Source organism: Nyctereutes procyonoides, unplaced genomic scaffold (assembly GCF_905146905.1).
Source record: "Nyctereutes procyonoides isolate TBG_1078 unplaced genomic scaffold, NYPRO_anot_genome, whole genome shotgun sequence".
In the NCBI taxonomy this organism is placed as follows: Eukaryota; Metazoa; Chordata; class Mammalia; order Carnivora; family Canidae; genus Nyctereutes; species Nyctereutes procyonoides.
Genome location: NW_026575047.1, coordinates 39,537,883 through 39,608,874, shown reverse-complemented (window position 1 = coordinate 39,608,874; position 70,992 = coordinate 39,537,883). Strand labels below are relative to the sequence as shown.

Here is a 70,992-nt window from a genome sequence, read left to right as displayed (position 1 = left end):
TGGGAGGCCTGTGTGTGTGTGTGTGTGTGTGTGTGTGTGTGTGTGTGTGTTCCCCCACAGAGGGATACTTCTGTCTACAAATTGTATGCAGATGTATTTGTGCCTACAAACGTGTGAGTGGAAGAGTGAAGGCATATTTGCATCTCCGAATGGCGTGTGTACGTGTGAATACGTGCACTGTCAGAAGGGGTGAGTGTGTGTATGCACACTCATGCATGTGCAAACTACCACTCCTCCCTCCCCCCGACTCCACTCCACTGGAACCTGTTGCCGGGGCCCTGAGCCTGCCTCACTGGAAAGAGGAGGGAAGGGGCACAGGCTCCAAGGTGTGGCCTGGCCCCAAAGCCCAACAGGCTCTAAGGGGCTGCAATTAGGCAGGACTTCTCCTGGGCTGGGGACAGGAGCAGGAGGGGAAGGATTATGGCAAATTCATTTCTATTTTCTACTGCACTAAGCCTGCAGTGCGTCCCTGGCGTTAGCATGAGAATGGGCTGGGGCTCTATGAACCCCTCCCGACCCGCTGACCCCTCCTCCCCCCCCCACTTGAATAGTGGGACTCTCAGCTTCTTTGGCCTCTCCAACTGGCTCTGCAAAGCCACGACTCCTAATCAGGGTAATTTAATATATTTTAAGCCCCCGGCGGCTTTATTTTCCCTCCTTTTCGAGTTTGTTTTAGGCATTCACAGCTCTCACCCCGTCATTAGACAGCCTTATTTGACGGATGGAGAGAGCTGCTATGAGACCACAGCCCTTTGTGTCCTCTACATAAGCTGGGCTTCCCTGTAATTAGAATGGTATTCCCAGCCATTGAGGCCTTTCATGAGGCAGAACAAAAACTCCCCGAGATGAATATCCCCCAACTCTCAGCCCCCTGGCCGGGAAGGGGCTGTGAGTTAAAGGGACTCCTTGGGGAAGGCGGTCTGGGAGCAGGACAGCCAAGATCCTGCCAGGGTGAGGAATTCAGGGGCCATAGGGAGTGGGCACCAGACAAAGGCTCTGGCGAAGTTGCCCATAAACACCATTCACCTATACGCACTCCCCCAACCAGCCTCAGGACCTGCCTGGGCTCCTCCCCTGTGGTCTGAGCACCCAAGTCTGTCCACGGGTTCAGGGGATATGGAACCAGCCTGGAGCATGCAAGTAAAACACTTGCACCCTCAGACTCATCCAGACCCTGATTCAGGTATAGCTTCACATCTAGACACACAAACACAGTTGCTCACATGTAGGTTTGGGATTACATTGTTAAAACACACATATACACGCAAACTGGCGTACATACATGCTCAGCCTACAAGATACCAAGAACCAGGGTGGGAAATGTTTGTAAATATACAGCATACTACACACACTGTCATGCAGACATGAAAACAGACTGCAAAAAAAAAAAAGAAAAAGAAAAAGAAAACAGACTGCAGTTTGTCTCTGTGTACACATACACACACGTGTGTGCATGTGCACATGCACGCCACTCAGACTGCGGTTTGCTTATGAATGCACATACACTCCTGCACACTTGTATATATGCATACATTCCCTATGCATATCATCCAGATCCCATTTTTTCTGTGGCTGGAGGACATTTACCAGCTTGTACACACTGTGGTGATGCCATCACCCCAACCCTAGCAGGATATAAGGTTGCTTCTGGTACATTCTTGGATTCATGCTTAGTCTGTGTTCAAAGACAGAAATTGACAAACACACGCATACAAGGACCATGTACATCTCCTAGCCTACACTGACACATGAAAACTCAGAAAAATACAATGGATTTTGCAGTATTTGGCATTTCTAGGCCAGCCTCTCCTAGACTAGGAGGATTGGAAGGCTAAACCCCATGCAACTACACTGTGCTGTGAACCCCAGATGGTCTGGATTCCCCTCTGCAACACAGGTGGGTCTCCCCATTCCCCCCTTTTTTAAAAAAGATTTTATTTATTTATTCATGAAAGACACACACAAAGAGAGAGAGGAGAGACATAGACAGAGGGAGAAGCGGCCTCCCTGCAAGGAACCTGATACAGGACTGGATCCCAGGACTCAGGGATCATGACCTGAGCCAAAGGCAGATGCTCAGCCACTGAGCCACCAGATGTCCTTCCCCATATCCTTTGGGAAGAGAAGTTTCTCTTTTCCAGATTTCCCCTTTGGACTGGGCTCCAAAGACAGAAGGTGGGTATCTAGCTCTCTGGTACCATCTGTAGCTTTCTCCACATCTCAGGAAAGGCTCAGAGGGCAATGCTAGGTCTGGAAAGCTGCAGAAGGAAGAACCCAACTTACCAACTGACCCACAGGAGAGGCAGTCCTATAGAGAAATAGTGAATGCTCACTTTTTGGGAGGATTCAAATCAGGTAGGATGATCACCAGTCAGGGATGTTACAGGGAAGTTTATTTCATTCAGTCCCTCCTCTGTGTCAGATTTTGTGCTCAGGGCATGGAGTACAGCGATGAGTAACATATAAACCTGTCTTCAAAGGCATTTAAAGTCTTAAAAGTGGTGACCTGTGACACATACAATACACAGGCTTTGACACGGTATGGAGATGGGGCTGGGGCAGAGTGGAAACTAATGGGCCTCACCTGGTATTAAGGAGTAAAGTGCGGGCAGCCTGGGTGGCTCAGCAGTTTAGTGCCTTCATCCCAGGGTGTGATCCTGGAGACCCGGGATTGAGTCCTGGGTTAGGCTCCCTGCGTGGAGTGGAGCCTGCTTCTCCCTCTGCCTGTGTCTCTGCCTCTATTTCTCTCTGTGTCTCTCATGAATAAATAAATTCTTTTTTTTTTAAAGGACTAAAGTGGCCCATTTAACTTGTGCTATTCCATGTTGGATAAATGATGGATTAGCTGGTCTCCAAGATCTGTCTCTACTCTATGGTTCTTAGCCTTCTGGGCTGAGTCCATGGTTTTCTCACTGTGGCCTTCTTTCCAAGATGGGTGGTTGCTCCTTAACTCACTCTGCATGGCACTTACTGCCATGCATGAAAGCTATTCCCCAGGCCCATAGTGAGGGTGGGGTTGGGGCCTACCCCACATCCCCAGGAACAAAGGAGAGGCTCATAAAGAGTGTGATGAATCCACTTTGAGGTAGGGAGGGCCATCAAAGAGCAGCGGAAGGTCAAATTCCTCCATGACTCCTGGCTTCTTAGGAGTATAGAACAGGCCACTGAATCTAGATTCAGAAAATCTAAGATTTTCTCCCTTCTCTTCCAGAAAGATACAGTACAGTTTTGAAGGGAAGGGTTTGGATCTCAAATTGTTGGTGATTTGCATGTTTTTTCTTTTCTTTTTAACCTTACCTCTCCTTTGAAATCTAGGGGATTTCTAACTGCTGGTGCCCCAAGCAAACACATACCCAGGAAATGACCAGCAAAACTCCAGTGTCTCTCTCTAGATAAAACATTCATCAGTTTCTTTTTCTAGGGGACATTCCCCAGGGAAATTAGAGAACACGGAACACTTTGAAGCCATTTTCAATGTCTTTTTTTTTTTTTTTTACCACAATGTTTTACCACAATGATGTAAAATAGTGGTTGGGGCTCTGGGCTCTGGAGACAGATTCAAAGCCACTTACGTGACCATGGGCACGTCTCTTGGGGCCTGAGTGTCTTTAACTGTAAAGTGAGGGTAATGACAGTACCACCCCGATAGCATCATGGTGAGAGTTAAATGAGCTAATACATGTAGAAAAGCCTAACAGTGCCTTGCAATCAGTAAGTGCTCAGCATTAGCCATGGGGATTAATATTAAAGTGTTCAATAAATATTTGTTGGGTAAATGAATCAATTTTTCATTTTACTTGTGTTTATGATAAAACTACCAGAAAATAAGATCTTCCTGGAAGCCTCTCGCAGGTACCTTTGGCGGAAGTTGGGGATGGGGTCGAGGTAGGCAGAGCATGGTAGGTGGAGGGTTCCCTAAAGGGTCAAAACAGCTTTTTAGGTTTCCCGGCTGGTGTGGGCTCAGGTCATTACCGCGTGAGCCAGCAGGAGGAGCCCGAGTCGCCGCAGCACGGAGGGCTCTGTCAAAGGGAAGCAGGAAAGAGTTAATCTTGACACAGCACCTGTTGTATACAGTGTACCTGCTGAGGGCTGGGCAGTGTCACATGGGCAGGTAGGCCCAGAAGTGGGGGGCTTGGTGGCGCAGTGAGGTGTCCTGGAATGAATGCAGTCGTGGAGGTCTGACAGTTTTTAAAAGACTTTATTTATTTATTCATGAAAGACACGAGAGAGGCAGAGACATAGGCAGAGGGAGAAGTAGGCTCCCTATGGGAAGCCTGATGCGGGACTTAATCTCAGGACCCCAGGACTCCGACCTGAGCCAAAGGCAAATGGTCAACTACTGAGCCATCCAGGTGCCCCCTGAGTTCTTGATATATGGGGAGATGAATACTCTTGTTCCCCAGGCCTCTTTAGGAATTCCTGAACTGGTGTGCTGAGCCCGAGGGAGGGAAGAGAGGCATCTAAGGTAACTCTGGCTGAGGACTAATGCACCTTTCACCTGGAGTCCTGGTCTGAGGAACTGAAATGGGACCTTAGGCAAGGTAGGTCACCTCTAGGGTCTCATTTTTCCCATCTGTAAAATGTATGTCAATATGCCTGCCCAATCCTCAGTGGAGGTCCCAAAGGTCTAGAGAGACACCAGAACATGAACTGGTTGGGGGTAGAGGAAGTCTCCCTTAATTCTGGGAAGTCTCCTCAGGCACCCTGCTTTGAAGGAAGGCACTCACATCTTAATAACAGAACAATGCTCACTGGGACTGGGATAAGAGGCTTACTTTTGTCTCAGTGACTCCTGATAGCAGTCACCTGGGAGGAACTACTTTCGCCCATTTCACAGGTGAAGAAACCGAGGCTGAGAGCAATAAAGTAACAAGTGACTTGCCCAAGGTCACCTGGTAAATAAGGATAAAGAGAAGGAATTGGGGTGTCAGAGGTCTGGGTCTGGGTCTGTTCACACTAAGAAACCCCCACTTCTGTATCTGCCTCATGGTCCTTGCATCCAGGGTTGTTCTGAGGTTGGAGCACTTAAGCCCCAGTCCTGTGTGGGCCTGGCCACCTGCCCCGTTTCAGAGAGAAGCAGGCAAAAGGACTGAGTCTCCTCCCAATGTGGGAAGGCTCCCAGAAGACCCCCGTGGCCTCCACCCTGGAGGGAAGAGTAGGAGAGAGGGCCAGGTAGGTGGCAAGATGACCTCGTGGACCTGGCAGAGAGCTGGGTCACTTCAGGGTTTAATAGTGTACTGACCACTGCAGATGCCCTGATGGGTTCCTGTTGTGGTTAGCTGATATCCCTAAGGCCAGGTGATGGAACTGAGAGGGTCTGACTGGGAAGCTGAGAGGAATCTCCTTTTTGGGGCCCTGAAATCCAGAGGTCATTTCAGAGAAAATCTTGAGCCCACACTGGTCTTCCCTGATCCAGCAAAACTGTGCTTCAGAATCCTGAATTGTCACACAAGGTCCCTTCAGTCTGCTGATCCCAAGTGGTGCTCCCCAACTCCAGGAGAAGGGTCTGCTGAACTCCAGATAAGAAAATCAAACTAGTTTGAACACATCAAGAGAAACTAGATTTGGTTAGGGTGGCAGGGGCGCCTGGTGAGGCAGGAACCAGCAGAGTGCGGAACTACTCTATCCCGGGGAAACTCTGCTATCGGAGAGAGAATATTTGCACTGGGTCTGGACCGATTCAGACGGATTGTCCAACTCTCCGAGAAGCACCTTAGTTCTCCAGAGCTCCCTCTGCAGAGACGCAGCGCACAGCGGTGCTGGAGACAGGGGCTGCGCGGAAACGCTGGGAGGTTAGGTTTCCAACAGTCCCTTACTCCAACCCGCTGCAAACTCGGCTTCATTTTTGATCACCCAAGTCGAGGAAATAAACTCCGAGTCCGTGACTGTAACTATCTTAGGAGGCCGTTAAGGGGCCTTTCTCCGGGGCAGCCTCTTCCGTTGGTGTTTCCCAAGTCCGTGGGTGGCTAGCTCGCCCGCGCTCACAGGGGCCTGGGGAAGCGGCGCGGCAGCATTACTGTTACCTCCACTTTAGAAGGTTGCAAACGGCGGTAAGCCTGGAGCCGGGCCCCTCCCCCCAGCCGCGGGCTTCGGCGGGGGGCGCGCTGGGCGGGCTGAGCTCTGAGGCTCCGGCTTGAGGTGGGGCTGGAGCTGTCCATGCCGTGGTGCTGAAACGCGGGCCCCCTCTGCTGGGGTCACCGACAGAGTGTGCTGGCTCAGCCACACCCGGGCCTGCCTTCCCGCCTCTAGGGGCTTCCAGGGGCATCAAGGTGGATGATTCTTGATTGAAGGAAAATAGTCCACACCATCTCATCATTCCTCCTCCAAACCTCAATATCCACCCACCTGGTCTCACCACTTCTAGTCCCACTGCCTAAATCCATTCCCTACTCGGCACCAGAGTGGTTTTTTCCAAGAGGCAAATTGCATCATATTTAAAATCTTCCTATGGTTTCCCATATAAATCAGAGTAAAACTTCTAAAGTTCTTGCCGTAGCCAAGAGCCCTCTCTCCCCCTCAATGACCTAGCCTGTGACTACTTCTCCCACCTTAAGCACCTATAAGGATGGCAGTGATGGGTGAGTGAACGGGCTTATTTCTTATGTATTTTCAAGACAGAACTGCTATGATTTGCTGAGAGACTGGAGGTGGGATGTGAGAGGAAGAATGGAGTCAAGAATGATCATGGGGGGGGGATCCCTGGGTGGCACAGCAGTTTAGCACCTGCCTTTGGCCCAGGGCGCAATCCTGGAGACCCGGGATCGAATCCCACCTCAGGCTCCAGGTGCATGGAGCCTGCCTATGTCTCTGCCTCTCTCTCTCTCTCTCTGAGTGTGTGTGTGACTATCATAAAAAAAAAAAAGAATGATCATGAGGATTTTTATTTGAGTTCCTGGAAGGACAAGAGTGTGTCTTTCCTGAACTGGGAAGGTAAAAAGAGGAGTAGAGTTTTGGGAATGGGGATACCAGCTTGGCCCTGGACATGTTAAATTTAAGATGCCTATTAGATAGTTGGGGGAGGGCTGGGGATGGGGGAAGTCCCATAGGCATCTGGAAATATAAGCCTGGCATTCCGGGGAGAGCACCAGGCTGGAGGTTTTAGCCTGGGAGTTGTCACCTTATCGATCTTATTTAAAACCATGAGGCAAGATGAGATCATTATGAATTAAGTGTAGGAGGAAGAAAAATGTCCTAAGGCCTGAATATTGGGATACTCTGATTTTGAGGGGAGGAAGATGAGGAGAATCAAAGATCGAGAGAGAGAGAGAGAGAGAGAGAGAGACTGTAAGTAGGAGAAGAAGAAAGAAAGTGGTTCCCTTGAGGCCAGGGGGGAAAAGTCTTAAGAAGGAAGGAGAGATCAAAAGTGTCCAATATGCCGACAGGTCAGCCAAAATGAGGATTGAGAATTGAACTCTTGGATATAGCCTCAAAGAGTTTCTTCTTCTTTTTTTAAAAAAATATTTTATTTATTTATTCATGAGAGACACACACACACAGAGAGAGAGAGAGAGAGAGGCAGAGACACAGGCAGAAGGAGAAGCAGGCTCCATGCAGAGAGTCTGACGTGGGACTCAATCCCGGGTCTCCAAGATCACACCCTGGGCTGCAGGCGGCGCTAAACCGCTGCACCACTGGGGCTGCCCTAAAGAGTTTCTTCTTAAGGAGAAATGAGGGTGCAGGAATGCCTGGGTGTCTCAGTGGTTGAGCATTTGCCCTGTGCTCAGGCCATGATCCTGGAGTCCTGGGATTGAGTCCCACATAGGGCTCCCCACATGGAGGGGCTTCTCCCTCTGCCTATGTCTCTGCCTCTCTCTGTGTGTTTCTCATGAATAAATAAACAAAATCTTAAAAAAAAAAAAAGAAATAGGTGGAGGAGGTGATTTAGAAGAAAGACCAAGAGACAGGAGGAGGAAATAGTAGCTGGTGTTGACAGACACCAGGAAGGCTAAAAAAGAGGAAAATGGACTGTGAGCTGTCAGGGGGGCTCAAGGGGAGGAACCCCAAGAGAGAGTGAAGGAATAGGACTAAACATTTTCAGCCAGGCAAGGGTCCTGTTGGCAAACTACACCCTCAGTCTTCCACACGATTTTAAGGTACAGTTCTAAGGTACAGTCTTTGCCTTAATAACACATTCAGGGTACACATGTTTAAGGGGGCTTTTAAGAAAGTCCTCTTCTTCATTTGAACTCAAGATCCCTGCTGGAGAAATGGTTTGACATTCACTCTTCTGGGATCAGAGCTTCACAGCCCCTTGCCCTTGTGGGGACTGTTTTGGAACTGGTGCTAGGAGCATTAAGGCACTCATACCTGCTGCCAACCAGCGAGTCTGAGTCCAGGTGGCCTTGGACCACATACACTTTGGCAAGCCATACTTCTGAATACAAGGCCCTCCAGGGTCACCTTCCTTGCCCAACCTGCCCTTGGGAAAGCATTGAACACCTGTTTTTAATTTACTTTTCAAGTTGGGAAAGACATAACACCCCCAAATGTAGTCTGGCTCTGCATGGCTGATCATTTATGCAGATGGTAGTGGCTTTCCTCTCAGGGATCTGGGCTCAGTAGAGTGCCCCAACCCAAACAGCTAGTGGGGACTCTAGGACCAGGGTGATACCCAAGCAGCCCTGATGAGTGAGCAGCCTTGAGAAGCAGAATGGGCTGTCTAGCTTTGTGTCTGCCTTTGGAACAATGGCCAAGGATTCACAGTGCAGGAGGATGATGGCCCCAATCTCAAGTACTAGGGACAGAGAGAAAGGTGAACCCTGTGCTCTCGCTGTGGCCTAAGGCCACAGTGGTGAAGTGGATTGAGAACAAGAGATTGATTTCTATGGTCTTGGATGCTTCCTTGCCTCTTCAGCTTCCATTGAGGTGTTTTGCGCCCCCTCCCGACGTCATTGGGGAACTGCAGACCCCAACTGAGTGCAGTGCCCAGGCCCTGTGTGTGTGTGTGTGTGTGTGTGTGTGTTTTGTCCTGGGGCTGCCAAGGGAGCTACTGAGAGATTGAGGCCCCTGAGCACATTCTTGCCCATCATGTGTCTACACAAACCACACCTCCTAGCATGATATCCCCAGGACTGTCCCCTGCTCCATAAAACATCTATATATACAGGCTACAGCCTAGTACAGCAAGTGTAGTGTGAACAGTAATGGGGGACCAGGGGTCCCTACTTTGCCACTGTGTGACCTTGGATAAGTTACTAGGATAGAAGAACAATTGGAATCCATCCTTTCCCATGTCAAAGCCTGAAAGGTAGCTCAAGGTTGTCTCCTGCTGCCACATGGAAGACTGGCACATCCCCAGCTCAAGCCTTTCTCCTACCTTGGACAGCAGAATGCTTCCTCCACTCCTTTTCCCCTCACCCCTGCTCACCCCTTCCTCTCTGTCCCTAAGAAGGCTCTAGAGAGGAGCCTTCTCCATGTTCTAATTACGTGGCGAAGAGAAAAAATGACATTCCAAGAATGGGCAAAGGCATGGAGTCATGGAAGCATAGCTGATTTAGAGAATGGCCAGCAGCCTGGTGTGGCTTGAATGAAGGGTTAGTGAGAAAGCAATGGAGCCAGATCCTGCAAGGGCCTTATAATCCATGCTCATAAATTTGGAGCTCATGCTGCAGGCCGTGGGGAGCCATTGAAGGATTTAGACATGGTGAGAAGTTGCAGTTTGGAAATATTACTCTGGGGTGGTATGAAGAAAGACTTGAAAGTTTGTGGCAAAGCCTGCAGATCATTTCCCTTTCCCTATGGCTGTCCCCAGTGAGCAGTGCATTTCCATCCTCTCTTGAAGCTAGGTGTGGACATGTGACTAAGTTCTGGCCAATTGAATGTAAGCGGAAGTATCTTGTGCATCTTTTAGGGAGTGTCTCTGGGAGCGTGTAATGGAGGTGGGGGAGTACCTGTTAATCTTTCTTGCTTCCTCCAGCTTAGTGTGCTTGGTGGTTGGCACCTGCACCTGCTGATCTGATCTGGTTAGGCTGGTGTAAGCATGTTCAGTGGGCAAGACCAGGGCAAGATGGAGGCTACCATCTTTGGTCAACAGCTATCCTCTGCCACTCTAGTGTATTCTCCCACAGGTGCCTGAGCCTTTTGCCCACCTATTCTAAAGCTGGTGGCAACTGGGGCTCTTCCACTGTTCCTTTTCCCCCATGTTCCTAACTGTTAGCTATATCCTGGAGGAGGTCTTTCTCATGGCTATCCACTTAGTGAAAATAATAGTAGCTCATATTCACTGAACACTTACTATAGGCAGGTCCTGTGCTCAGGGCTTTGCATGGATGATCACATTTATTATCTCTTAACCTTCATGCCATCTTGCCTCTGAAACCACACCAGGGTGAAGACAACAGGAAGGTTCTGGTGGAGCCGGGAGTCATTAGTGAACAGAATTGATGAGGCTCTCATGTCCCTGCCCCCACTCCTGACCAACTTTGATCACCTTTCCTGTTCTAGATGAGGAACCAGGCTCAGAGATGTGAATTAAGTGGCTCAAGGTCAGGATCCCTGGGTGGGTTAGCAGTTTAGCGCCTGCCTTTCACCCAGAAAGGGTGATCCTGGAGTCCCAGGATCCAGTCCTGCATTGGGCTCCCTGCATGGGGCCTGCTTCTCCCTCTGCCTGTGTCTCTGCCTCTGTGTCTGTGTGTGTGTCTCATGAATAAATAAATAAAATCTTTTTTAAAAAATAAGTGGCTCAAGGTCACACAGCTGGGAAGTAGCAGAAGGAAACTCCAGGTCTTACTGCGCTCAAGAGAAACGGGTGACCCCATGAACTTCATTCATGTCCAGTGGAAGGATTACAAGGGTGGCCCTGGATTGTTGCAGTGCTTGTGTTTATTTATTTTTTATTTTTTATGTTAAATATTTTATATATTTATTTGAGAAAGAAAATGAGAGAGCATGGGGGTGGTGAAGGGGGAAGGCAGAGGAAGAGGAAGAAGCAGACTCCCTGGCTGAGCTCGGAGCCCGACGCAGGGCTCTATCCCAGGACCCTGAGATCGTGTCCTGAGCAAAAGTCACACACTTAATGGACTGACCCACCCAGGCACCCCCACAGGGCCTGTGTTTAAATTCCAGCCCTCCCACTCCCTGGCTTAGCTCTCTGTGCCTCAGTTTCCTCATCTGAAAAGGTGGTGGGTAGTAATGGTGCATCCCTCGTATGATTCCTGTGAATCTTTAGGATTCACAGTGTAGGATTAAAAGAGGCAACACATATAAAACGCTTGATTATATGCATTAGCAATGCATATGTTGATACGCTATGATTATTACTACTACTGCTGCTGTTGTTATTGTTAGTGTTGCCATGGGTCTGGGTCCCTTCCCTGGCGGCACCAGGGAGAATCAGAAGGTAAAGAAGAAAGCCCTGCCAGAGGCCAAAGGACAGAGGAGGGGCCGCGTGACTGCCTGGGCTGGCGGGCAATTTGCTAGAGGAGCTCATTTGGTGACTCCGACGCTGAGTTAATTAAAGATGGCCGCTAGGGGTCATTGCCATGGCGACAATTAGGCTGGGAAGGAGCCTCATTAAGGTACGGTTTTAACAAGGCCTGTTGTTTTTAACCTGGGCTCTTGCGAAAGAGGAATTCTTCAGCAAGCTTCCTTTTCTGCCTTTCTGTTTTTCGGGTCTGTTTCTAGAGACTCTGAGGAAGGATGAGAATCCCTGTGTTCAGTCCCTCTGAAGCATCCACTGGACTACAGGCTTCCTCTGAACCCTGGTGCCACCCTCCAATCTGAAGGGAGGCCCCGGTGTTGGAGGTGTAGAGAGGGAGGAAGGGTGGAGGCGACCAAGTCAGAGCAGGAGGTGAGGGAGGAGGATTTTATTAGAAATGGAACTAGAGGCCTTCCCTGGAACTTAGAAATGTGGGCTCTGTCCCCTCCTCACCCAAGGAGGGTGCTCCCTGGGGGGTGCGGGAGGGTGGTGTGCAGGGAAACCGTGGCAGAGGAAGGCCAAGCCTGTTTCTGTAGAGTGGAAGGAAGGGAGGAGGTTCGAGGCCTTTCTGAATTCTGAGCACTTAAAAAGTGTATTTACTTTTCTTATTTCCTTAGTAATATAGGCTTATTGAGAAACATTAGAAATTTCAGAAAAGCACAAAGAGAAAGTACCCTGCAGTCCCGCCCCCAGACTTACAGATTGTTGATTTTTGGAGAGAGAAGAACTAAGCAGAGGCTACAGCAGCTGAATTAAGGGTAGAGGAGTATGTTTTCTTTTAACCCTTTTTAATTTTTATTTATTTTTAAAGAGTTTATTTATTTATTCATGAGTAACATACAGAGAGAGGCAGAGATATAGAGGGAGAAGCAGGCTCCATGCAAGATGCCCGATGTGGGACTCGGTCTCTGGGCCCGGGATCACAACCTGAGCCAAAGGCAGACACTTAATCGCTGAGCCAGCCAGGTGTCCCTATACCTTCTTCTTTTTTTTTTTTTTAAGGTTTTATTTATTTATTTGAGAGAGAGAGAGACTGAGAATAGAGGGAGAGGTTGAAGCAGGCTCCCCACGGAACAGGGAACTTGACATGGGGCTTGATCCCAGGACTTCAAGATCATGCCCCAAGCTGAAGGCAGACACTTAACCAACTGAGCCATCCAGGTGCCCCATACCCTTTTTTATTGTTTGAATTTTTAAAAATATTTTATTTATTTATTCATGAGAGACACAGAGAGAGGCAGAGACCTAGGCAGAGGGAGAAGCAGGCTCCTTGCAAGGAGCCTGATGTGGCACTTGATCCCAGGACCCCTGGATCATGACCTGAGCCAAAGGTAGATGCTCAACCACTGAGCCACCCAGATACCCCACTGTTTGAATTTTTAACGGAAGAATGTCAAATGAAACCAAGTTAAGGGGATCCCTGGATCTATACATTGAGATGCAGTATATATATATATATATTTTCCACAAAAATAGAGGTCATCTTATACCTACAACTTTGAAATATGAATTTATTACTTCAAGATAACAAGGTTTTTTTTTTTTTTTTAAGGATTTTATTTATTTATTCATGAGGGACACAGAAAGAAAGAGAGGCAGAGACACAGGCAGAGGGAGAAGCAGGCTCCATGCAGGCAGCCTGACATGGAACTCGATTTCAGGTCTCCAGTATCATGCCCTGGGCTGAAGGCGGCGCTAAACCGCTGAGCCACCTGGGCTGCCTGATAACAAGGTATTTCTAATGGTTTCCTGGAATGTTACATTTTCTTCCTTTTCTTTTAAAGCACATTGCAAAAAAAAAATTCATGAGTATAAAGGGTAGAGAAAGGTCAGTCTCCTACCTGGAGCCCCATCTCAGAGGCAACTACTAATACCAGTTTCTTAGTATCTAGAGATATTCTTTTTTTTTTTTTTAAGATTTTATTTATTTATTCATGAGAGACACAGAGAGAGAGAGGCAGAGACACAGACAGAGGGAGATCAGGCTCCCTGCAGGGAGCCCAATGTGGGGCTCCATTCCAGGTCCCCAGTATCATACCCCAGGCCAAAGGCGGCGCTAAACCGCTGAGCCACCAGGGCTGCCCTATCTAGAGATATTCAACCTGTGTAGAAACACACACGTTTTTCCCCAGGATCCATTTTTTGTAACAAAGTTAGTATACTATGCACCCTGTTTTGCATCTCACTTTTTTCCCTTTACAGTTTATCTTGGAGAGTGTTCCATACCAGCATGTATAGAGCTGCCTCATTCTTTTTTTTTTTTTTTTAAGATTTTATTTTTAAGTAATCTATCCACCCAACGTGGGGTTTGAACCCACAACCCAGAAATCATGTTCCACTGACTGAGCTAGCCAGTTGCCCCCTGTTTTTTGTTTTTGTTTTGTTTTTAAACAGCTGTGTTCTATACAATTCTGGACTCTAATGCATTTAACCAGTACCCTCTTGGTGGACACTCAGGTTATTGCCACAGATAAGCTATATCGAGATTGGAATTCTATTTTTTTAAAAATGTTTTATTTATTCATGAGAGACACACACACAGAGAGAGGCAGAGACACAAACAGAGGAAGAAGCAGGCTCCATGCAGGGAGCCCGAAGTGGGACTCGATCCCAGAACTCTGGGATCATGCACTGGGCCGAAGGCAGGCGCCAAACCACTGAGCCACCCAAGGACCCTGAGGTTGGAATTCTAAAGAAGGGTTGTTAATTCAGAGTATTACCTCATCATTTAAAATATTTTTTTAATATTCCAGAATACAAACGCCTGTGACATATTTAACAATTCTTTGAACATTTAAATTGTTACTGTTTTCCACAAAGGACTGCCCACCGTAATCTTTGAGGAGCCCACAGTCTGCTGGGGAACAAGCCCTGTAATAACACACTGCAAAAGCGTTGTGGTGGTGGTATGTGCAGGAATATATGCAAAGACCTGCCTGCAGAAGTCAGGGAGGAACTGGGCTGGAAGTAGGAGGAGGGAAGGTGTTTGCAGGCAAAGGCCTTGAGGTATGAAACCCTTGGCAGGCTGCTGGACCGGAGAGTCTTTAAATATATACAGAGGTGGTTCTGGCCCTTAAGGGGCTCACATGACTGGTCTTAGATATGCTTTCTTGCCCAGAATTTGGCATAGCAGTCAATATTGGGTGGGTGTTTATGGATGGATGAATAAGTGGGGGATAAAGGAAGAGGAGCCAGAGAAGCAGGCAGGGGCATGGCTTTGATGGTCATGCTGAGAGTTTGAAAATCATCTGGTCAGGGATGGGGTCCCCCAGAAAGCCCTCAAGTGGAAGCAGGCACAATTAGATCTGATCCCATGGAAGGGTTCCTCAGGGAGCCCCAGTAGAATCAGGAGGGCCACACAGGCTGCAAACCGGGTGTGGGACACTGTCATACTGTTCCCTCATATTCAGTGTCCCACATTCACGGATTCTCCCTGCAGGAGGATTATATATCCCAACCCTTTGTTGCATGCCTGGTGAACACATGCCTGGCCACAAGGCTTGTTTTGGCCAATGAAATATGAATAGAAGAGATAAGTGACATTTTTCAGGAGCAGCTTTAAGGGACAATTAGTTTAAGTTTGGCCATGTTCTTGGCAGTTGTACAGGTCAATATGGAGCTCCCTTTAGCCTGCATCCCTGAGTCACAGTGATGAGCAGAGGTCCCTCACCAACCTGCAGTGGGCATGTTAACATGAATGAGAAATAAATGATGTTTCTTCAAGCCACTAGAATTTGGGGGTTGTTTGTTGCTGTAGCATAACAATGCTATGCAGACTGATCCACAGAACTGGATCAGATAATTCTCAAGTTCCTTCCAGATGTGTAACAGGTCATGTAACAGGCTTTCATGTGGCTTGTATTGAGTCCACTCTTGGTTTACCCAGGGATACTCAATCTCAAGTTCTTTTTTTTTTTAATATTTTATTTATTTATTTGAGAGAGAGAGAGAGAGAGATGAGCAGGGGCAAGGGACAGAGAAAGAAGCAGACTCCCTGCTGAGCAGGAAGCCCAATGTGGGGCTTGATCCCAGGACCCCGAGATCATGACCTAAACTGAAGACAGACACTCAACCAACTGAGCCACCCGGGTGCCCCTCAGTTCAAGTTCTTATGGAGATCTAGACTCATGGGTTTTCCACCAGAGCCCCAAGAACATTTCTCAGAAATAGAGAAAAAGCCTATGGCAAAATCTCCAGCAGCTGCTGTCCCTTCTGAGATGTGGCTCTTGGTGGCCTTTAGTAGATCAGAAACATCAACAGCCATGTTGATATCAAAAGTAAGATAAGAGTGTATTTTAATCACTGGGATTCCCTCTTTCTGGAGGGGAAACCAAGCCTTTTAACCCAAACCCCTTGTGCCATTGTACCTAATAATTGGTTGCAGCTGCCTTCCCAATAAGGATACTTATAGAGCAGGAGGTCCAGAGGAAGGTTGTCTTTTTTTTTCTTAGATTTTATTTATTTATTCATGAGAGACACACACAGAGAGGCAGAGACACAGGCAGAGGGAGAAGCAGACTCCCCATGGGGAACTCGATGAGGGACTCAATCCCAGAACTCTGGGATCACGCCCTGAGCCAAAGGCAGACGCTCAACCACTGAGCCACCCAAGTGTTCCAAGGAAGGCTGTCCTTTAACATCATAGCATCAAGGCTCAGGGAGGTCGGGTATGATATTATTATTTCTAGTATGATTTTAGAGATTAACATAAGGGCAGGTAGCACTGACAACAAAAGTTGGAAAAAGTGTTTCCAGTAGGAACACTGCCTGAAAATGTTGAATGGCACAAATCCATATTACATGGGGAAAAAAAGAAACTTGAAAAATAAAATAACAATAGTCAAGATCAAATCCTTGGAGATTTACATCTTTTAAAAAAATATAATTACCTAACACAAAACCTTATCTCCATCCTCACTCACTTTGATGACACTGTTAGCATCATATCCTTCAAAAACTACCAACACTTTGGCAGTGTTCTATTTCTTGACTTTCGGTGGTGATTATATGAGAGATTGTGTTATAATTATTTATATTATTATATTTCATAAGCTTTCTATGTCTGTTATATTTCATAATTTTTTAAAAATATGTTTTGCTTTTTAAGTGCCAGCACCTTTAATAAGGTCAGCTGAGCATATGAGGAAATGACCAGAGGCACCACTAAAGGAATACAGATCTCAAAGCCTGGTTGCCAGGACCCAGGTCTTCCATCTTCATCTTCCACGTTGGCTTTATTCTCAGTAACATTCCCTTTCATGATCACAAGGTGGCTGCCAATAACCATAAGAGCCATGTGATTGTTTGCTGGTTCATGCCAAAGAAGAAGATGAGAGGAAAATGCTCCACCCAATCCATGGACTCACAGTCATCATCAGGACAGATGGTATCAGCTGGTCCAGACCAATTGTTCCCAATCCCATCAGGCCTGATGCCTACTTTCCATAATAAATATTATTATCCTAGTGAAATTTGTTTTATACTACAAATAGAAATTCTACAAAATAGAACCCACTTGTGCATATAATTATAGAACCCCCCCAATCAAAAAACCAATACAGTGCCCTAACTATAAAAGAAAAACAAAATGAAATGTATAATAAAATAACATGTATTTCAAGATATATGCTCAGGTGCAAGTATCCTAAAGGATAAAACAAAACAATCAGATACCTTCACCTACATATAAAATCTCTACAAATATGGCAGTGATAGATGAAGACAGATACAGGTGGATTGTTTTGGTGACTAAAATGCCACCTGGTACATGATTTTGTTGACATAGTAACTCTTGGGAAGATTCTAAACACCATAGAACATAAGACTTCTCAATGTACACAGTGGTTGCTGCACTGTGGTGTTTATTTTTTTTTAAAGATTTTATTTACTTATTCATGAGAGACACACAGAGAAAGAGAGAGAGGCAGAGACATAAGCAGAGAGAGAAGCAGATTCTGTGCAGGGAGCCCAATGTGGGACTTGATCCCAGGACTCTAAGATCACGCCCTGGGCCCCCCTGGGCCAAAGGCAGGTGCTCAATTGCTAAGCCACCCAGACATCCCTGTGGTGTATATTTAATATATATATTAAAACTGTACAAAAAACTTTTCTGTTAATATGTAAAGTGGGATTCGCTTCTAGGCTCAGATTTTGCTTTTTTCTTTTTTCTAAAAAAGATTTTATTTATTTATTTGAGAGAGAGTGAGCAGGAGCAGGGGAGGGGCAGAGGGAGAGAGAAGCAGACTCCCCACTGAGCAGGGAGCCTGATGATGCTGAAAATCCTGAAATCATGACCTGAGCCAAAGGTAGACACTTAATTGACTGAGCTACCCCGGTGCCCCTAGGCTCAGATTTTTCACCTATGTCACTATTCAGTGGGACATTTGAAAGTTTTATGGGATTATGGCAAAAGCTTTGTTATTGCAAATGTCAGGAATTCTAGCCCCTACCCCAGCTCACCAAATATCTGAAGTTCCTCTGTCATCATGACAACCAGGAATGTCCCACAGAAATATAAATGATTGTAAGAATACTGCTGCCCCTCCCTCCCCCGGAAAATCTCTGGTCTGGTCCAGTTAGGAATCCTTTGGGTGGACTGGGGTGACTTCCTGAACAAAATTGGATTCTTTTAGCAAGAAGGAGGGCCAGAAGTAGTGAAGGTGACCCAGTGTTCACGCTAAGCCTCAAGCTCAGCTGTTTCCCACAGATTCACGGTCTACTGCTGGGGTTCCTTCCTGGGATTGAAAAAATCTTAGAAGATGCACAGAGGGACTCTCAGGAGAAAGTTCCATTAGGTATATAGGTGTGTGTGTATGTGTGTGTGTGTGTGTGTGTGGTGTGTGGTTTCTGACTGGCATAGAAAATTCTCATATTTCTCAGCCAGAAAGAAGGGCGGCCAGGACAGGGTAGGCTGATCTGTGCCCACTGAGGGAGAATAAGCCCCCTTTCTCTGACTTCTAAAACACTGACACTCAGATTTGTACACCTCCTCCTATCGTACAAAACCCCTTTCCTACTACTATCTTACTGTGCACTTGTCTTCTGTTGGGTTACTCATCTTTTAAAAAATTAATTTGTTGAAACTCTTTATATATTATAGATACTATTCCTCCTTTTATTTATGTTTTTTTAATTTATTTTGTTGATGTTTTCTGCCAATTGTCACTTTTCATTTAACTTCATATAAGGCATTTCTTTTTTTGCCTCCTGTAAGTTTTTTCTTTAAGATTTTATTTATCTATTCATGAGAGACCCACAGAGAGAGGCAGAGACATAGGCAAAGGGAGGAGCAGGCTCCATGCAGGGAGCCCGAAGTGGACTCGATCCTGGGACCGCGGGATCACACCCTGAGCCAAAGGCAAGATGCTCAACCGCTGAGCCACTTAGAAGTCCCTGCCTCCTGTAAATTTTTCACTGTTATGTAATGAAATTTAGAAATTTATTACTTTGTGTACATTAGGATTGTAAGCCTGGGGATTCTTGGGTGGCGCAGCGGTTTAGGGCCTGCCTTTGGCCCAGGGCGCGATCCTGGAGACCCAGGATCGAATCCCACATCCGGCTCCCGGTGCATGGAGCCTGCTTCTCCCTCTGCCTGTGTCTCTGCCTCTCTCTCTCTCTCTGTATGACTATCATAAATTTAAAAAAATTAAAAAAAAAAAGGATTGTAAGCCTGGATGAACTGGTGGTTTTCATATGTTGATGTGTAGGAGGCCTGCTGGGACAAGGGAACTGTGCTATGGGAAGGCCAGGTTTGTGAGCTTACAAACCTGGCCTTCCCGAGTCAGGCAAATATCCAGAGACTTATACCAAGACCTCCCCTCCACTCCTTTCCCCAGAAGGTACACCCATGTGCAGGACCTGGGATTCAGAGTTCCCTCTGAATCCTACCAACAATCCTTATAGAGCCACAAGTGACCAATAGTTCTGCCTGAATGGCTGAGGGACCCTCTGGAGGTTACTTCCTGGCTTTGGGAGTGGGACATACAGGGCATCAATGTGGCCAAGTGAAAGCCATCAAGGGCTGGGAGGAAGAGGAGGTGGGGTAAATGTTGGTGCTGTGGCTAACTGGCTGTGTGGCTTTGGGGCAGCCTCTGCCTCTCTCTGGGCTCAGATTCCTCCTCTGCCCAAGAAGGAGGTTGACCATAATGGTCTTAGGGTTCCCTTTCATGGCAGATAGCCCATCATATTTCTCCATATATCCCTTTCTTGAGAGAGTCTTACTGCTGGGAGCTGCCTCATCCTGCCCCTGCTCAGATTCCTCACCTGGGACAGGAGGGGACCTCAATTTGAGGATGTCTGGGAGTATCTTTTGCTCCAGAAACTTGCTTCAGATCTGGGTGTGATTTCTGAGTCTCCACCTGGCTTCAGCCCTGGCAGTGCAGAATGGAGGCCAGTCCCATAGGGCTCCCTGGGGCATCCCTTTTCTGATAACATCAAATCTATTGACGTGCACACATATTGAACATAATTTACTCTGTGAGCTGTGTAGCGACTGGCTAGTTACCACGAGTTCTATCCCACAGACAACTAATTAGACAGTTTTTCATTGGAGTGCCTGGGTGGCTCAGTTGGTTAAGCATCTGCCTTCATCTCAGGTCATGATCCCAGGGTCCTGGGATCAAGCCCCACATCAGGGAGCCTGCTTCTCCCTCTCTCTCTGCCTGCTGCTCCGCCTGCTTGAGCTCTCTCTCTGTCAAATAAATAAATAAATAAATAAATAAATAAATAAATAAATTCTTTTTAAAAACCCACATTTGTTCATTTGGATTTTGCAAGTTTCCTTTTAAAAATCTGTAAGCAAAACTTTTGCTTTTCATGCTCCTTATATTTTTGTAGCTCCAGAAAAGCTCATAAACTGAATACTATGCTTAACCAGGCTGGAGACTCCCAGTGCCCTGCTCACACCCACCCCCAGCCTCCCTGCTTCTAGTCTGTCTCCAACTTGTCCTACACAATGCAGCCAAAGTGCCTTAGTTCCTTTCTTTTCTTTTTTTTTTAATTATAAAGACTTTACAATTTATTTATTTATTTTTAAAGATTTTATTTATTTATTCATGAGACACACACACACACACACACACACACACACAGAGGCAGAGATACAGGCAGAGGGAGAAGCAGGCTCCACGCAGGGAGCCCGATGTGGGTCGATCCTGGGTCTCCAGGATCATGCCCTGGGCCGAAGGCAGTGCTAAACCGCTGGCCCACTGGGGCTGCCCAAGACTTTACAATTTAATAATTTTTGTTTATTTTTCAGAACAGTGATTCATTCCATGGCTCAACATTCAATATGACCAAAATGCACACAGTGTAAGTCTCCCTCCACACCTAATGTCTATCATTGCGGTATATCTTGCAGGTGTAGTCTATGACTACTCCTAAGTATATGTATACATATTCTTTATTTGGGGGGTGGGGTGTCCCCTCCATTTTTTTTAACACAATGACAGCAGAGTATTTTTTCTAAGTGTATTTCCAGCCAGGCCTTTTGGTGACTCCCTTTTGTCCCAAAGGGGAAAGACCAAGCTCGTTAGGCTGACCACTGCCCAACACCCTTGCTTACCTCCAGGCCTGTGCATACTTCTGTCTGCCGTCAAAGCACACGTCCCCTGCTCCTAGGCTCAGCTTCCCTGGTTTGCTCGCTGTGCTGGCAGTATCTCTCCTGCTCATGGAAGCATACAATGCAGCCACTGGTCAGTCACTGTCTGCTCCCCTGTGAGTCTCCCCCTCGCCAGGCCATGCGGTACTCCGAAACAAGAGGTCGTACCTTACTCATATGGAATCCCTATGGCTGGGCACCGTGCCTGGTACCGAGAGGGTGCTCCGCGGTCTTTGCCCAGTAGACTTGTAGGGGGCCCCCGAGGCGCTTTGCTACAGCGGCACCTCGTGGTAGACCTTGGAAGTGCAGCGAGGAAAAGACCTTGGAGGGAGGGGTGGGGGTTCCACAGGTTCCAGAGATCCCTTGGGGTCTGAGAAGGAGGCGCTCCCGTGTCCGTCTGCTACAGACCCCACCTTGTCCATCGGCGTCCAACTTGGGCAGAGCCTAGTGGTAAGTGACCCACCTTTCCATCTCCAGGACTGCTGTCCCCTGAAATCTACCCACCCCATGATCAGTAGTAGCTTGGGGCATTTAGCAGTATGTGTGTATGTGGGGGGTGTGTGCATGCAAGTCTACATGCACACGTGTGTGATGTACTTGCTTCGGGGCATGGCTAGCATGTCCCTGTACAGATACTTAACACCATCCCTCTTCTATAAGACAAAATTATTGGCAATCATTTCAATAATCATGAAATGAATAGCAGTAAATAAATGGCAGACAGCCAAAATGTTCTTTTATTGAATTTTATCTATAAGCTCACACCATTTCAAAAAGAAATGAAATTACAGATACAATAATCATTATAGTACAAAAAAGGAAAACATGGACACATACTTTTACATTATTTTTTTAAAAGGGGGGACATTTATTCATATATTGGTCTGTCCCAGTAATGAACAAAATTACATTGGAATTAAATAGGAACAATTTAAAAAGAAGACATTTCCATTTTTAAAAAGATTTCTTATTTATTTATTTGAGAGAGAGAGTGTGAGCACACAGAAGCAGGTGGGGAGAGGCAGAGAGAGAGGGAGAAACATACTCCCCACTGTGCAGGGAGCCTGATATGGGGCTTTATTGTGGGGCTCCATGTGGGGCTCGATCCCAGGACTTTGGAATCATGACCTGAGTTGAAGGCAGAGGCTTAGCAAACTGAGCCACCCAGGTGCCCCAAGACACTTCCATTTTATTTATTTATTTATTTATTTATTTATTTATTTATTTATTTATTTATTTTATTTATTTATTTATTTGTTTGTTTGTTTATTTATTTATTTATTTTTGACACTTCCATTTTAAACAAATTGTTCAAATTCAGTAAAATATTTCCAGTTTAATCTAAAATGTGCACTTTCTTAACAAAACTGTTAGGTCCTCAGAACTCGCCCTCTGGTTCACTATTTAAAACTTCATTTTAGGGATCCCTGGGTGGTGCAGCGGTTTGGCGCCTGCCTTTGGCCCAGGGCGTGATCCTGGAGACCCAGGATCGAATCCCACATCGGGCTCCCGGTGCATGGAGCCTGCTTCTCCCTCTGCCTGTGTCTCTGCCTCTCTCTCTCTCTCTGTGACTATCATAAATGAATAAACAAAATAAAACTTCATTTTATTTATCTATTTTAAAGATTTTATTTTTAAGTAATCCTTACCCCCAATGTGGGGCTTGAACTTACAACCCTGAGATCAAGAGTTGCATGCTTTACCGCCAGAGCCAGCCAGGCACCTCTGTTTACAGTTTTAAATACAAATAAAACAAAGTGGTTCAAGTCCTGTTTCTCCAAGTTTACTATCACAGAGCTAGCTAGGGCTTGGAGACACAAACCATGCCTGAGGCCACTCAGACAGTTCCAACCCTCAGAATTTGTGTGGGGGTCAGTGTGGAGCTAGAAGTTGTTGAAATTTATGCCTGTGTAGGGCACGGGGTTAAGGAAAAGATGGGTAATAGAAATGCACTGACTTGATGTCTACATATTTATTATTAAAGCCAACAGGTTAAGACACAAAAGGACCCATATTGTAGGATTCTATTTATATGAGGAAGCTAGAATAGGCAAATTCATAGAAACAAAAAGTAGAAAGAGGTTACCAGGGGCTGGACAAGGGGGCAGGGATGTTATTGTTTAAGAGGTCTAGAGTTGGGATCCCTGGATAGCGCAGCGGTTTAGCACCTGCCTTTGGCCCAGGGCGCGATCCTGGAGACCCAGAATCGAATCCCACATTGGGCTCCAGGTGCATGGAGCCTGCTTCTCCCTCTGCCTATGTCTCTGCCTCTCTGTCTCTGTGTGACTATCATAAATAAATAAAAATAAAAAAAAGAGGTCTAGAGTTTATTTTGGAGATGATGAAAAAGTTCTGGAAATAGATGGTGGTGCTAGTTCCACAACATTGTGGATGTGCATAATGCTGCTGAACAGTACACTTAAAAATGATTAAAATATTCACAATAAAAAATTGAAAAAATAGTTAATGTCAAATTTATGTTATTTTTATTTTACCACAATGGAACAATATGAAAAAAAAACCCAACAGGTTAGAATTAACGAAATAATTTTGGGAGGGGAAGAATATCTTATCACTGACGTGGCTGAAGAATTTCTGGTGCAAAGTGATAATTTTTAAAAAAACAGACTGCAGGGATCCCTGGGTGGCGCAGTGGTTTGGCGCCTGCCTTTGGCCCAGGGCGCGATCCTGGAGACCCGGGATCGAGTCCCACGTCGGGCTCCCAGTGCATGGAGCCTGCTTCTCCCTCTGCCTGTGTCTCTGCCTCTCTCTCTCATGCTCTGTGTCTCTCATGAATAAATAAATAAAATCTTTAAAAAAAAAAAAAACAGACTGCAGGTGGGTTTTATTATTTTTTTAAAAAAATATTTTATTTTATTTATTTATGAGAGACACCTAGAAAGAGGCAGAGACACAGGCAGAGAGAGAAGCAGGCTCCCTGCAGGGAGCCCCATGTGGGACTCGATCCCGGGATTCCAGGATCATACCCTGGGCTGAAAGCAGGCGCTTAACTGCTGAGCCACTCAGGGATCCCTTTTATTAGTGTTTTTATTTTTTATTTTTTAAAAGATTTTATTTATTTATTGAGACACAGAGAGAGAGAGAAGCAGAGACACAGTCAGAGGGAGAAGCAGGCTCCATGCAGAGAGCCTGACGTGGGACTCGATCCCAGGTCTCCAGGATCACAAACCCACCCCCCCCCCCCCCCCGGCTGCAGATAGTGCTAAACCGCTGCGCCACCGGGGCTGCCCTATTAGTGTTTTTAAATTGTCTATAGACAAGGTCCTCACCCGCCCCCAGGTTGGATCCGTTGTGGGACACCATTGGTGTGTTTATCTTTGTGGGTCTGTGCTGTGTTTGTTTTTTTTATCTGTCTGTAAGGTATTTGTTTTTGGTTTTCCAATGTGTAATGTGTCTCTCTGTTTATGTTTCTTTGTGTGTATATTTGTGTGTCTGTCTACAGTGTGTTGTGTATGGTATGTTCCTGCTGTGTGCTTGTTTGTGGGTGGTTGTATCTCCTTGGATCTGGGGGTCTTAGTGTTTCTGTGTGTGTCCGTGGTGTGTGTGGTAAGCACATGGTGACCCACTCCATCCCTGCTCCCTCTCTCTCATTTTGTCTGAGACTGCCTTCCCAGTGATTCCCAGTCTGTCCAGAAGTCCCAGCGAGCCCTGCACTTGTTCACCCACAGACCCCAAATGGGTCTGATGGGAGTGGACAACAAACCACTCCCAGAGTGACACAGTCCTCTTGAGGTCACCTCCATCCAGCACTAATGTGGAGCTAGGAGCACAAGTTTGTGGATCTCATGGCCTGGAGCCATGGAGACTCCAGTCCTGACCTGGAATCCATGCCTCACTCCCGGAGATCATCAGTCATCGTTCTGGGTGTCAGTTCCACCACCTTTAAGGTAGGAATGGTAAGAGGCACCTGGGTGGCTCAGTGGTTAAGCATCTGCCTTCAGTTCAGGTTGTGATCCTGAGGTCCTGGGATCGAGTCCTGCATCAGAATCCCCTCAGGGAGCCTGCTTCACCCTCTGCCTGTGTCTCTGCCTCTCTTTGTGTCTCTCATGAATAAATAAATAAAATCTTAAAAAAAGAAAGTAGGCACGATAATACCAGCTGGAATCTCCCTCACCCAAACACAGCCCTGCACAGGCTTCCGAGGAAGCCCCTTTCAGGGCCAACAGGCTGAGCTCTGTGAGAGGTCTTCAGAGCAGTTAGTGAATAGGTAGGGAGGTACGGAGGCAGCAAGCCAAGCCAAGGGGGGCTGGGAATCCTGTAGCTGCAGTTGGGAAGGAGCAGGCCTGACCCACAGAGGGGGTGACATGCTTCCCTTTCCAAGCTCTGAGGTTCCCAAGCGGAGGTTGGGCGAGGGTGGTGGGAAGCCTGTTTCCTGAACAAAGGTCAGCCTCCCTTGCCGCTGATGCTCTTTTGGGAGCCTTGGCTTTGGCCAACGGGAAAGAAAGGCTCCTTCTCTCTGGGCGGTGGTGGGCCTGGCACAGGGCTGCCTGGGAAACAGAGCCCAGTGTCTAGCTCCAATGGGCATTCAGAAGCTCAAGGCCTGGAAGGCTCTGCCAGCTGCCGGAAAAAGGAACCATTGTCCTGTTCTCACCCGAGCCAACAGGGCCTTCCCTCCACTGCTCTTCCATCCTCCTATCCATCTCCGGGCTCCCAGCGTGGCCTGTGACTCAGAGGTGCCCACAGTCAGGCACCACAACTGGGCTCTGAGGGAGGAATCACAGGTGTGCGCTTGAGGAATGGGCTGGCGCTTCTGATTCTCATTCAAGTCTGGATGCAGAACCACCCTCTGAGCTACAGGATGGCCCGGGCCACCTTAGGGCTGAGGATGTGTGTGTGTATGTGTGTGCACCAAGCAGCAAGGACACAGGACCTCTCAGATGCTTTTGGGGCTCCCAGTTGCCATCTGCATGGTCTAGAATAGCTCCAAAATTCTCCCTGTAGACTTCCAGGCTAGTAAGGAGCCACCACAATCCACTCATCCAGAGCTCTGCTCCTCTGTGTACTAATAAGCTTAGCAAACCCACTTCCTGGTGGGTTGGGGGGACTCTGATATACCAACAAGGTGGCTCATGCGGATCCTGTGCCCCCAGTGGAGACAGCTTTGTTGAGAGCACAGCCTCTGGAGAGTCAGTGAAGCTGATGAAGAATGACACGTCTGTCCTTTCATCCATTAAAAAACAGGTGGCTAAGGGCACCATGGCATCTTGCACTGGACCTTGGAAGACAGGACATTAGTGGAAACAGGTGAAATACAAATAAATCTAGCATTTAGTTCATGGTACAGTAGTTGCCCTTATTTGTGGTTTTGCCTCCCACGTTTCAGTTCCTGGAGGTCAACCATGGTTCTGAGCAGCTGACCCTCTTTCTGATACGTTGTCAGAAGGTCAACGCAACCTAACGCTACATCACCACGCCTGTCACCCATCTTATGTCATCTCATCACGTGGGCATTTTACCGTCTCATGTTATCAAAGAAGAAAGAGGAGTACAGCACAATATTTTGAGAGACAGACAGACTACATTCACATCACTTTTACTATAGTATGTTGCTATAATTGCTCTATTTTATTATTAGTTTTTGTTGTTAATCTCCTACTGTGCCCAATTTATAAATTAAGTTTTATCGTAGGTATGTATAGAGGAACACACTTAGTGTATATCGATTCATACTATTTGTGGTTTCAAGCATCCACTGGGACGGGGGGGGGGGGGGGGGGAGGAGTCTTGGAATGGACCCCTGCAGATAAGAAGGATGATTATCGTAGGAATGTTACCTTGTTGGTTTTGACAAAGGTACCATGGTTACATAAGATGGTAAGGTTTGAGGAATCTGAGTAAAGGGTATGCGGGAACCCTGTACTATCTTCAACTGTTCGATAAGTCTAAAATTGTTCCAAAATAAAAAAATTTCCTTTACAAAGGTGGGTACTGGAGAAGGAGCCCAAGTGCCTGCCCTGGTCACCCTAGCTCACCACTTCTACAGAGCCTGCTGGAAGCCTTTGTCTGAGCAACACTTTTGGAAACAACTAATTCAGAACCCAGAAATACATGAAACACCATTTATAGAGCAAATCCTGTGTGTAAGGGCCAATCAATACCCATCGCTTCACACAACACACACATCACCCTGCAAGCACTGTTTCTATTGAAGCACTAGTTAGAGATGAAGAAACCGTGACTCAGTGGGCTCTGAAGCCAGCTGAGATCACACGCCCGGAGCTGCAGAGCCCAGGTCTGCTGACTCCGAGTCCAGGTCCCTCTGGAGTGCTCTCCCTAGCGCTGGGTTCCTAGGGGGCGGTTGCTGTCTGATAACTCAGTTGGCGACGGATGTGGGTCTTGTAGATGGGACTGACCCTAGGCGGGATGCTTCGGAAGAGGAGCTCTCTCCAAGTTTCGTGGAGCTGCGCCCTGTTTGCAGACCAGCGGCCCCTCAGGGGGCCCATCACTCACCAGAGGCCTGAAGGCCTTTCTCATTAGTCACCAGTTCCTGTTACTGTCCTGGAAAGTGAGAAAGCAGTATTTTAGTTGCACCCCCCACCCCCGAGGGGCTCTTCTGGTACATTCCAGGCTTCCTGGGGAGTGGGGGGGGGGCAGGTTGCCTCAGCTTTCATCAATCCCCAGTACAGCTGCCAGGCTGTGGGTGGCTGGGGCCCAGCTGGCCCCCCATGGTGAGGCGGTGGGGGCGTGTTGAGAGGATGCCTGGGTGGGCGGCTAGTGAGAACTGGCTTCCTGGGGCCTCCCCCGGTGCTGAGCACCGTGGCCACTTCCGAAGGCCCCTTTGTTTGCCCCTTTATCCAGAAGAGTGGCTGCAATTGTGTAGGGTACAAAGCCACTGTGGGCCCTGACTTCCCACCCCTGCCTGTGGCCCGAGAGGCAGAGGGTTTCCCAGGCTCCTCATAACAGCAGCCTCCTGCCCCTCCTGGGCAGCCGGTGAGACCCAGGCCTTCTCCTTCTGAGCCCAAGACCTGATCATCCAGCTCACATCAGCTCTTCTGCGCCTCGCTCCCCACCACCAGGGGACACGGCCATTCACACAGGCCATTGCCTTACTGCTTGTCCGCGCCTTGTCCCTGGACACACACGAGTGCTAGACGCCAGTTAAGATGCCAGGGAAAACTCCAGGAAGATGCCCTGTGCTCCACTCACCTGTCATTGCAAAGCATCTGGGGAGCAGTTGGTGATGCACTGGCAGCCCAGGGTGGACTGAGCCTGGACCATCTGAGGGGGTGGCTGGCAAGTGGGGTAGGATGGGGAAGCTGGCCACAGGGTCCTTGCTCCCACCATGAATTAAGAAGGGAAGAGGAGGAAGGAAGGAGCTCTTCCCTCCCCTTCCCCCTCCTCCTTGGCCTTTTCTACACTGCTCTGCTAAGCCCTGTCCCCATATCCCAGTGTCCAGTGTCCAGTGCTCCCACTATTTCCCTGCCTGTAATGGCTGAGACTGAGAGAAGTGACTTTCTCAAGGTCTCCCAACTCATAAGTAGAATTCAAGGCCATGGACGTCTGACTCCTTAGAGGGCGCTTTTAACCATTCTTTGAGAAAGGGGGATGAACTGCGTGGTCAAAGCCACAGAGGCTGCTCCCGGGCTGGCTGCTTTGGCCTCTGTCTGCCCAGACTACCCAGCCTCTGCCATCCCCTGGGAGTGGCCACCTTCGCTCAGTGGGGGAAGTTCCCATCCTTCCAGGAAGCTCTTTACCCTTGTCTCTCTCCCTGCCCCTCACCTCCAAAGAGGGACAGAGGGGACCACCTCAGGGCTCATGCCCTGCACCCTGGGAGCTCTCCTGGAGGAAATAATAGCTCACCTATTGGCCTATAGCTCTCACCCAACCTGTTTTCGTCTGGGTCGGGAAACAATAATTCAAGGTCTTGTGTTCCACTCCTGGAACCCGGAAGGTCACCCCCAGCCCCAGGGGCCAGGCTCTGGGCAGCAGCCCTCTAGGGAGAGCCACCCCTGCCCCATCTGCCACAAACCTCAAGTCCTTTGGGGAGCAGAGGAAGCTAACTCACTGCTGTTCTCTTCACAGAGACTGAAGCTGCCAAGCTGGATCTTCCCTCTCATTCTTCCTCCTCTCTTTCTCCTCTCTCCTTCTCCTGTTTCCCCTTCCCTCCCCTGCCACTGCCTTCCTTTCTACTCCTCCATCTTTCTCTCCCTCCTCCTGCTTCTCATCCCTCTCTTCTTCTCCTCCCATGTCCAAATCTCTCCAGGGGTGCAGGACTTGAAGTTCGTAGAAATGATGCAGGGAGCATCGCCCTCCGCTTATCAACCCAGAGTGCCACAAATCATAAAGTTCATACTAGAAGGAGGCCTTGGACTTCCTCTATGAAGTCTTTCCTTTTACAGATGGCCCAGAGAGGGGAGGCAATGTGCCCATGGTCCAAAATACTATGTGGCCACTCTTCCACAGGAATAAAAGTAATCACAGCACCATTTATTGATCATCCACTAGATGTTAGGTGCTATGCTAGTTACTTTATATCGAATCCATGATAGCAACACTTTAGATTAGGAGCCACTATTGCCTTTCATTTTGCACTAGGAAACTGAAAACCTGAGAAATCCAGTGACTTGTCCAATGTCACATAGCCAGGAAGTGGAAGACTATAGAGATTCAACCCAGGGCTGCTCCAACTTGACCATTCACGAGATCTGTTAGGATCATTTTCTCTAGCTCCTTCCTGCTCAGGACTCATTGATCACTCATTTGCCCAGAGGTTGCTTGAGGCCCCTCAGGGGCCTCCTTTTATACCAGACTGTCCCCTGCCAGGCTGTCCTATGGCCCCACCACGCACCTTGCTCTGCCTAGGATGCTGCCTTCCGTTCATCTCAGAGACTCCATCCTGCTCACTCAGGCCCTGGAGATGAGGGCAGAGGAGCATTCTGGGAGGACAGGGGTAGGGGGCCTGGAGCATCTACCCCTCCCATCTGTCCGCCCACCGGAGAGCCCTCCCTGTGAGATGTCACATGAATTCATCATTAACAAAAGCTCAGGGCAGAGGTGGGAGTGCAGTCACAGCTGTGGGAATGAAGCGGGGAAGGAGGGAGACAGCCAGCCACAGACATCCCCAACCCTTGGCTGCCCCTTGGAGCAGAAGGAGGCCTGTCGGATGTGGGAGGGCAAGGGGCTGCCCCCTGCTGAGGAAAGACACTAAACTTGGGCCTCCTGCCAGCCCTAAAGAGGGCCTGACCCTGGCTGAGCCAGTTTGGGACAGACCAGCAGGTGTGGGGTGGTGCTTGGTTCTTGCTTGTCCCCTGCATTTGTGGGTCACACCCCCCTGCATGTGAGCCATTAAAGGGTCAAGGCAGCAGGGAGCCTCTGTTGCTGGTCTGCTGAGTACCCAGACTAAATGCGTGTAAACACCAGGGACTGAGAGGAGGGAAGAAACGGATCCATTTCACGGAAAATGAAACTGAGGCCCAGGTAGGAGAAGGGACTTTTGTGAGTTCATGCAGCAGTATATAGGCAGTGAGGGCTTTCAGCTCTTGGAGGAGAGGATTCGGAGGGGGCCACCAGGGGATCCCCTCCTTGTCCCACCCTGGGGTCATTGGTGCATGAGGGCTCAGAGTCTAGAGCACTGTTGTCCGGAGGTTGGGGGCACTCCTTCCCGGAACAGGGGCTCAGGTCCAGAGAGAGTGCTCATGGGGGTTTTCTGCAGAGGAGAGCTAGCCCACACCTCTGTTTGAATTAAAAAAGAGGACCCCTGCCCTTAACACCTTACTTCCCCTGCGGGAAGACATCCTGCAGCCTGGGGCTGGGTGCTCCTGCTAGCCTGGCCCCCTCCAGCCTTGTCTCCTCCCTGAGTGACTGTAACCTCTCTCCTACCCTCCTGCTCAGGGCTCCACTCTCCCCATGCCTCCTGCTGCCTCCAGAAGACCAGGATCCCCCGTGGGGCTCACATGGGCATCTCAGGAGCCAGCTGCCTCCTCCTTCCACTTGCGCCATGCTCCAGCTGCGGGAGGCCGTGGCCGCCGCTGTACCCAAGTGGACCTGCCTTGCACCTGCTTTTTCTTCTAGTGGAGCACAGTCCCTCCTCTGCCTGGACTGTACCTCATCATACCCCTGGTCTTAGAGGACATGTCTTTAGGAGGACTCTGTGGCCCCATTGGTGGAGTCAGCTGCCCTCCTCCACAGGCTTCCCCTAGTATGGGCCTGGCCTCTCTGTGCTGTCACACAGTGTGGCTGTCTCTCGCTCATTGGATGCAAGGCTTCCGGAGGAAAACAGCCTATGTGTCTCTTCCCAGGTGCTGTCTGGGCCCAGGGCTGTAACACAAACCACTAGAGTATATTTATTTATTTTTAAAAAGATTTTTATTTATTTTTATTCATGAGAGACACACCGAGAGAGGCAGAGACACAGGCAGAGAGGGAAGCAGGCTCCCTATGGGGAGCCAGATGCAGGACTGTATCCCAGGTCCCCTGGATCATGACCTGAGCCAAAGGCAGGTGCTCAACACTGAGCCACGCAGGCATTCCCAGACTGCTACAGTTTAATGAGTAAATGAGTATTTCTTTTGTACCAGATTCTGTGCAAAAGCACATTACATACAACTCCTCAGTGTGTCTTCATAATGACCCTTTGGATTAGATTATTGATAATTAATAATAAACACTAATAATTAATAAATGCTGTTATTATTAATTAATAATTATTATTAATAAACACCCATTCCACAGGAGAAGAAACTGAGGCCTGGGGTGGTTAGGTACTTTCCTGCTAAGGGGTGTGTCTGAGTCTTCTATTACATGCACTACCTCGTACCAGATCGTGGATCAACTCACAATGTGAGTTGAATGAACCAGTAAATAAGCCACCAGGATCTGGGTAGGCATGGGTAGGCAGGGGAATCAGCAGCGCTGCTTTCATGAGAGCATGGCACAAAGTCCCTGCTCCCATCAGGGCCTGTGTCCCAGCTCAAGGGGCTCCAGTACCCTCTGAAACTAATGCTGGGCTCTAGCCTCAGCTTTGTCAGGTGGGAGATGGGTGAGTCCCAATCTCCAAGCTTCTGGGCTGCAGCTATAAAGTGGACACTGCAATCCTGCCCTGCTTCCCCTGCATACTGGTTTGAGGGGCTCAGATGAGATCCTGGTGAACGTGGTTTGACACTGATAAAGCTTCATACAAACAGAAAATGGTATTTAGTATTCATAAAAGCTACCCGCCTCTCTGCTGCCCCCTCGTGAAGGGTCTGGAGCTTCCCAGACCTCTGGAGATAGGGTTGCTGGGGCTCTCAGGGGTCACCTGCTTCCTTTTCTAGCTGGATCCCAATGCCCCATCTCTGTGGGGATGGGTTGGCAGCCTTGCAGGGTGTCTACCTAAGACATGTAAGACAATAGGTCTTAGGCCCCTGGTAGCTCGGCGACCTAGAACGGGGTCTCAGTTTCCCCATGTGTAAGGAACTATCTACCAGTTTCAGGGCTTGTGAAGACCCAGAGGCCAGGCAGGTGAAAATTTGGCCTGCACCCAATCCCCAAGCTGGGTGACCTGCAAGGACCGTAATTGCCCAGAGGGAGCACTCTTCCCTAATTTTCACACAGGCTTTTCTGGGCCCTCACCCAGCATGGGACATAGGTCTCTTAGGGAGAGAGCAGGGCCTAGCACCAAAAGCCCTCCAGGATTCCCTAAGGTTAAAGCACTTTTCCAGGCATGGACATTCAGCAGGTCTCTGGGGCAGGTAGAGCCGGGTCTGCATCCCCCCGTGGCCCATGAGGACTCCCTGAGAAGGTAGCTTGTGTGTAGAAGTTCCCCTAGGCTCTGGGCTGTGATCCACAATCTGGCCTGTGATCTGATCATCACCTGCAAAGGTGGCTTCCAACACCAGGTCCTCCTATTTGCCCTCTAATTCCCCTGTTTTGGGAAGAAAGAGACAGAAAATAAAGTTCTTATTTCTGTCACATGTGTCATTTCCTGATCTAAGTAAACAGTGTCAGGAGAGTGACAGGCTAAAAGCTGCTGATTACCATGGCTTCGAGGCAGCACCACGAAAAGAGCCAACATCAGAAATAACGTGGTCCAGCCTGTTTTGGGTGCCTAACCCTGCAATTAATCAGCATTGAAATGGGGGGGGGGGCAAGGAGATGAGGGAGGGTCTGTTCACTCAGCCCAGGGAATTAGGGAGCCTACTGATTAAAGGGACACTCTCCCCTCTCTGGGGGGTGGTGGGGTTGTCTAAGGATGGAGGATACCAGGGCCAGGGCAGAGTCATCATGAATCAGCTTGCTTATTTTGAATTCAAACTCATATTGTGAATCTGTGGCGTGGGGCTCCTCCCAGCCTTCTTCAGAAATCCATGGGATTATCATTCAATCCGATTTAGCAGCCTGCCCTCTGGGGGCCTAAATGTTAGAACAGATGAGGACTATGAAACACACACACACACACACACACACACACACGCCGGCATTTAATCAGTCTGGCAGGAGGGACTGTTTATAGAAATGATTTCATTTATTTTACTCTCAATATCAAGCAGGCTTGGCAGGGAATAAACCTTTCTTCTGGGTAGGCTGGTAAACTTTGCAACTTGCCTGCAAGCTTGTTTTAAACATACAGTATCATAGAAATAAGGATGGTTTGGGGCCTGGTTTCAGCTCACGCTTCCCATTTTGGACTCACCTGAGTTATTAATTTTGAAGGCACTTATGCACCATGCACACTACCATCTGGATTTGGGTTCTGGCATTCCTGCAGTTGGTCCCACCCTGTGGAGCCCCTCTGTTGCTGGGATTTAGGAGCTGCCAGCCAAGGCTCCAGAGGAGCCCTGAAGCCCAGACCCAGACCTGGGGGTGGGCAGCAGAGCTTCTCTCCAAGGTGGGAGTGTGCCCAGGCTTCTAGGTGGCCAGGATGATGAGGAAGCCGACTGGCGGCAGCCTCTGAGGCCATGGGGCAAGGGTGGGGACTTGATCTCTTGGTCTTTCTCGGTCCCTGAGGATCAGTAATTAATCCACTAAAGAGGCTTGGTTGTTTTGATCTGACTCCTAGCACTGCCCCCCACCCCCACCCAGTCCCCTTTGTATGAACCCTGGGGTAAAACCCACAGAGGGGTCAGAGGGGAGGACCTGGCAATTAACCCCACATCCTGAGCAGGGTGGGGTCAGGGGTCACTGGGAGTGGGGGAGGGGATGCCTGCCAGCTGCCACGCCCAGGGGGAGGCCTCCAGGGGCACCCACAGGTGGCATTCCAGCCCAAGGAGCTGGGGAGAGTGGGGCAGGCGTTCTTGTCCTGCACCACCTCCCAGCACCATGGCCCAGGCCTCTGAGGAGCCTCTTTCTCCCTTTGCTCCCCCACTGCAGGCCCATGGGGTTCGTGGCCAGGCCTCTTCCCCGGGTGGGACCCTGCCCCCCCCCTCCCCCCTACCCCAGCTTGGAGCAGCAGCTGATTCTCCCCCGCCTCCCCACCCCCGCCCTACGTTAGGGGGAGAATAACCTGTGATAATTTCTCCTTCTTCTTTCTGGCAACTAATGGACTCCTTAAATAGCAAAAATTGCGGCCTGTAATTAAGATCTTGCTTTTTAAATGATTAATCATTGTAACCCCTTTGAGCAGTTTCCTACTTTCCTCCCTTCTCACATTGAAATGCAGATCGCTGGCAGGGGAGGGAGGTACTCCGGAGCCACTGAGGAGCAGCAATTCAACCTTCCCAGCTGTCTCTCGTCCGCAGGCCGCCTCCCGGCCCCGTCCAGACGCCTCTCAGGAAAGCGCAGGCCCCGCTCCACCATGGCCACCTATGGCCTGGCTGGGGGGCCCCCAGGGGTCTGCCTCTGAGCCTGACCCTAGCGTGGTCGCCTCTGGCTCTCGGAAACTCCTAAGAAAGCAGATCACGTTTGCTGAGCACCTCCTCCATGTCCAGCCCGTTGGTACTAAGATCTCACTCAGTGTTCACAATAGAGGGAATGTAAAGGAGCCTCGTTTTCACAAGGGACAAATGGAGGTGCAGATGCACCAAAGCGGTGAGTAGGCCTACCAGGATTTCAAACAAGGACAGGCTGATGCCAAATCTAGACTTGTTTTACTCTTCCATGGGGTGGACAGACCGTCACGGGACACCTCACTAAACACACAGGTGCACACGCACACGACGATTCCTCACCAGCTTGCAAATGGCTCTCTGGATTGATAGGCTTTAAGCCAACCTTGCAAGCAAGTGCTAGCATTTATTTATCGGCCCACAGAAATGTTTTCCAGGCCTTTTCTCCCTTTGATATATACACAGACCAACAACTTGATTTGGGGAATATGTTGTTAGAGCAAGCAGGGGACTTGGAACCTGCTGTGTCTGAACCCATCACCCTACTTAAGAGGACCTTGGGCTCAGAGGTCAGGGAACTTGGCCAAGATCACATACCATATATACAGACAGCACTTAGCAGGATGCCAGGCCCCTAGCAGGTGCCCATGGATTTGTTGAATGAGTCAACATAGGCAGCCTTCTTCCTTAAGGGCTTTGCTACTGCATTTCTCAGAACCGATTTGTGCATGTATGGTAGTGGTGGCTGGGGGCAGGAGAAGCTCCAACCTTAGTAACTATCCCAGAGGAAGACGCAGAAGAGAAAGAGTGAATAGATTCAAGTGTGAATGGGTATGCCGTGTGTGGTTGTGAAAGACCTCTATTACACAAGTGCCCTGGGCTGGGAAGGCTAAAAGGCCCATGTACTACTGGCCAAGCCAAGATGTGTGCATCGAAATAGTCAGTGACCCCTCCTTGTTAGGATCTTAGAAGCCACTTACTGTGGGCAGGCGGGGACACCTGCCCCATGGAGGGCAATTTGGCAAGATATGGTGAAATGACAAATTGTGTAGAAGATTTCGTCGTGCAATCCCCCTTCTGAGAACTTACCTCACAGACATACTCACACCTGTGAGAACTGACTCATGTGCAAGGTTATTTGTTGTAGCAACATTTGTAAAAGCAAAAGGTTTAAACAGAGCAAATGGAGCCTTAAGAGAGGACTGGTCGAGGGCAGCCCGGGTGGCACAGCAGTTTAGCACCGCCTTCAGGCCAGGGCATGATCCTGGAGACCCAGGATCAAAGTCCCATGTCGGGCTCCCTGCATGGAGCCTGCTTCTCCCTCTGCCTGTGTCTCTGCCTCTCTCTCTCTCTCTCTCTCTGTCTCATGAATAAATAAATAAATAAATCTTAAAAAAAAAAAAAGAAAAGAGAGGACTGGTCAAGGGACACCTGGGTGGCTCCGGGGTTGGGCGTCTACCTTCGGCTCAGGGCGTGATCCCGCCATCCTGGGATAGAGTCCAACATTGGGCTCCCCTGCAGAGAGCCTGCTTCTCCTTCTGCCTATGTCTCTGCCTCTCTGTGTGTCTCTCATGAATAAATAAATAAAATCTTAAAAAAAAAAGAGCTCTCTCTCTCTCTCTCTCTCTCTCTCTCTCTCTCTTTAAGAGTCCTCTACTGGTCCATGTAATAATACTGGGAACCTGAATAAAATGGGGAGAAAATAAGAATACAAGTTTGTATTGGCTTGTTTAGGTATAAAGAAAGTCTGGAAGGATACATAAGAAATGATGAATAGTTGCCTTTTAAGAGAGTAGTGAGAATGGGGCAGATGTGACATAGGGACATGAAGGCCATTTCTCACTGCAAATTTTTTTATTTTGGGGCCAGGTGAAAGCATTAGCTATTCAAAAAAAAATTCAATACGATCTTCAACGCCCTCACTGATACGGCACATGCTTACTCACAGGCTCAGACAAATGTCACCCAAGCCATCAGTTGGTTCTAGAAGTCTCAGGGACACATTCTCATAGAATGTGCACCCCTTAAGGCCCATCTGCTGGGGTGTCCAGGGGTAAATGTGGGGAAGACTTGCAGTTCCCTGTCCTTCCTGAGGGATACTCCAGATTCCTTGGCCTCTTACTTAACTGGCCACATGTTGGCACTCACCTCACTATCTAGACATCACTGGGGACTCCCCATTTGTCTTGCCTTTTCAGAGCATCAGAGTAGTTCAAGGCACTTGCTTCAGCCACATGCAGCCATAGCAAATATGCACATACAAACACACACAAGGGTGCGACACACGCTCACATGCACGCAGGCATATCTAGGTGTGCACGAGCACACACACACACACACACACACACACAGAGGCCTGGTTTAGGCCATTCTGCAAGTGATGGATGCTTCAGTCATTGTCAGTAATGAGAGATTGAGAAGTGCTGAGAGAGAACATAGGAGAGAGACAGTTGGGAGACACCTGGGTGGCTCAGTGGTTGAGCGTCTGCCTTCAGCTCAGGGCATGATCCTGGGGTCCATGGATCAAGTCCTGCATCAGGCTCTCTGTGAGGAGCCTGCTTCTCCCTCTGCCTGTGTCTCTGCCTCTCTCTCTCTCTCTGTGTCTCTCATAAATAAATAAAATCTTTTAAAAAAATCTTTATTCATGAGGGACAGAGAGAGAGAGAGAGAGCCCTGCCCCTTGCTCCCAGTATGCCAGGCACTGTGCTAGGATGTGGCACTAACATTGACAGGTCTGTAAAGCTAGGCATGGCGAGGTCAGGGTGGCTTGCTAAGGTCTGACAACTGGAAGGTAGCAGAGCCAGGATCACATGGAGCAGGTTGGCCCAGAGATTGTGCTCTTTACCACACGGCTGTGAGGGCCACCTCTCAGCTGTGAGGGGCTTTTTCAGGTGTTTGTGCACAAACACACCTAGCCCAGGGTCAGGTGCACAGCAGGACCAGGCAACTGATCCTTTAGCTACCATGTGTTATATTCTGAGCAAAAATTCCAGTGAACCACCTCTTACAGGGGTGAAGAGCAGAAACAGCCTGAATAATGATCTGCTGGGCAGCTTTCAGGACAGGGGTCCCAGGATACATGGGGGTCCTCCTCAGGAAATGCGTTTGCTGCCTGAGACCCCTTGTTCTGGGGATGAGGTTTCGTGGGGCAAGGGCAGGTCAGAGACTACCACTCTCTGGGAAAGAAGCAGCCTGGCTCACTGTGCCCCAAATTAATGCTCTGTTCCAGGTCCCCACACCCCTGGGTGTGCCATGGCTATGTTGCACTCCCCACCCCAAGGTTTCTCTGAGTAGCACAACCCCTTTGTCACTCTGATAGTGCCAGACCATGAATATGAGCCCCAAGCTGTCGCACTAAGTCAGGTTGGATTGTTTTTGGCTGCAAGTAACCAACAGCATCTCTAGTGGCCCTGGGACTTGAACCCTGGTCTCTCTTAATGCTTGTCCCCTTAACAACATGTCATAACAGCCTAGCAGGAGAGCGGACCAGTGAACCCTAATCCCAGTCACTAGATGCCACCTCGGGAGGGGGTCCTGGCTGATACAGGGGGATTGTGTGGTTCACAGACTGTCCCCATCCCCAAGTCCTGGGCCTCGCCTAGAGGAGAAGTGAGGGGAGGGCGCTGCTCCATTTTCTCCCCACCACACCCCATGTCCCAGGACACCTCTCAGAGCTGGATCAGGCCAGCCTAACTTGCTCCCATCCTCCCCGGGCGGGCGTGATGAATGCCAGGACTGCTTATAGAGTCACAATCGCCAAATTAGGTTGCCAAAGGCATCCCAGGCACAGCCTGGAAACACCTCCCCGACTGAAAGGAGGCACGTCTGGATGGAGCAAACGTCTTTATTCAGCTCTAACTGACGTTTCACAGACGTCTGTAACTCTGTCTGGAGGGACACAAAGCGCCCCCATGCTCGGCCCAGGCAGCCTCTTTATGTCGCCCCCTTTCATCTGGCAGTCAAAAGTGTATGAGCTGCCTGGGCCGTCCTACCCCGTCCTGAGGCCAGGACAAAGGCGGGTGCTGCACACAGAGGCCGCCTGGTGGGCCTTTACCTCCCGGAGTGCGTTATGCTAATCCAGCGCCAGCCGGGACCCCTCCTGCATATCGATGGGCAGCTGCCAGCCTGGCTGGGGATGGGGAGAGTTCCGGCTCTCCCAGGGAAGGAGTGGCCCGGGGGTCAGGTCTGAGAGGGTGGACCAGCCTGTACTCAGTTGGCTCAGGCAGGGGGGAATGGACTTTGATGGTCAGCAAAGGTTCTCAGCCTGGAATCCATGGCCCCCAGGGGGAGGGACATGTGACCCTCTGAAATTATAGGCAAATCTATGAAGAGGTCCTTTTCTCTAGCGGAGAGGGTCTGCTCCTTTTTTTTTTTTTTTTCGGTAAGATTTTATTTATTTGAGAGAGAGAAAGAGAACCAGAGAGAGAGCAGGAAAGAGCACAAGCAGGGGGGCGGCAGGGAGAGGGAGAAGCAGGTTCCCCGCTGAGCAGGGAGCCTAACACAGGGTTCGATCCCAGGATCCCAGGATATGACCTGAGCTGAAGGCAGATGCTTAACTGACCAACCCAGGTCCCCTCATCAGATACTTCTAAAGGCAAGTCTTACTGCTGGGCTTATCCAACCTCCCATTTCACAGATGGAAAAGTGGAGGCCCAGAGAGCAGGCACCCTTTGCCCAGGATGTCCCAAGTTAAATTAGTGGTAGCACTTGGACCTCTACTCCTGCTCAGAGAAGCTCTCTGCTGTCAGAGTGGGCTTACAGAGACGGGGCAGGTAGCTGTAGGGAGGGATACAGGCTCACAGAGGAGGGGCCAGCAGGACAGGGGAGCGTGCCACAGTCTACCAGGGCCACTGCTGCTCAGCCATAGCCCAGCATTGCCAAATCCTCCAGAGAAGACTCAGATACTTTTTTTCTTAAAGATTTTATTTTTTTATTCATGAGAGACACAGAGAGAGGCAGACACAGGCAGAGGGAGAAGCAGACTCCATGCAGGGAGCCTGATGTGGGATTCGATCTTGAACCCCAGGATCACACCCTGAGCCAAAGGCAGAAGCTCAACTGCTGAGCTACCCAGGCGTTCCTCAGATATTTTAAAAATACGAAATGAGCCACTTTAAAAATGCAGATTCGTATTTTAAAGCCTCTGGGAGGGTGGGGAGGGGTGGCCTACATGGCCAGGGGGCTGCTGGGTTTGAGACTTGCTTTTGGCCTCACTGAGTGAGATTTTCAACCTCCATTCACAGGGCTGCAGGCAAAGGATGCTTGATGGGAGAGGTAGAGGGTCTCCCTTGCCAAAGTCAAAAGTGGGCTGCAATGCTGGCCTGAGGTCCAAAAACCCACCCCAGCTGTCCCTGGTGCCCTGGAGCATGTCTGCGGCCCTCTGACCGGGTGGCTTCTGCTCTCAGTCTCAAGCTGATGCCCCATCTCCATGACTGCAGTCCCTGGTCTTTCCTGGGCCCTGCTGTTTTCCTGGCTGGAGGCAGAAATGACAGGTTAATGGCAGTCTGTACTGGTCCCCATAGGGGGCCCTGACCTTCCTTCTGGGCTTGGCATCATCCCACAGAGTATCCTCCAGAGGGGGTGAGTGGGGAGGGAGACTGATGGAGAAGGAGACAGTCACACAGAGAGAGACACACAGGGAGAGAGAGAGAGACAGACAGAGAGAGGCAAAGAAAGAGAGACAGCCTGAGAGAGACAGCCAGAGAGAGAGAGAGAGAGAGAAACAGAGGAAAATAGAGAAGATGAGAAGGGAAGGGGGGAATCAGGCAGATAGAGAAGGAGAGAAGAGAAAAAATCAAAGGGAGAGGTGGAGGAGAGACTCGGGGTGGGGGTGGAGACAGAAGAAGGAAGCTGGGGAAAGAGGAGAGCTAGACTTATACAGGTAGAGAGCCAGAGACAGAAAAAGGAGAGGGGGGAAACCATGAGTCACACAGGCAGGCACCCCAGGAGAGCAGACAAGAAGGGGAGGGGAGCACAGGGGTGGGGAGTGCTCACCCCAGGCACCCTCAGGCTCCGCAGACCCAGTCCTCCCTTGGCAGGGCCCTCTGGGCAGTTCTCGGAAGCTCAGAGCGGAGAGCATCATGTCAGATGTCTGAGCTGATTTACTCTTTGCTCTGAAGCTCAGCTAGAGCCAGCACTACCTCTGTGCCCGGTTGGTGACAAACTTCCAGAACTGACCCGCTGGTGGCTCTGAAAAGGTAGGAAGGTGATTCTTGCTGAGATCCCAGGGAAGCCTTCCCCGATGGGGAGCCATTCACCCTTCAGAGGAGTTTACACTTATTTTGGGATGGATGAAACCCAAGTTTCCAAATTCCTAAAATATTTTCTTTTAAGGATCCCTGGGTGGCTCAGCGGTTTAGCGCCTGCCTTCAGCTCAGGGCATGATCCTGGAGTCCCGGGATCGAGTCCCACATCAGGCTCCCTGCATGGAGCCTGTTTCTCCCTCTGCCTGTGTCTCTGCCTCTTTCTCTCTCTCTGTGTCTCTCATGAATAAATAAATAAGATCTTTTTAAAAAAATAAGATAAAATATTTTCTTTTAGAAATAGTTATTAGACTTTAAGATGATAAAGTAAAAATATGTTTGGTGTGATGGCACAGGAGGAATCAAGGGAAAAGTAAGTTTTCCCTAGCAGCCTCCCAAGCACTCTCTGGAGGACAGGATCTGAGTCCTCCAAGCAAAATTCACGAGGGGTTCCCTCTCCTTTCCCTCCCCTTGGCTGAAGGGATTGGGGCTCCTGATTGGCATTCATGCCAGCTCTGCCTGCTGGATCCTGCAATGGCAACTCTCTGGAACATACAGGAGGGCCAGGTCCTTAGCGAAGCAGCTTTTTACAAGCACCCACACTTGTAAGCACATGAGCAGTGTGCACGCATGTGCATGATCCACCTTCCAGGGGTGGTTCCTGGAGTGTCCAAGGGTTAGCTACGTGACCTGTCATTACAGTCGGTGGTAGCAGCCAGCCAGAGAGATTAGAACATACATCAGGCACTGGCGTGCAGCTTGTAACTAGGGCCTTTGAGATATCTGACCTGGGCATTTGGTGCTTAGTGACAAGTAGGGAAATTTCAGGGGCAGGATGGAGAGTGCTAGGGCAACAGAGGGGTGGTTTGAGGGGAAAGATGAGCAGATGGGCCAGACTCTTCCCTTTGTTTGTTTGTGATTGATACCTTCTTCTATCAAGCATTTACAGTGATGTTTCTCTGGTGTGCTTTTAATTACTTGCATAAATGCTCAATGTTTTTAATTTAAAAAACTATAAAAATACATTTGAATATATGCTTTTTCTTTTCTACTACATATTAGTACATCCATTTATACAGGTATAGGACTGTTTAGAGTCATATATAACAAATCATGTATATGGGCTTGCTGGGCAATTGGGAAAGGCCCAATATTTTTTTTATTTTGGGTAATTTTTTTTAAGATTTTATTTATTTATTTATTTATTTAAAAAAAATTTTTTTGAGAGAGAGGGAGAGAGTACAAGTAGACATAGAGGCAGAGGGAGAAGCAGACACCCCCTGAGCAAGAAGCCTGACACAGGGCTCAATTCCAGGACCCTGGGATCATGACCTGAGCCAAAGGCAGATGCTTAATGACCAAGCCACCCAGGTGCCCCACCAGGGGTAATTTTGATAGTACTGGATGTTTACCCTGAGTATTGACCCTAACCCCACAAAGGTAAGACTTGACCTAATCCCTCCTCTGTGGCAAGCCTTCCCTTATGCCCTAAAGGAGACAGAAACACACATTCTGTCCTTGTGGACCTTGTATCCTACTGGGATGTGCCATCTAGACATGTGATGAGTATGCCTGTGATGTGTGCTCTTATTGGAGGTATGTCCATGGTGAAATGGCATTCAGGAAGGTTCTATAGAGCAGGGACACTGGAGAGAATTCTCAAAGGGGGAGTAGGAGTGGTTATAGCGTTAATGGCTTCAGCCTAGCTCCAGAGCACTGGGGGAACAGCCTGAGTTCAAGTTCTGGTCCTGCCACATACTAGCTGTGTGAATGAATTCATATATGCCCAATCCCTAGAACTGAGCTTGGTACACAGTAGGTGCTTTGTGTTTGCTGTTCTTGGTCTTTAGTCCTATCCTGTCCTGGCCAGCTACCGTGTCAGTGGTCTTGGGCTTGCCTCCCTATGGAAGGTTATAGTATACGGGGCCGCCTGCACCCCTGCCTCCCAACACCTGGCCCAGTGGAGGTCAAATGGTAACTACCCATTGAAGTATATTTGCTCTGGGAAGAATTTCTGGCCATCATCCTATACAGTGATAAATGTGAACCCTAGCCTTTTCTTCCTCTTGAGGGGCAGGAGGTGCTGAGCTGAGGCTTCACACCCTCCCCCAGATCTTTCTCCTTGCCCCAACTGCCAATGCCTCCCTGCACCCCATCCTCCTGTCAGCTTCCCACAGGGCTGATCCTAACAGCCCTGGATGGAAGAGTCGGACTGGGAGTAGGGGTGTGGTCAGGCAGCAACCCTGTGAGCACAGATGGAGAGGGGGCTCCTTACATTCAGAGGGGCACTGACAAGCCAGGTGGGTCCAGCAGGGAACAGCCAACTGTTGGAGTGCCATACCCCAGGGAAACAGGAGAGTCTGGGGAGGCAGGGGAGCCCAGAGGGCAAGAGAATGCAGCTGGTGCAGGTGCTCGATGATTGCTCTGAAGCAGCACATCCCCTACCTGACCCTTCTGTGTGCCCACAGCTCCCAGCTGGGAGTAACTGGAGCTCCTAGCTGGGAGTGACCAGAGCATACACTACAGTGTACCAATGCTAAGGGTTGCCATGACCATGCCCTCCCTGGGTCACCTTGGTCTTCTGCATCCTCCACACCTCATTCAGAACCAGGTGAATTGCTGGTGCCCATTTGCTGCTTAATGGATGAACTGGACTCCCATGGTGGTGGTGGTGGTGGTTGTGGTGGTGGTGACGGGGGAGGCACAAGGGGTAGAGGGATAGGATAGAGCTGGGTTCAAATCTCTGTTTCTCACCTATTAGCTGTGTGGCTTGGGCAAGTCACTTAGCTTCTCTGAGCCTCGGTTTCTTCACCTGTGAAATGGGAAGCCCAGAGTCTACCTCCCTGGGTTCAATGAGCCGCTGTGTGCAAAGCAAGTAATAGCATCTGCACAGAGGCTCAGTGAGCTAAGACCTATCTCTGAATCTCTGCATATCTCCATCTGTGCATGCTGCCACTCCCTCCTTCAGTACCCTATCTCTGACACCCCTCGGATCCCAGGCACCTCTCAAACTGCTCAAGACTCAGCCTGGCCCACAAGGAACTAGCCACAGGGACAGAGAACTGCCCACCTTCATCTCAATAGAACCTAGAGGCCACCTCATCCATCCCCTCTGGGGTTTCTGCCTCACTTCCCCATCCTTCATTTTAAAGGGCCCAAAAGGACATCCCAGAGCACAACTCAAGCTGGAAATTTCTGGAATTCATGAAGAAAGCCGCGCACTGGTGGTGGAAGTGTTCCCAAGGCCTGGGTGCCTCACATCCCCAGGCCTGCCTGCGCCTTGGAGAAGGGTCCTGGTACCTCCTATTTTCCCAGCCAGGAGGCCTGCGGGTTCCCACATTACCACATGAATGGGGCACAAGCCCCTGGTCCACTCGAGCAAACAATTTGGCTAGCAAATTGACATAATTATGAGAGACAGAGAGAGGAAAGAAAGCGGCCCCCACCTCCGAGGCCCCCCAGCGGGTGGCTCCCGCCGAGCTCCTCCCTGGCTTTGTGGGCCGGGCGCTCAGGGCTGATTAGAAACCGTGTGGCCTTTTCAAGAGCCCTAAGTGATTGGCCCCCTTAATCTGATTACAATTTGCAGAGTCCCTCCAGCCGCCTCTGAAGGGCCTTTCTCAAGCACCCTGCTCGATGGTGCGCGCGCGCATGCATACACACACACACACACACACACACACACACACACACACACACACACTTAGCACCCACTCGGGCCTGCTGGTGGGGGCTAGGCTCCTTTGTCCATGCCTTACTTCTTCAGTTAGGGACCTTAAGCGGCCCCAGTCCCCTAAAGGTACACCCTAGACTTCAGACACATGCAGGGGGACTGGGGCTGCCCTAACACACCAGGTCACCTATCTTTAGGGTCCCACACAGATATACCGCCCAGCTGAGGGGCACCTGAGGATACGCACACCCCATGGGCACACCTTCCCCAGCACCCATCCTTCGTTAGAGGCCACTCTGAGCGTCCAGCTCCATGCTGTGTAAGCCCATCAAGGGCGGCCCTATCTCCACAGCAGCTATATTTCTGGGGCTCTTCAAACTGCAGCTCCCAGGGGATTAGGCCCAGCAGGCTGCCTGGACACCGCTCAGCCACAGGCTGCTCCCACTGCCCCCCCCTGGGAACTCAGCCCTCCACAGCCACTTTGTAGCTCTTAATCCCCAGCCTCAGCCACAATGCCTCCTTTTCCCATAGTTGTTCCTGGCTCTTACAGGCTCCAGCCTGGCCTCCCACCCCTAAATGGAGTACCCCCCCCACCTGGGGGGGCAGCAGCTTAAGATGAGGGTGGGGTGGGGGCAAATCTGGGGCCAAGGCAGAAAGAGGCAGAAGATGGCTCTGGCCTTGTTAGCTAACCACGCATCCTCACGGAGGAGGAAGTGGGGCCCGAGCAGGTGGCTCGAGCCCTCCCAGGTGATGCCCCCAGCCTGCTGCACCCACATACCTCAGGCCCTCAGCCTGGAGGCCCTGAGAAGTGTTTTCTCCACTTAGGAACTCCACTGTCAGGCAGTCCCGGTGGCACAGCGGTTTAGCGCCGCCTGCAGCCTAGGGCATGACCCTGGAGACCCTGGATCGAGTCCCACATCAGGCTCTCTGAATGGTGCCTGCTTCTCCCTCTGCCTGTGTCTCTGCCCCTCTCTCTCTGTGTCTCTATGAATAATAATTTTTCAAAAAATCTTTAAAAAAACTTAAAAAAAAGGAACCCCACTGTCTTCTCAGACTGTCCCACAGAACTTCTGGTGGCTGGAGCCTAGGTTGAGATGTTGGAATCAGAAGGACCTGCGCCCCAGTCTCACCCTAGCACCATCTTCAATAACTCTGTGACCTTGGAAGGGTTACTTATCATCTCTGGGCCTCAGTCTCCCCATCGGTGAGATGGGTGTGATACAAGCTTTCTCTCAGGGTGGCATAGGGTGCTTCCAGCACTCAGCAGGACACCTGGCACACAAATGGCATCAATCTATGGCTGCTGCCACCATGTGCAAGTCAAGACCAGGAGGAAACCGGGGGTACAAACACTGATGGGGGTACAGTCTCTGCGCACCCCTGCAGCCCTGCTGGGAATGCCAGGCTCTGCAGTCCTGGGGGTTTTCTAGGACAAGTCTCGCAGGCGACAATTTTTAGATCTTGTCCTTGATCATGAGACGCAGAGCGGGTCTGGGCAACAGCGGTCTAGACCCAGGTCTCTACCTCCATAGGGCCCCGGGCACAGGTCCCCCAGGGCAGCCTCGACAGCTCCCTGGGACGACCACCGGGACCCGCACAGCTCCCAGGACCCAGGTCAGGTGATGGGAGGACGGTGGTGGAAGGGGTCCCGCCCCGGCCTCCTCCGAGCCCGGTGCTGCCGGGGTCCTAACCGGTTAGCCGACCGCCAGGGGCTCCTCTCCCCGCCCTGGGCCGGTCTCCCGGGGACCGTGTCCCCCTCCCGCGGGGCGCCCAGGCCCCTCCCCCGCCCTCGGGGGCGTGCCGCGGGGCGGGGCCGCCGGGCCGGGGGGCGGGCGGCTGGGGCTCGGCTCCGCGGAAATGAAAGCGGCCGCTCCGCTCCTCGCCACGCCGCACCCCTGCCGCGCCGCCGCGCACCTCCTCCTTTGTCACAATGTTTTTCAATCCGGTGAAGCAAACTGTCCAATTAGAGCCGGCGCCTCCAGCTTCCATCTTTGCCGACGTTTAATTAACATGCTCCTCTTGGCAGCTGCTGACAAGTTCCAGAAACAGGTTGTAAAGGGTTTTTGTCTTTACCCAGCATGGAAAATGAGGGGTGTTGCATCGCGGGAACATGAATAGGTTGCATTTCAGCTCCCTCCTCCCCCCCCTCCGGCTGGAGAATGAAGGCCTGAGTGTGTGTATGTATGTGTGAATTGTGAGGGGGGCGGGGAGGGCGGATTTGGAGGCAAGAGAGACCTCCTCCCTCTCCCCTCACCCCTTCTTCCCTGGAGTCTTTGCTCCACAAAGGATCTGGATTCTGCTGCGTATTTGCCAGCTGGCACACTTTTGCCTCACGTCTCTGCTAGCCATACCAAAGCTCGCCATGTTGGTTCTCATCTCTGGGTCTCTGCCTGGGCTGTCCCTGTGCCATCCTTCTGGTAAACTCCTATTCAGCCTCCAAAACCCTGCTCAGGTGACCCGCTCTGGGAACCCCCCTGGGCATTGAATGGCGGTCAGGGTTTAGGGTGGATGCTCGGTGTCTGGTTGGTCCTGTGAGCTACACTGTAAACCCCCTAAGGGTACGAAGTGTGTGTTACTCTGACCAGGGTGGTGGCTGGCGGTAGGAAGTGGGGAGACCTAAACTGCTGTGGAGGGAGGGAAGGCTTGCTTGGCAGGGAGGAAGGAGGGCAGGGTTGGGGTAGAGCCATTGGCTCAAAGGAGCCTTCCCCTCATTCTCCCACCCTGCCTGAGTGCCCTTGTAATGGGACAGGGTCAAATGAAGGGCACGGTTTTCACAATGGGTGTGTTTCTGGGATGGTTGATGTGAAGTAATGAAGGGCCTTCGAGAGAGACCCCAGCCCAAAAGCTGAGCCTGGCAGGGGGCACCAAGCTGGGGCAGCCTCCAGCACCCCAAATTCTTCCTCTTCAGGCCGGGATGATTTTCCTTGCATTGTGGGTGGCAGCTTGGTGTAGGAGGTCAGGACTACGGCAGCAGGCCAGGCCTCTTGGGTCCTTTTCTCCCTCAGATTGGCCCTGCTGGAGCATTCACACCCATTCTACAAAGAACACCAAGGACATTTATTCATGGAGGCTGCTGTCTGCATGGCACAGAGTGGTCTGGGGGACCCAGGGAGCAAGGGAGGTGCTGGCTGAGGGGCAGGCAGGGAGTGGAAGAGCCCGGCAGTTGGTGGCTGGCCTCTGAGTTGTCTCCTAGGAGGGCCCGGGTCCACTGCCAGCTCCCAGTCCCTCTCCTGCCTGCTTTCCTCAGGATGTGGCCACCAAGACCCCTGATGGCAGACCTCCTTGCAGCCAGAACCTGGCTTGGATGCCCATTTTGTCTATAACTCTTCCTTCTCCATTCTCAGGCAGGCCCCCTGGGATGAAGGGGAAGGGAAGGGAGGCACCCTGGGCCAGGCCATCAGGTGGGGTGCTGCTCGCCTTGCTCTTGTGTTCCCAGCTTGGTCAGCACTGCTCCTTTGGGAGCACCAGGACAGTCTGTGGAGCCTGCAGGGAGAAAGCCAAGAGTAGCGGGCCATTGTAGGGTCCTGCTATAGATCGTTGGGCACCTTTACCTTTTCAGGACAGGGTGGGCTTTAGAGGCAAGTGATCACAGCCTTGCTCTTCTCTATCCTTAAATCCTGACATCCTCTTCTGCCATATCACTCAGCCTTTTGCCCCAGACACAGCTCTTTCCAAGCTCTGGCCCCCAAGGGGATCAAATAGTGCTACTGAGGCAATGGTAATGACCTGCAAGGACCCCAGTTTCTCCACGTGTACTGTGTGGACTCAAAGAGGCTGAACTTCTCTGAGCCTTAATTTTCTCACTTAGAAAGAGGAAAATAGTTGCACCTGTCATGTGGAGCTCTCTGGAGGCTTAGATGCAAAGGCACAAGAAAGGGCTTGGTGCATTCCACAGAGGAGCAAAGAAATGTGAGCTGATGGGAAGAAGAAAGGAGATAGAAAAGGAAGGAAGAACTAGCCTGAACTGATTGGGTGGATAGAGCCAGAACTGTCATTTCCACTGGAAATTGGGGCTCTGTCTCTGGGTGAGGAGATCCTCAAAGTCACAACCAGTAAGCAGCAAAGCCAAGTGTGTAGCCAGGTGACCTTCTATGCATTCCCTCCTGTTCAGAGTGCCATCCACATATTCGTGTGCCTGCTAGGCTTGCAAGGAATCTGATCCTGAGGCCACCAACCCTTGTGTGCCCACTCCAATCCAGGCAGGAGGGGTGGAAACTCACATCCTCATGTCTTATGCTTTCTTTTTGCCCTTTTGGTGGTGGCATCCAGTTCTTAGAGCTGCCCCCCCCCCCCCCCCCCCGGGACAATCTGCCTGTGCTCACCTGCTTCTCACCTGTCCCGGGAGTTTAAGGTTCTGAGGGCTTGAGGGTAGAGTCCTCAGGATGTAAGACCGTGCTTTTCGGCTCCTCAGGCATCTGCAGAGAGAGGACGGCAGCTCCAAGGACCTTGTCCCAGGCCAGGCCGGTGTCCCTGGTAGAACTAGAACAGCCTGGGCAAGACTGGAGCAGCGTATGGTGTGTGGCGAGCGCCACCTTGTGATCATTGTGCAGATCGCATGCCGAAGAGCAGGGCCGTCTTTTACACAGGTATCGGGTCCCCTACACCGGGTTAGCCACACTGTCCAGGGTGCTGGGGCACTGCGAGGACGAGACAGGGTCCTTGTCCCACTTAGAGCAATGGAAAAGCATTCAGGTGATGAGCATGGTGACAGTACGATCTGTAAATGCACACAAGGGGCTCATAACACGCCTGGGAGGAGGGAGATTCCGGTTGTGCTGAACCCACTTTTGAAAGATGAGTAGTAGTGTGCCAGGGAGAGGCAGCATGGCAAACTCCCTGAACTGTAAGCAGGTCCAAAAGTGAGGTGGGGTGAGACCTAGGGGACGCCGGAAATGGATGGGTAACTGGAGTGGGGATGGGGTGGATCAGTCTTGTCTTGGCTTCAAGGTTTAGATTTGATCTTAAAGACCTCATCTTGGGACACCTGGGTGGCTCAGGGGTTGAATGTCTGCCTTCGGCTCAGGGCATGATCCTTGAGTCTCGGGATCAAGTCCTGCATCAGGCTCCTTGCGTGGAGCCTGCTTCTCCCTCTGCCTGTGCCTGCCTTTCTCTCTCTCATGAATAAATAAATTATATATACATATATATACACACACATATATATACATACATATATACACACACATTTATTATACGTATATATACATATGTATACGTATGTATATGTATATGTATACATATATGTATATAATAATAACATACATATATGTGTGTGTATATCTATCTATATCTATATCCATATCTACACCTCATCAGAGGTCCTGGGGGACATCTGTCTCATTCTGTCCTCTGGAAAGCCACCTCATCTCCCAGGTAAACCACCCAGTTCCAGGGGCTGAGGGGACGACCTGATGGTGGCTCACTTCCACTGACACAGAATTAGATCTCCAAATCAAGCACCACTGAATGGTATTCAGCAGATAGAAGGTGTGAACTTAGAATAAATGATAAAGATCAAAACAGAACTACAAGTGAACTTCTGTGTATGGGAATTGGTAAGATTTTTTTAGTTTATTTATTTCATTAGTGTTAGAGCCATGTGATTTCTTTCTTTTTTTCTTTTTAGCAATGTTTTTCTTTTTTTTTTTTAAAAAAGATTTTAATTATTCATCATAGACATAGAGAGAGAGGCAGAGACACAGGCAGAGGGAGAAGCAGGCTCCATGCCGGGGGCCTGATGTGGGACTCGATCCTGGGACTCCAGGATCACGCCCTGGGCCAAAAGCAGGCACTAAACCGCTGAGCCACCCAGGGATCCCTAGCCATGTGATTTCTAACTGTGGTGTTTAAAATAGTTTAAATTCTGGCTGTAAATATGGGATGAAAATGCTGCTAAAAAGAAGAAAGTTTATTAAGAATGTAATAACATAGAATATTATATAATAGACAGCAGGATCCCAAATTGGGCAAATACTCTCTGCTGTGTAAGAAAAATCTGGGCAGATTATTTTTTTAATATTTATTTATTCATGAGAGACACAGGCAGAGGGAAAAGCAGGCATCCTGTGAGAAGCCTGATGTGAAACTCGATCCCAGAACCCCAGGATCACGACCTGAACTGAAGGGAGATGCTCAACCACTGAGCCACGTAGGCATCCCAATCTGGGTGGATTAAAAAAAAAAAAAAAGACTAGAAGGACATATACCCAAAATATTAGTAGTCCTTAAATGAGGGTGATGGGATTTCTTTCTATTTTTTCCCTATTTCCAGATTTCTCTTAATGGGCTTCTATTTATTTTATAATAAAAAGATAATTTAAAGTGAATGAATTCAAAAGCATTATTAGTTATGAACATGAAATTGGTTCGTAGTTGGATATTAGTGAAAATTACTTGGAAAACTTCTGGTGTAGTTTTAAAAATAGCCATATGAAAGGCAGCAATGGGCAGATCTTTGTCATGGGGCCACAGACATAGGTGAGGTCATGAGGTCATGAGGAGAAGGAAGTGCAGGTAGCTGTCACCCCCCACCATCTAACGCAGGTAAACATCTCTAACAATGATTCCTCAGAAGGGAGGCCTGCCTGAAGTCACAGAAAACCCAAATTGTGGCATATTTTTAAGGAAACAGGGGCACTTGGGCAGCTCAGTCGGTTAAGCACCTGCCTTTGGTTCAGGTCATGATCCCGAGCTCCTGGAATCAAGTCCCTCATTGGGCTCTCTGCTCAGCGAGGAGTCTGCTTCTCCCTCCTGCTTGTGCTTTCTCTCATTCTATCTCTCAAATAAATAAATAAAATCTTTTTTTAAAAAAAAGTTAAAAAGGAACAGAGTTCTGTGACACCCTACTACTTTCTGCTTCTAGAACAATGGTTCTCAAGTTGGGTTTCTGTACTGATACTTCTCTGGATGCTTAAAGCAATGGAATGTCACAGAACCTAGTTTCTAGACCAGAATCATCTGGGAACTGATGACTAAATTGAAATTCTGGGTGCCTGGGAAGCTGCATTTTTACAAGGTCTCCAGGTGGTTCTTATGAAGTCTGAAGCTGAACACCACATCGTGGTTCTTAACCTGGGCTACATATTGGACTTACCTGGAGAAGCTTTAAAAAAAAAAAATTGTAATGTCCAGGCCCTAATCCCAGACCAATGAACTTCAAGCCTCTTGTGGCTGAGGCCTGGGCTTGGAGTGTCTTTAAGGCTTCCCAGGTGATTTCAACGCACAGGGAAGGGCCATGGTTCTCAGAGGTAGGTGTGGTTTTCATCAGAAACATGTGGAGGGCTTGTTGAATCATAGTGCCGGGGCCCACTCCTGAATTTGGGATTCAGGAGATCTGGGCAAGACTCAAGAATCTGTATTCCTAATAAGTTCTCAGGTGCTGCTGCCGGGGAGCACAGGGGACCACACTTGGGGAATTATTGCTCTAGAATAAAGCCTTCAGCCCCCAGGAGACACAGCCTCTGGATGGAGGAGCAGGGTGATGCAGGCTCTGTTCCCAACCCTCAGCTTCTAGTCCCTTAGCAGCCCGGCTGAATTGGGCAGGGTCTGTGGAGAATTCCATATCTCCCTTTGTGCAGATGAGCAAGTCCCTGGAACTCACCTCCCAGTAGATCGCATCCTCAAAGCAGTTCTCATCAGCAGGTTGTCCCCAGAACGGTAATTTCAAAATAATCCCTAGAGAGAGTTGGGAGTTGCACGAGGTCAGGAACCCCTTCCTCTCAGCCTACCCAGCCCTTCCCGTTAGCTAGGAAGCACCCACACACACACACAACCCAGTCCTCCAGCCACAAGTGCAGAGGATTCCTGGGAGCTCTGATCTGACATCTGGTACATGCTCTTGGGTGCCCAACCCATAGCAGCCCCACCTTCTCTGGCCCAGCCACTTCCACTCACCCACGATGATGCCGCCCACCAGGGCCATGGCCAGGGACACAAAGAGTCCAGCAGCCTGAAACTTGCCCTGGATGCTTGGGGTCCGGTTAGTCTTGAATCCATCAAAGCCAAAGGCTTGGGTAAGCCTGGGGTGGAGATCGGGATAGGTCAGGGCTCCACAGAGGCCAAGAAACCACCTGCAGTCGCCCCACAAATGTGGGTAGGCACCAAGGCTCCATAAACCCTGGCCCTGAACCTTCCCATGTGCAGTGGACAGATCAGATGGTCCCTAAGACACTTGAGGAAGAACAGAGGTTGGGGAGACAGGCCCATGGATAGTGGTTCAGATTGGGGAAGGTTAGGGATAGAGACACTCTGTTGGACCCCAGAGGAACAGCGGGAAGGAGGAATGGAGAAGGACAGAGGGAGCTCAGGCTCCCCTGCACCTCCTCCATACTTACCCATTTACTCCATACACATCAGTGTTGGCACAGGATGCTGTCACGGCACCTACGATAGCGCCAATGATGCCAGGGATGCCATGCAGGTTGTGAATGCCACATGTGTCCTGGACCCGCAGCCGGGACTCCAGGAATGGCTGGATAGGAGAGACAGGTATTGCTCAGGCCCTGGGCTGTGGCAAGGGTGTGGGGGAACCAAATACATGGAGCCCCAGGATTCTCTAGCCTCCAGCCCCTTCCCTAGGGAGCCCCCCACCTCCTCTCAGGAACATAGAGGCCCCCGGATTCTCCAGCCCTCAGCCCCTGACCTGGGCCCCTCACCGTCAGGTACACAAAACCCAGGGTGGAGACAATGCCGCAGATGAAGCCAACGATGAGGGAGCCATAAGGCATGAGCATCATTTCAGCCGCCGTCCCCACGGCCACCCCTCCTGCAAGTGTGGCATTCTGGATATGCACCTGGGTGGGGCAGGCAGGGTAGGCTGGGGCTCAGTCCTCTCCCAGAGCCCAGCACACTCTGTGAGTGTGTGTGTGTGTGTGCATGCGGGTGCATATGTGCACATGTGTGCTGCACCAGCAGTCTGGCCATTTCCCATGGGCACAAATCAATGTACTTGTGTCCTTGCAGGTGAGCCCTCTTGGCATGTCTGCACGTTCCCTCTCTATCTGTATGCTCAGGCGTGCACATCTGACGGTCCCTACACGCATACATGCTGACGTCAGGACCTGTGGGGCCTACGTGCAGAAACGCCCACGCTGACATCTGTGGACATACAACAGGACCAGCTGACTTTCTCTGAGGCCCTACCGGCACCAGGTGCTCTGCTGCCTGCCAATGGGAATGATATCAATACATTTCTACAAAAGCCCAGGAGGTAAGAACAGTTCTCTTTGGATGTTTGCAGAGGAGAGAATTGAGGCTCAGGGAAACCACACATCTAGCAAAAGGCAGAAAGGTATCCTGATTCAGGTCTGTGCGGAGCCAGAGCCCCTGACCTTGAATCTGTTCTGTGTCCTTGTCAGCGTGTGTCTGATTCTCTTCCCCCTGATGCGTGTGTCCCTACCTCTCTGTGTGGTGAGTGTCCAGTGCATCAAAGGGCTCATGGCAGCATCCTGGAATAACAGGTACTCCTGGCAGTGTTCCAGCACACATATACCCGTGTCAAGAAGCTAGTGTCAGACTATGAAATATAGAGGTGGTCTTCTTTTTATAGAAAAATCTATCAACACCTATGGGGCTTGGCCTCTCCCCACTAGTGACAGAACAATGTGTCCAAATGGTGTGAGAGGGAGGACACTGTGAAACCATACCCCCCTATAAACCTCCCCAGGGGAGTGGACGGGCATCAAAGGAGTTCCCTTTCTGAGTATATGGCATGGGGCGGGTGAAGGCAGCTTTAGGAAGGCTGAGGGGCAGGCAGCCCGGGTGGCTCAGCAGTTTAGCGCCGCCTTCGCCCAGGGTGTGATCCTGGAGACCCAGGATCGAGTCCCGTGTTGGGCTCCCTGCCTGGAGCCTGCTTCCCCTCTGCCTGTGTCTCTGCCTCTCTCTCTCTCTATGTCTCTCATGAATAAATAAATAAAGTCTTTAGAAAAAAAGGAAGTCTGAGGGCCAATGTTTGGAGGATCCAAAGCCTGGCAGAGGGGAAGTGCCCCTGACAACCCTACTGGGCAGGTCTGATGGGGTGCTCAGCCCAGAAGAGGTGTCAGCACCCGAGGTGGGGAGAAGGAAAATGAGAAGGAAGAGCCACTCATCCAGAGCAACCAGTGTCACAGAATCTGGGAATCTGGCTCTAGGCTCTGCCAAAAACTAGCTATGGAATCTGACCAAATAATTTCTCCCCAAAACTCAGTTTTTTCATCTGTAGGATGGGTGTGATAATCCTGATGCTGTCTGCCTCACAGAGATGCTGGTAGAGCCTGATGATCAGTGCCCAATGGGCTCAGGTCATACTCACACCTTCCCCCAGAGCTCTCCAGGGTACCCCCCACTGCTCACCATGTCCAGCTTGCCTTTCTTGTGCAAGGCACTAGATAGTGCCACTGAGGTGAGCACGCATGCTGCCAAGGAGCAGTAGGTGTTGATGGCAGCTCGGTGCTGGGCGTCTCCGTGATTGGACACAGCTGAGTTGAAGCTGGGCCAGTACATCCACAGGAAGAGGGTGCCTGGCCAGACCAGACAGGGCCCGTGGGCCCAGGAGGTGTTAGATGGGCCCCACAGAGCTCAGGCAGACATCCTGTCCTTAGTTCCAGAGATGTCATTATGACTCACACGCCCCAGCAGTTTCACACCTCTGCAGCTTTACTCATGCTGGGGAGTCTTCCCAGAACATCCTCCTCACCTTACTTATTATTACCTAACTTCCACTTGGCCCTCTACTCTGCTCCAGAAAGTCTACCCTGGCCCCATAACTGGGCTAAATGCCTCCCAGCTTACTCCCACGGAGCCCTGAGGGAGGATCTTTTTCCCTACTGCAGGGAGATTATCTGGTAACATTGCCATCTTTGCCAAAACCCTGTGAGGAGCTCCTTGAAGGCAAGGCTGGGTTTTAGGAGACCAGAGTGGGTGGTTGATATGTATTCTCTGGAATGAATGGACATAGGAAGTAGGAATTCACACCTTATACTAGCCTAGGGGATGGAGTGACCTGTTCCTGGTTACCACTTTGTCTGCTTTGTGGGATGCTAGGGAAAACAGGATGAGAGACCAACTTCTTCCAGCCCCATAGGAAAAAGGGACAAACATCTGGGATCCTCAAGGTGTATACAGGCAACACTCTGCCCTTTCCTCAAAGGGAACTGCCTTCCACCCACCAGACCATGTGGGGATCAGGTGTAATTATGGCAGCCTGAACTCCTCATGGAGACCCTCACCCATTATGGTGGGTCTCACTCCTCATGGTGATCCTCACCCATCATAAAGGTCCTCACCCAGCATGGCAACCCTCAGGCATCATGATGGCCCTTATCCATCATGGCCATCTTCACCCATCGAGGTGGCCCTCAATCATTATAGCAGCTCTCACCAATCATGGCAAAGAGGTCCGAGTGGTACACAGAGCTCTGCCTCTCCTTGCTCTGATGTAGGCCGGGTCGGTAGAGGATCCAGGTCACTGTGAGCCCAAAGTAGGCGCCAAATGTGTGGATAGTCATAGAGCCCCCTGCATCCTTCACCTGGGGTACAGGGATTTGTCAGGCTCTTCTCTCCCTCCCCTCTATTGGTACTTTCTTTCCCCTCCCCCATGAAACACACACACACACACACACACACACACACACAACTCCATCTGTCTCTGACTCCAGAAGCCCAGGACCCCCACAGACCAATTGGTTGGGAAGGGGAGAAAGTGGGGATCCCTGAGCCCAGGCTGTGAGCCTGTTGGCAAAACACCAGAGCATTTTCACCCAGCAGATGGCATTGCGCCTAGATGGGGAAATCCGGGCTTGGATGCTCCATCACAGAGTGGGAAGAGGTGAATCAGAGCTAAAACCCAGGGCCGCCCCCTACCTGGCTTGTCAGCCACTAACTTCCACCGTATCTTAATTCCTGGGAGCCCTTCCCTTCCTTCCGGGCCTCTCCTCTCCACATTTCTTCCCTCCCCAACCACTCCAGACCCAGCATCATGCCATCTACACTGTCACTCCTCATCTCCCTAGCATCCTGCCACAGTTCTTGCCCTACACCTCCCAGCTGTCCTCCCCCCACCCGCCTACCCCATCTCCACACTCCTCCCCTCCATCCCCTGCAGTCAGAGCAGACAGATTGGTTTCTTCCTCCTCTGTCCCTTCTATGCCTCAAGTACCTCATTCACAAAGTGGGGGAGATTGCAGTGACTTAGCAGGGCTGTCTGGATGGTGAAACTAAACTCGTGTAAAGCACCTGGTGAGCGCCTGGTACCCTGCATGTGCTTGGTTGACCTGGCCTTCCTTCCCATGTCCCCACCTCCCCTCTTTATAGCATCTTCTTCCTCCCCACTCCATACCAATCTCGGGGGAAACTCTAATCAGAATCACACTCGCTCCTTTACTTTAGTTGGGGAAATCCTGCCAGAGAGGTAAGCATGTTGTCCAGGGTCACACAGCTAGTTGTGGAGTTAGTGGTTGATGGAGCTGGGTTCCCTGGTTACCAGCCTGGCAGGTGCCTCTACTGGCTGTGGGACCTGGGGTAAGCCCTTTAACCTCAGCTTCCTCTTTTGTAAAGTGGGAATAATGATTATGCCTATCTCAGAGATGAGGATGCATGAGATCAGCCATGTGACTCATTCAGAGCAGGGCCCAGCCAAAGGCAAGTGCTCCTTACATGTCAGCAGTGATTGTTGTATTTTGACTTGGCACAGAGACAGGCCCAAAGGCTGTCGTGCATGGAAAGAATTTCTGTAGCAAGCTGGGAAGGATTTTTGAGGGCCTCTTCACTCAGGTCCAAGATACTACATTATCAGCCTACTTCAGATAATGCCCATTGGCCCCACTAGCTTCTTTCTTCTCCACACCTCCCATGCCAGCCAGGCCCCAAGACCAGTGTGCTCAGCTTCTTTATATCTGTCGAACTACCACCATCTCCTTGTACTACCCCAGTCCCTGTCCCATTATCTCTCACAGGGTGACAAGGACAGCCTCCTAACTGGGCTCCCTGCTCCCAGCCGTTCTCCTCACCACAGCCAAAGCAGCATTTCCATTACACGTGTCTGACCGTGCCGCTCCCCTGTCTGAAACCTTCCATAGCTCCCAATGACAAAAGTTGAGACTATTTAATGCCATCTCCAGGACTCTTGATGATCCATGCTCCCCCCTCATTATCCCTCCAAGCCTTTCTTGCTCCCCCCTCCTCCAGCCAGGTGGAGCCACCAGAGACCAGAGACCTTTCACGGTGGGCCTCCCTCAAAGCCTATGCACTCACTGTTCCCTCTGCCATACTCTTTCACCTGGTTATTTCCCACTTGACTTCTAGCTTTGACATCTCTTTCTCCAGAAAGCCTCCCTGACCTGCCCTGCTGGTTCAGGGATCCTCCCTTTATGCCACAGAGATCTGACCCCACTCCTCATCACACTGCATGGTTACTGTCTATTTACTTCCTGGCTCCCTCACTAGATTGCGAGCTCCTTGGAGTCTAAGTGAGAGGCCTGCCCACCTCTGTATCACAGTGCCTGGAGCATTACCTGCTGTGCAGACTCCAAAATGCATTTACTTGACAAATATTTGTTTATCACTTATTAGGCATTGAACTAGGTGCTGGGGATACAGATGGTCCGGACAGATCAAGTTTATTGGAGAAAGAGAAACATTACAAAAAAAATAAACCAACTCAATGTGAGAGAGAGTGACTAGGGGTAGGGGGGCCAGAAAGATAGAGGGCAACACTGTGGGGTGGGGGGAGGATCTGGGAGGGCCTCTCTGAAGAGGTGATATTCCATCTGAGACCTCAGTAATGAAAACAAGTGAGGGATGAGCATTACAAGCAAAGGGAGTAGCAAATGCAAAGGCCCAGGGGTGGAACCAAGCTTGATGTGTTGAGGAGCAGACAGCAGTGTGTGGCCAAAGCACAGGAAGATGAGGAGAGAGTAGATTATAAGCTTGGAAGGCTAGAGGCAGAACATGTGAGGATTTATAGCAAATTTGGATTTTACTCGAAGTAAAATTTTAAAACCACTGGAGGGTTTTAATCAGGAGAATGGTCTTACATGCATTATTGACAGGCCTCCATGGCTGCTGGTGGAGATTGGCCTGAGGTAGTGAGTGGGGCAAGGATGAAGATAGGGAGATGAGTTAGGAGGATGAGATATGGTGGTTTGGGCCAGTCTGGTAGCTGAAGAAAATGGCAAAATGAATGACTGAATGCAGTGTGACCTAAAAGAAAAAAAAAATTTCTACTCCTTGTGGGGGGTGGGAATATTCCAGGCAGAATCCAAATGTAGAGGAGTTGGGGGCTAAGAAATGGATGAAGTCCCTGAATGGGTGGCATCCTGCAAAGGTGCCAAAGATGTATCTGAGCTAGAGTCAGAGGTCTAAGGTGCCCCTTACTTGGGCCATTGAATTGGCCAAATTTCAGGGGAATGATTCCTGCCATAGTCCATGTGAGTGTCATCTCTGGAGTTGTGCAGTGTGCAACCTATGCAGTTGTACATGTTCACTGTGGCCATTCCCTTACAGATCTTCCCTTACAGATGTGCCCCCCCCCCAATACACTGGATCCAAAAAAAAAAAAAAATACACTGGATCCTTCTCTTGGCAGAGCAGTCTGGGAATGAGGTGTGTGTGTGCGCAAGAGCATGTGCGGGAACACACATTCTTTCCATCCAATATGCAGGAAAGAGAAAGGAGGGAGAAAACCACTATAGGAGGAACCCCTGCTTTCCCCAGATGTTGGACTGATTTGCTGGGTGGACCACCATCCCTGTCCAATAAGTGTCATCACTCTCCCTTTAGAGATGAGGAGACTGAGGCTCACAAAGTTAAGTGACTGGCCAAGGTTGAATTGAATCCAGCTCACGTGCCTCCCAAGCCCTCTCTTTCTTTCCTTCCCTGCTGTTACCCCAAGTATCCCCCCCCCCCGCAATTCTGAGCCCTGCTCACCTCTAGCAGATTGAGGAGGATAAACTCATTCACCGAAAAGAGGGTCACTTGGAAGAGAGTCATGATGAGTAGCTGAACAGGGCTGACTTTGCCCAGAACTGCCCCGAAGGCCACACAGACAGAGCCCACGCAGAAGTCCGCATTGATGAGGCTGTGGGGAGACAGGTCAGGGGAGGTGCTGAGGCAACAGCAAAAAGTGGCACTCCAAGTCCCCAGGTTGAATCTGGACGTTGGTCGTCTGTGAATTTGGGCTCATGGCTTAACCTTTCTGAGACTCAGTTTCATGGTGTGATCATGAGCATATCACATCTTAAAGCTACTCTAGGAATGAAAAGAAATAGCACATGAAAGGGCCAGCACAGCAGTGACCATACCAGATGCCATACCCTTCCTCCATGGCCCCCATCCCAGTGCTCCTTGCAGGTAGCTTGTGTTTAGGGCACCCAGGTCGTCTGGCTGCTGTTATGGAACATGCCCCCATATTTGGGGGCTTGCCCTGTCCTCCATCCTCTATATGCTCTTCCAGAACCTCTTCTGACTCCCTCCTCTTTCAGGAAATCTTCCTCGATTCTTCCATGCAGATGTGGTCTCCGCCTCCAGACCCTTATCTCTCACTCTATACACACCTCTCCTGCTGGCTACCAGGCCCCTCCTTGGGTTTGAGCTCTCATGACCTCCTCTTCACCTTACCTAGGAGAGAGGTTCTGTGTCCAGGGAAGAGAGAGAGGCCCTTCTGCAGGAAGTAGGGAGCTGGGGGCTGGGTAGAGGGGGGTAGGAAGACCAACAGAACAGAGGTAGAGGAGCATCTTGGTTCTCCTTAAGTCTGGACCCTGAAGGAGTGGTGGAAGGGGAGGAGGGCGGGGGGTGGAGGTGAATGGGTGACTTGCACTGAGGGGGGCACTTGACGGGATGAGCACTGGGTGTTATTCTGTATGTTCGCAAATTGAACACCAATAAAAAATAAATTTATTATTAAAAAAAGTTTGGACCCTGAAAGCCCAGCTGGGCAGCAGAGGGTTGATGAAGAGGCGGACATCCAGGTAGATGTCATGTAGCCAGATGAGACCCTGGTTCCATCCACATGGAAGGCCTGCCTAATCCAGTCCTTCTTGGGCTTAGCCAGTAGCAAAGCTGTCCTGGATTCCAAGACAGAGTCATGAGAGTTGTTCATGGAAGTGGGGCAAGGTGTGTAGGGACAGTAGAGGCTACTTTCTCAAGCCATTCACATCCAGAGGAAGGGCCCCCTGCCCCATGCTGAAAGGGTGTGTGTGTGGTGTGTGGTGGTGTGTGTGTGTGAAAGAGAGAGAGAGAGAGAGAATCAGAGAGAGGTGAGAAGCCAGCTAATTGTAGGGCCAGGGTGTAGAATGGGGGCTGCTCTGTCGGGGTCCCTCCCAAGATGAGGATATTCATTGGAACATCTCCTCCACTATGAGCCTTGTTTGCTGCTGAATGAATCATGGCAGTTACTAAGTGCCAGGCACTGAAATACCCCTGTTCAGTACTGCATATGCCTTCCTGTGCCATGCCCAAACCCGAGGGGACAGGTACTATTACTAGCCACATGATAGGGTTGGAACAGAGAGGCTTATTAGAGAGGCTGAGTTATTTGCTCATGTTCCCATGACTGTAGCCAGAAGATCATCTGACAGAGGTGACCTCAGAAAGAGAGGGAGAGGCCCGTACTTTGGGCCATCAGCTGCCAGGAGATAGAGGTTTGCCTGTCACATCTCAGGAGGTCACCAGAGGCTCGGGGAGAGCCTGCACAGGGCATCCCCCTACAGGTGGGACCTGGGGTACTCTTCAGCAGGGCAGAAGCCAGGAGGAGGGTCTGGGGACAACCGGATCATCCAGGCCTTAGCACAAGAATTGGCTCCAACTCAGTGGCTAAAAATCGATTCCCTGAAAGCCAATTTGCCAAAACTCAATTTGTCAGGTGACCAACTTGCCAAATAACTGATTCACCAAAAAACTCACCAGCTCATAAGTGTATGATAATTCCCTTTGACAATTTTTAAAAAGTCGTATACTTTTGTTTTTCATTTAGCCACAGCTCTTTTGCTTGGGTGACAAGGATATCCCGGGTGTTTCCATACTTTAGGTCTCGGGCTTTGAGACTGAGACTTTCTTGTGTGGTTTGAACTGCATGGTGATATGCATGTCAAAGATTTTACATACAAAAGACCGACTTACTGATTCTAACACGTCTTCTATCTAGTCAACTGGGTTTTTTTTCAGTTTCTCTTAAGTCATGGCTTCACTGATTGGCTTGTGTGAAGTAATATCTGGCAAGTATTTGGCAAATGTTTTACGTTTCAGACACCTGGTCTATGATCCCCGGTGGGGCCCTCTAAGTGACAGCAGGGGTTTGCACGTTGAACGTGGTTTTCTTTTTCTAAACACATCGAGCAGGCTAAGGAGTGTTCATTTGCACATCCGCCCCGCCTCCAGACCCCGCCCCGGGCCTCGGGGCCCGCCTCTCACCCTAGCCCCACTCCACCCCTTCCCCGCCCCCCAGCCTCCGGCCCGGCCCCCCCCGCCCCGCCCCCTCGGCCCCGGCCCCGCCCCCGCTCACTTTTCCACGCCCACGCGAATGTTGCCCCGGTAGTAGGAGTGGAACCAGCCCTGCATGAGCAGCGCCCACTGGATGCCGAAGGCTGCCAGCAGGAAGTTGAAGCCCACGGAGCTGTAACCGTAGCGCTGCAGGAAAGTCATGAGGAAGCCGAAGCCCACGAAGATCATCACGTGCACATCTTGGAAGCCTGCGGGGAGAGCGCAGTCCGGGGTCTCGGTGACCTAGCCCTGCCTCGCCCTGGGTCTGGGCCAGCGCTGCCTGGCGCAGTGCCTCTGTCTTCCGGGGCCGCCGACCCCCCAGGTTGCCTCCGGAGCCCCCTCCCCACCTCTGCCTGCATCTGGATCCCGGGGCTAGGTGCAGTCAATGAATAGTTCTGCTGGCCATAGAACAGACACTACCCCTATCTTGTCCTAAGAACCTCTGAAGGGGGCTGGGCTGGGGGGACCGAGGTGAAGCCCCCACACTTTAGACCGCTTGTTCTGATGCCAACAAATGCCTGAGCGCTCCCTCAGGAGATGACAGCCTCCTCTCTCCACCCTCACCCAGGGTGGAGGTGGGCAGCTGGGCGTTTGAAATTGGGGCCGGGCTGTGGCTCACACCTAGAATCTAGGGCCTAGAACCGAGACTCTCTGCAGCCTTGCTCCTCAACTCCATTTTTTCAGTACAGAGAAGTTAGTCTCATCTGGGCCTGAGTCCCTTGAGGGGCCAAGCACATGAGTTGATCACCTCCCTCAACCTACGAATGTCACATTCCACCTCCATCCCCAGCAAGTGCACTTTCTTGCACCATGAGACCCGAATTTGGATCCTAGTTCCTCCATCTGGCAGATGACTCTGGAAAGTCAGGTAACATCCTTAGGTCTTAGTGCCTTCTGTAATACTTTCTCACAAAGCCTGCAGAGATTAAATGTGGATGTGTGGGTAAACCACCTAGCAGTGTCTGTCCCACTTGCTCAAAATGGACAAGTGTCATTATTTACTGTTGCTTTATTTTTATTTATTTACTTAGGCATAGGCTAACTCTGAGTTTTTTTTTTTAAGATTTTATTTATTCATGAGACACACAGAGAGAGAGAGAATGAGGCAGAGACACAGGCAGAGGGAGAAGCGGGCTCCGTGCAGGGAGCCCCATGTGGGACTCGATCCGGGACCTCCAGGATCAGGCCCTGGGCCGAAGGCAGCACTAAACCACTCTGCCACCTGCGCTGCCCTAATTCTAAACTTTTCTACAAATTCTAGAGTCCCAGAAAATAATAGCCAAGTGCTTTAGGAAACAGTTACAAAAATATAAGGCCATAAGAGGAACTACAGATGCCACAGGAGCCAGATTGAAGGTTTCCTACTGCCCAAATCTGGGACGATTTGAGCACCAAAATTATGTACTGTAATGAATTAGAAGCATTACGAAATAGGAACTCGGAATAGGAAATAAATGAGATCATGGGGAGGGCTCTTGCTTGGAACAGAATGCTGAGGGCCAGACAGTTAAATGTGGAATGAGCACTGAGGTTGGAAAATCGTGATTTTCACAGTAAAGATTCCATCAGCGGGTGCTAAATCCAGGGAGAAATTTTGATGAAGAGCAGAACATTTGCATTGTTTTCAAGAGTCTCCCTTAGATGTGAGTTGCAAGGGATTGAAAAAAAAAAAAAACCCAGAAATTATGGAGTGGAGAAAAAGGACTACATCTTCACTGGGTGATCAAAATTAACGTCACCAATGAGAGACAGGTGGGTATCACGGGCCTTCAGATGTGATACTCTGAAGAAGACGTATCACCTGTATGGTCTTCCAGCCCAGCAGGCATTAGCCCCACCTACTCACGAGGAAGCACCAAACAGTAAAACGAGTAACAGACTGTTAGAAAGGAGGGTGGTGAGGCTGTCTTCTTGAAAAATGTCAATGTCATGGAAGACAAAGAAAGGCTGCAGAAACATTCCAGGTTAAAAGGAGCTAAAGAAATATGCCAAGTACGTTCAATACCTAGCTCCAAACTGGATCCTGGATTGGGCAGGTGGCATGCAAGGAGAGCTGTAAAGGCGGTTACTGACCCTTACTGCAGGGTCTCTGCCCGTGGCCTTGCCCTGCCCGGGATGCTGCTCCTGCAGCACAGCCAATGACCTCTCTTCCTGCAGTTCTCAACAAAGCGTCAGCTCATCACAGAGGCCTACTGGACTCTCTAGTTTAAAGTTGGTTCTCCCCCTCCCAGCCCCCTCTTCCTTTTTGTTCTTTTTATTTTATTTTTTATTTATTCATGAGAGATATAGAGAAAGGCAGAGTCACAGGAAGAGGAAGAAGCAGGCTCCCCATGGGGAGCCTGATGCGGGACTCGATTCCAGGACCCTGGGATCATGACCTGAGCCGAAGGCTGACGCTCAACCACTGAGCCACTCAGGTGCCCCCTTTTTTGTTCTTATTACAGTCTGCAGTTGGGTATGTTTGGCCCGCTAGACTGGTAAATGCCCAGAAGTCGAAGCTGTGCCTGTTTTCCTCAGCCCCATTGTCCCCAGCACCTGTGAGAGTGCCCTGGAGACTGTAAAGATCTGTGAATGAATGATGACTGTTGTCACCTCAGCAGTACCCAAGGGTGCCAGCAGTCAATGAGCCCCAGGTGGGATTCACGGGCAAGAGAGGCTGCAGGTTCTCTCCAGTCTGACACCTCCTGCCCACGGGGGCAGATAGCCTGGCTAAGGTGGGGGCAGCAGTGCTTATGCTCCAGCGGCCCTAACCTTGCCTGTCCCCAGCTGCCCCTTCTGTCCCCCCATCTCCACCCCGCCCCACGGCCCCCTTGGCTAGTGGCCACCTGGAGGTGGCTTAGGGGAGAGGCGCTGGCACACTGCAGGATACATATGGGTGGAGGGCATACAAGCTGGTGCAGGAGAGCCATGAGTCTCACCCCAGTGTGGTGCCCTGAGCTGCTGTCTGGAGGCCTGTGCGAATTTGCAGGAACAAACAGCAGCTCAGTGTAGGTTTCACGATGCATGCAGCTGATTTTCGTGCATTATCGCGTTTTATGGTTTATCACGTTTCCAACTGTTGTGGGGGAATCTGAGCTAATGCGTGTGAAGCACCATACGTGGCATTATGGTTATTCTTGGGAAGAACGGATGGGTGGCAGACTGAAGGAGAGGTGTGAAAGAGGGAGGTGACATTTTCAGACTACAGTTCCAAGCAGCGGGGAGAGGAGCTGGCAGGAGGGCAGGGCTGCTGCTAATAGATGCAGGGAAGTAGGAGCTGGTTGTGGGTGGGGGGGCTGGGTCTAGTGCTGGCTTTGGGGTTCAGAGGACCACAGTGGGGAGGGTGGGGGGAGTCGTGAGGGGTGGCAGGGCAGGTGGAAGGAAGGGAGGCTGGCTGTGCGGGGTGATACGGGGACCTGAGACAGGGCAGGCCCCGCAGATGGAGCTGTGACTCAGAATGTAGGCACAGTGAGGGGGAGACAGCAGCCGAGAGCTGGCCTGCCTTTGAAGCTAGCAGGCCGGACAGGGAAGGCAAGGCGCTGGCAGGGGGTGGGAGGAGCCCTTGGGTAGAGGAGCGTCACAGAGGTTTGGTGGCAGAAAGGAACCATATGGGCAGGGGCTGAGGGTGGGTGTGGTGGGTGGGGGGTACCTCCTGGGGCATATCTGCAAATTCAGGGCTGACTCTCATTCTCAGTGCACGGTCCCTGCCTGCCCTGTCTAGCCAGTTCTCTGACCTCCACAACTCCCGGGTGTCCTGACGTCTCTCTTTGCCTCTCTCTGGGGGTATCTCTTTCTCCCTTGCTCCCACCTCAGGCCCACAGACACCAGCTTCTCTCTCCTTGGGCACCTCCTTGTTCCTTTGCTTGCTCCCTTTCTGCTTATCTTCCACACTGGTCCTAATTTAGAACCCCAACCCACTACTTGATTAATTAATGTTTTATAAAGTTTGGGGCTACCTAAACTGCGTTTAGTAGTCATGGTTTGAGGATCCCAATTGTGTGACCTTTGGGAAGGACATAATCTCTCTGATCTGCAGTTTCTTTTTCTGTAAAGTGGGGATAGTACTTGTGCTCGGGTAGTGCTCACCCCAGAGCTTTGTGGTGCACATTTAATGACTTCATCCAGCCCTGGGTATAGGCCTGCCTCTTTGGCAATCGACCAATTCACTATTTCTCTTTTTCTCTTTCAAGTCTTTCCCTGTGTTTTGCACTGAGTTGGCAACTTGTTGTAGATCAGTGGAAGTTGATGAAACGCCTCCCCTTCTCCCTCTTTCCCCAGCTTGGGGTGACACAAGCAGCCCTGCTCTGCCCAGAATCTGTCCTCTCAACCTGGAGACCCAATCACCACCATCATGGAGCGCGGCTGGCATGCCGGCTTGCAGCCACGAAAGCTGCCACCAGGGGGCACCAGCGCATAGCTGTTCCACTCTTCACCCCTTGCTAGCTCACACTCCCCTAACTCCAGGATGGGTCCCTCGTGAAAGGAGCCTCATCTCTGAAATCTGAGGACAGTTTCCCATGCTGCTGGATCACAGCACCCTCCGCCACCCTGCTGCACCAGAACAGAAAGTGGTGCCCTGCCTGGTGCAGCCTGGTGCTGTCTCCTTCCCCTTTTCTGTAGTCCAGTCTAGCCCAGCCCAAACTTTCTTTGAGGCCTCCTGGCTGAGTCCCTCGCTCCCCCAAGGCTCTGTGCCTACCTCCCCCACATCTCAGAGCGAACCACAGAACCACCCCATCACCACACAGTCTCCTGGCGATGGCGCAGAGGCCAGAGGCCGGAGGAAAGCAGGTGGGCTGTGGGGTGGGATGGCTCAACCAGTCCCTGCCTGTGCCCCTGACACAATGCTGAGAGTCCTGGGCAAATCTCTAACCTCCACTTCTGACACCACAAGATGGAAAGAAATGCCCTGCCTGACAGAGCATGCAAAAAGCACTTGTAAGTGGGGAGAGCACAAAGGAATTTAAAGGCTATCATCGTTGAAACTAATATTCAGGGAGACGTTCTTCGGCCCTATCTCTAAAGAGATGCTAGGCCTCCACTCACATACCATCGATGATGGAGCACTCACTCCCCTCTGAGGACACTTGACACCAGCATTTACTGTCCCTTCACTTCATGCCACCAGATGTTCCCCACCAGTCACCTGCCATCTTCAATTTTCCTGGAAAGCCAGTGCATTAAATAACATTCCCACTTCATGGATGAGCACTGAGGCTCACTCCACTTGAGTGATGGACCCAGATCCGCTTAATTCCAAAGTCCATGTTACATTGCTCTCTGCTTGTGGGAGAGCTTGTCCTTTATTAAATGGAGCTGAATCTGAGATGCAGTTCCCAGGATTGCAGAGTGAGCTTGGCTGCTGTGGCCTCATGAAACAGTCTTTCGGGTGTTGAAACTATGGCATCCTCTGCCCTGGGTCATCTCCTAGAAAGGTGTCCTATTCCTCCTTCCGCCAAGTTTTAGGATCTTAGACTCCGATGGCTCCTCCTCCTCGGGCCAACCCCCGCCCACCCAACACACACACACTGCCAACAGCCACATAGGCCCCAGAGCAGCAGCCCATGAGGAAGCTCTGTGTTCAGCAACCAGTGCCTGTAGCACAGGCTTCTGAGGGCACTGCCAGGGCAGGTCCCCAGCTGGCTCTGTGCCTGCTGCCTGCCAAGGGGCCCATGCCTGGGGAGCAGTTCCAAGGCCTTTCTGAGCCCCAGCCTGAGCCAGTTGGAGCTGGACTCCTCTGGAAACCAGAGATGCCCAGCAGGCTACACTGATCCCCTGGGCAGGAATGGGGCCCATGCAGGTATTATGTTGACAGCTTAGACCCAAGAGCCCAGAAGGTACCACAAGGGTGTGACCTCATCTCATGCCCCTGGGAATTGACACACTGGAGCCCACTTGTGCCGAGAGGCTATGTGCGCTCTAACTCCTGACCATAACCACAATGACCAAGTGGACCTGAAAAGGGTCTGGCAAGAGGAAAGGGGGAAGATGAGCCAGGATGAAGGAGAGAGGTCCAGGAGCCCAGGGTCTTACTCTGGCTCTTTGGTTTCCTAGCCACTCCCCCTCTCTGGCCATAGTCTCTTTGTCTGTAAAATGGAAGTCCCAACAGTGCCCTCCTTGTGGAGTGGTGGGGGTGTCAAAGGAGAGAACACATGCCTGCTATCTTGCATTGTTCCACTATTTGCCAAGGAATCCTGAGGCCAAGGGTCTCTCCCTGTACTTCTCTCCTCTCTGTCACTTCTTATGTGATGACCAAGAGTTTCCTAGCACCCATAGGGGAAATGGCAGGAGAAACTGAAGCCCTCTTTCATGGCTGGGGCTGTCTCATCCCCCTTAGCAACCTCCCTTCTTTCCCTTTTGCAAACCCTACCCTTGGGCCACTCTGCACCACTCACCTGCTCCCAGCAGCCTGCCCTGCTTCCCCCCTCCTCACTGTTGCACCTCCTTGCAGGAAGCTGTCTCAGATCTCTTCTGCCTAGAGAAACTGACACCACTGAGGACAGGGTGTGGGGATGCTCTCGATGAGTTTGGGAGCCCTTTGGGGTCAGAGACCCAGGATGCACATCCAGAGTGGCCATAAGTCTTGGTCTGTTGGAAGAGTCATGATTTACATCTGTGTCCTGGCAAATTAATACTAGCACAACTCCCTCACCTCATCACTCTCAAAAGTGTCATTGATTGAGAAGTTATATGGCCACCCTATAGGTAAGCGATTGTTGTGTGAATAAATGAAGGTGGATGTGGATGGAGTGGGGATAGGTACTGGGGAGATGTGAGGACTGCACCCCTCATTGGGGAGGTTCTGAGCTCCTATTATTTTAGGGCTTTGAGACTTTCCATCATTTGGATTCATCAAAGAACCTATTAATTATTGAAGCCCATGGAAGACCTTGCCTCCCATGCTTTGCTGAGAGGCTGGCTTTATGGCTAAGAGATAAGCAAGAACGAGAGCAAAGGAGTGGAACTGGCAAAGGAGGACCTCAGGCTCGCCTGCCTCTTCATTTGCTGGGTCAGTCCAAGGAGAGTAAAGGGGTCAGTGAAGGGCAGATTTGGAGATAAATTCTAAGGCTACAGCTGTTAAGATCTGTTAAAACATGACCCTGAGTGGAGCCCAGTAGGGGCTGTGGTCTCAACCAGCACAAGGCACACTGTCCTTCTGTCACTTCCCTCCTTCTAGGCACCATATTTCTCTTATTGTAGCCTGTGTTGGGTTAGCTTTTTGGCAACCATTTAATATGGCTGGCTCCCACTGAGTTGGCATCCCCCTCACCCTTGTCTTTATTCATGCAGGTCGCCATCTTGAATGTATGCAGTTATTTGTTTGGATCTAGGTAAAATGTTATTTCTGGAGGTAAAGACTCCCATTACTGAGGGTATTCAAGCCATGCAGGGAACGCTAGTTGGCATAGGTGGCTGTTGCTGATAAGCTGTAGAGTCCCTGCCGAGACTAACAGTCCACCACCATGTGAGCACCAACAACTGGAATGAATGTCATTGGCTGCTGGTATATGGCATGGAAAATCAGAAAGAGCCCTGGGCTAAGACTCTGGAGGTTGGGCCAACCTGAGTGACCTTGAGCCAGTTTTTCCAACTCCTGAATCCTAGGGCATCTGTGCTTTAGTGCTTCTCCAGTAATTGCTCCATTAGGACGTGAGGGCTCCATGGCCAGCACCATGGCAGAGCTTGACAGGCACTGTGTCACACCAGCCTCACCCCAGCCCTTTAAGGCAGGTGCTCTTATTGTCTCTCTTTGACAGATGTGGAAATGGAGTCTTGGTGAGGTGGACACGTGCCTAAGGTCACCCACCTGGTTAATGGCAGAACCATGACAGAAGTGAGGTCTGGCGATTCCAAAGCCATGCCCTTAACCACAGCACCACAGACACCAGAGAATTCAGGATGTTGGTTCTTCCTCTCCAAGCCAGAAGGGGGTGGGTGCCACCATCCCACACATGCCTCCCCACACAGCAGGACTGGCAGGTCAACGAGCCATCCTGCAGCCTGTGACATGGGACACCTACCCCCTTCTGTGGAGAGTAGGGGCACAGCTGGACAAGGGAGCCGGGTTCACCCCCTGGTTGGTGACTGAGATGGGACTCAGGACAAGTAGGGCTCTCTGCCAGGGAGGTTGGAGGCCTCTGATGGCGCCCCCAGTGAGCTCCCCCTGGTGAGTTTTCCCTATTACCTGAACACAGGGAAAAGATGTTGGTGCACATGTGGCCATTTCTCAAGCGTGCTCTGCAGAGCCTGGCGGGTGCCCAGGTGGGGAGGCCGGGTGGGGAGGGCCAGGGGGCTGTGAGCAGCTGCCTCCTCCACCCTGCCCGGCCCACCCACTGTTCCCGAGGAGCAGCAGGCCCGGCAGGTGCGCGGTGAGGCAGGGCTGCGGCCGGGACCCTGCCTGCGAGGTGGCCAGACTTACTCGGGTAGCGGTAGTAGAATTCATTCTCCAGGTCGCTGGTGGAGTTCTCAGCCGCCTTCTTGTTCATCCAGTGGGGATCGGCATCCATGTCATAGCGCACAAACACGCCGAACAGGACCACCAGGGCCACCTGCAGGAGCAGGCAGGTGACCGGCAGCCGCCAGCGGAGATTGGTGTTCCAGACCATGCTGCGGGGGGCGCTGGCCAGGAGGGCGGCGGGTACTTCGGACCGACGCTCGCAGGCCGGGGAGGCTTATAAGACCCGGGCAGGGGCGGGGCGGCCGCGTCGGGTGGCGGAACAGCTGACCCGGGTGCGCCCGCGCGCTCGCCCAACCGGCAAGGGGACCGCGGGCTCCGGGCTCGCCTCCATCCCGCCCCCCAGCCTCCCCCGTCGGGGGCCCCGCGGCGGGAGCAGGGGCGGAGAGTGCAGGCAAGTGGGAGGGGGTGGAGGCGCCTC

The 70,992-nt window shown here is 50.6% G+C and overlaps 1 protein-coding gene across 1 annotated transcript; it reads right to left on the bottom strand.

The window, feature by feature from the left end:
* Window positions 1-46,672: 46,672 nt before the first annotated feature.
* RHCG (Rh family C glycoprotein) lies at window positions 46,673-70,747 on the bottom strand. Its single transcript, XM_055326505.1, has 11 exons — window positions 70,536-70,747; window positions 62,163-62,349; window positions 59,591-59,741; window positions 56,046-56,193; window positions 55,019-55,185; window positions 53,344-53,481; window positions 53,023-53,159; window positions 52,583-52,707; window positions 52,290-52,363; window positions 49,012-49,104; window positions 46,673-48,172 (listed from the first exon to the last, which is right to left on the bottom strand). The coding sequence occupies exons 1-10, from the start codon at window positions 70,720-70,722 to the stop codon at window positions 49,036-49,038; spliced, it is 1,383 nt and encodes a 460-aa protein (XP_055182480.1). The 5' UTR covers window positions 70,723-70,747; the 3' UTR covers window positions 46,673-48,172; window positions 49,012-49,035.
* Window positions 70,748-70,992: the final 245 nt, after the last annotated feature.

Bases quoted from the DNA above. Each gene is read 5' to 3' on its own strand.
- RHCG (XM_055326505.1), bottom strand. From the start codon at position 70,722: ATGGTCTGGAACACCAATCTCCGCTGGCGGCTGCCGGTCACCTGCCTG. The intron at 62,350-70,535 runs GTAAGTCTGGCC...CTCTCCCCGCAG, and splicing joins ATTCTACTACCGCTACCCGA to GCTTCCAAGATGTGCACGTG. The intron at 49,105-52,289 runs GTGAGTTCCAGG...CTCTCTCTGCAG, and splicing joins AGGATGCGATCTACTGGGAG to ATGCCTGAGGAGCCGAAAAG.